The 61234-nt window shown below is 39.4% G+C and overlaps 4 protein-coding genes across 4 annotated transcripts; 3 read left to right on the top strand and 1 right to left on the bottom strand.

The window, feature by feature from the left end:
• Positions 1 to 7868: 7868 nt before the first annotated feature.
• Positions 7869 to 15563, top strand: LOC146331250 (inositol hexakisphosphate kinase 2-like). The gene is made up of 5 exons (XM_084728895.1): positions 7869 to 8577; positions 10788 to 11022; positions 12473 to 12657; positions 13147 to 13322; positions 14144 to 15563. Exons 1-5 carry the CDS (start codon positions 8322 to 8324, stop codon positions 14786 to 14788), a joined length of 1497 nt encoding a protein of 498 aa, XP_084585021.1. The 5' UTR covers positions 7869 to 8321; the 3' UTR covers positions 14789 to 15563.
• A 19669-nt stretch (positions 15564 to 35232) lies between these two features.
• Positions 35233 to 43186, top strand: LOC146331249 (protein transport protein Sec61 subunit alpha-like 1). Its single transcript, XM_084728882.1, has 12 exons — positions 35233 to 35387; positions 37510 to 37577; positions 37687 to 37752; positions 37856 to 37934; positions 38160 to 38291; positions 38471 to 38580; positions 39389 to 39542; positions 39644 to 39804; positions 39924 to 40121; positions 41073 to 41264; positions 41353 to 41429; positions 42193 to 43186. Exons 1-12 carry the CDS (start codon positions 35381 to 35383, stop codon positions 42377 to 42379), a joined length of 1431 nt encoding a protein of 476 aa, XP_084585008.1. The 5' UTR covers positions 35233 to 35380; the 3' UTR covers positions 42380 to 43186.
• Positions 43187 to 44969: 1783 nt separating this feature from the next.
• On the top strand, positions 44970 to 47733 carry chchd4a (coiled-coil-helix-coiled-coil-helix domain containing 4a). The gene is made up of 3 exons (XM_084728870.1): positions 44970 to 45150; positions 45629 to 45727; positions 46117 to 47733. The coding sequence occupies exons 1-3, from the start codon at positions 45129 to 45131 to the stop codon at positions 46485 to 46487; spliced, it is 492 nt and encodes a 163-aa protein (XP_084584996.1). The 5' UTR covers positions 44970 to 45128; the 3' UTR covers positions 46488 to 47733.
• A 995-nt stretch (positions 47734 to 48728) lies between these two features.
• LOC146331247 (netrin-4) lies at positions 48729 to 57804 on the bottom strand. Its single transcript, XM_084744206.1, has 10 exons — positions 57179 to 57804; positions 55131 to 55621; positions 52886 to 53203; positions 52496 to 52622; positions 51735 to 51923; positions 50878 to 51094; positions 50651 to 50778; positions 50181 to 50249; positions 49908 to 50078; positions 48729 to 49100 (listed from the first exon to the last, which is right to left on the bottom strand). Exons 1-10 carry the CDS (start codon positions 57267 to 57269, stop codon positions 48964 to 48966), a joined length of 1938 nt encoding a protein of 645 aa, XP_084600332.1. The 5' UTR covers positions 57270 to 57804; the 3' UTR covers positions 48729 to 48963.
• Between the last annotated feature and the right edge of the window lie 3430 nt (positions 57805 to 61234).

Genomic DNA, 61234 nt, shown 5'->3' with positions numbered 1-61234 from the left:
TGCAATTTGCTATCAAACCTTTTAGCATTTGGGGACTCCTGTAAGAATAGACGGATAATTGATCATAAACCCTATTATTGTCGGTATATGTAAGAGAGACTTCCATTCTCTGAATGCCCCAGGTATCTAGTTCCCAATAGGTCATTTTGTATAGTGAGGTCAAGTTAAAAAACAATGGTCTCTATACAATGAAATGACTTTGATGTGGACTAACATCATCACACATGAATACAGTTGAGCTCAGAGTCTCACCTTTCCATTCATACCCAAATTATGCAATTCCAGTACTGTTTAGGGACCCCGGTATGCAGGATTATTCAAATACACCATTTTAGAGTAGGTGAAAAAAAAATAACTGCATGGTTTTTGCCCAAAACTGCATGGGATTGGCATAAAGTGTGTATGGCTGTAAAAAGAGTCTTTGGTAAGCATAGAAGAAATTTCCTTTCAGATATCTGTAGGTGAGAGGTCAGTGGACCCATTTTGAAGATGGCCATGCCAGTTTCTCCCTCACCAAAATTTTGCCTAAATTTGGAGCATTATTTAGCCCCCTTCCTGACAAACTAGTATGACATGTTTGGTACCAATGGATGCCTTCGATCATCTAGTAAAACTGAAACTGCTACAGCCTCTGAAAGGCACTAATGTCGGCCAAGGACATGGGCATCCTAACAGAGTTGAAGAGGTTAAATACACACGTAAGCTGTAAGCTATGAAAAACTAAACATACGGTATACGCATATGAATACAAGTGTTATTTCCAGGCTATTACCGATATGTTAATAGTGATATTTCACCATTGGCAATTTATGATTTATTGAGGACATTAGGATATTTTTGGTACTTCTCATTTACGAGTTAATTAGGCCAGTCATCAAGCCAAAAACCTGCTGTTCTCCTTTTGTCATAATCTAATTGTCTCCCTTTGTCCTTTTTAACATCTTTTATCTCCCTGGTTAGGTAAAAACTAGAGATGTTAGACAGGAAACAGGTCCAGGATGGGTGAGGGTGGGATGACATCATTACGCACACCCCCCACCCATTCACTCACACGTAATCATATTCATGTACATGGTTGTCACACAGTAAGGCAGCCCTGCCCTCCTCTCGCTGTTAGAGTTAATAGTTGTACCTTGTATGGTATGGATATACAGGCATTCTTATACAATCCCAAGAATAGACTAAATAGAGAGGAAATAAACAAAAGTATTTATATTTTACTTATATTTTAAGACTGAATTAAGACCATTATCCAGAGATGAGATACTTTAGATGACTCTGAATAGCTTGGCCTCTGAGAACAACAAAGTTTTGACAAGTGAGACCTTTTTACTTTTTGTTGCTTGGTAATATTTGATATTATCTTCTCACTGTCATTATTACATTTGTTCAAGTTTAAATCAAAATCAGAGGGCTTAAATGTTTGTGCATTTGTAGTGTTGTTGCAGGCATAGACAGGAGTTGTCACTGGGACTTGACCGGTATGTGCAGCTATGATTTCAATGTCCGATCTATTGGCCTGCAGTGGCAGCCAGTGAATAGTTTCCCTCTCGTATGATCCCTGTGTTTTCTTTGTCTCTTGAGTTTGGCATGGAGCAGACTTTGTTTATTAATAGCTACCCAGCAGCTTGAATTGCTCACAATCTGTGGTATTTTTAGTGGGGGGCTTAGGTGTTTGGTGACCCATGAGGATTTGGTTAACAGGTTTATCTGGTGTGATGTCGTGTGAGGTGATCAGTCTGGAAATTGACCCTGCAAATCACCAAACAGGTAGGATCAGCCTTTTTCCACTACACCAGTGCCAGGTGCCAGGCCAGCAGAGGTAGTGTGTGAGTGCATGCGTTTGTGTTGGGACTTACTGTTTGTTTGTGTTTTTTATGTGATTTTTGCATATGGCTTGCTCTGTTTCTGCCTGCGTGCACACGTGATCGTCATGGCTTCTGAGTGTTGTGCGCACATGAATATGAGTCACTGTATTTATGCACATTTCCCCTTGGCCACTGCGTAAATCGGTCCAGGTAAATCCAGACTCAGGCCACCTCATTCAGATTATTTGTCTCATCCTAAATCTTTTAAGACTCTTGAAGTCGATAAGGTCAGCAGTACAAAAACACACAACAAACTAGTTCTCTGAACCATGAAGAATACTTAGCATGCACATAATATTACATAAGATTGTTTGTGTTGTGTTTACTTGAAGTAAGGACAATGTGATGAACCTGTCAATATTTTGTATTTACTGACTAGATACGAGAGTGCAAGTGATACTGGAATTTTGGGGCTGTATTTTATTGTTATTTCATTTATTTCAATGTCATTGTCTTGATTTACATTTTTATTTTGCTGTTGTGAAGCACTTTGTTACTATATTTTGAAAGATGCTCCAAAAAATAAAATGAATATTAAAAAAAATTAAAAAAAATAGCAACTTTCATTGATATTTTTAAGAATTATAAATAACAGTAACAAACAGAGATACTATAAAACAAACAAAAAAATCTATGAAAACAGTACCCGTTAGCATCTATTAAAAAAAGTTTTCATTGTAGAATATATCAGACAGCTATACACCGATACCGATAAAGACGATTTAACGGCAACTAAAACATCAGTCTGGCTCTTCTCGATACCAAATGGATTTGTGTGAGTGCACTCTTTGTTATTATGCCCTTCACATTACATTTCATTCAGCACCTCCGTATTAGCCTCCTCCAAGGTCCATGGCCTCACAAGTGCACATAAGGGCAAGATAAACCTCACCCACCCTTCCTTCCTGCACTACCCTCCACTCACCCCACCAGCCATCCTTCCGTACATGGGACCTCTTAATAAAATAATACGTGCAGATCACGTTTCTAGGACGCCTGAATGTGCTGTAAAGCCCACTGGAGCTGCCACAAACTTGATTCAATAAAACACTGACCCACTTGATAACCCCAATGACATACCTGCTCTAGCTTATTCCCTTTTGCCGCTCCGTTATTGTTGACAGAAGAAAGCTCCCAGAATAAAGCTGTTTCATGTCTGTAAACGTGTAAACGAGGTGAAACAAGGTGATCATGTCCAGAGAGGTGTCAGTGTGACTCTGAATAACTCTGAATGTGGAGCAGAAGGTGATGCACCGGTCAAAGACGTTTAAGGTAAAATATTTTAGTGGAGACGACATGGTGGCTTCATCTTAGTTTTTTAGCATACATTGTCAGCTTTACAGCAAGGGAGATGGATCCAGGTTTGTGTAAGCACTATTGGCTACTGTAAATGGCAATCAATATCTGCGACAAGTCCGTCCTTAGCTGCCTACTTTTACAGGAAACCCACTAATAGGCTGAACCAAATAGCACTGCTTTCTGTTTCACGGGAAGTTTAATAGGGAAATTTTGGGAAGTGTCACAAAAGCTAGCTCTGCTCCAGCGTGGTTGTAATCAAGCCTAAATCTTGCTTGCTGTCACAGACAAAACTGAAATTGTCATTGACTGACCTACAATTACCGGGCTGAAGAAGAGAGCACACACAAACCAAGGAGGTTGAAATGCATGTGTAAACATGTTTCCTTGACCTCATTAGGCAGATTAAAATCTGTCCTCTCCCTTTTGTCAAGGCTGGAAAAGCTCTGATCTCGACAAGAGGCGTTCTTCGAACTGCACGCCTGTTGAGATGAGGGGCTGGATTCCCACTTCCTGTTGGCTGCATATCCCAGCATCTCTGTTTGGGACTGGCACACTCCTCATCAGTGCTGTGAAAAGCCCCTGCTAACTGCCCAATGCTGTACTCAGCCCATTTCTTTCAAGGTCATGGCTTTAACTTCTCTGTCTGTCCTTTTTATTTATGTTGCTCTCTACAGTTAATAATTTCTACTGCACAGTTCTTAGCCATTTTCCATCATACGCCAGTTAAAATCCTCTGCATCCATTTAAAGGTTTATTGCTTATGCTGTAATGCATACTGTTTGTTTGATATACATATATGTGATTGTTTGCAATTATGTCAGCTGGTCTGTGAGCTGGTGAATGTCAGTCAGGTGAGTGTCTGAACTCTTTGAGCTTCAAATAGTATATGTCGTATTACTCTTACTGTAATTGATATGCTCTGAGCTATTCATTTTATTCCATGAGGGACTATGTCCCTCTGGTGTCTCGCAGGTTATCCTTTTAATGTTGACCCTTTGACATTGCCAAGTATCTGTCTGTCATTTCCAACTCGATTGCTAATTTTAATATAGCAATGCTGTACAGGTGTTGTCATTGACATAGCTGTATGTTTATGCTGCAAAACAAGCATGTGGTCCTAAGCTCAAGGATTACTTTTATCCTTGGTTAAAGTAGAAACAGACAACTTTTCAACTCCCCCTAGGGGTTTCTGTAGTCGTATTATTGCTTGTGCCACTGTTGCAAAGACTCCCAAATAGGGCTGAGTATTGGTACTCAATACCTTTTCGATATCAATTGAGATAACCCAGTACCAAGTAATATTGAAACTTCCCCAGTCAAACGATACCTGCATTTAATCCTCTTTGTACCCTTAACCCTTAACACAAAAAAGATTAATTACTTTTTTTTTCTTGCAGCCAGTCACCACAAGTGAAGAACCTTTGAAAAAAAGGTAATGTCATTGGTTCTTAAAGGGTACTGGTATCATATTTCTTTAAACCATACCCAGCCCAACACCCAAATTGCTCTCCATTTTCCTCAGAGCCTAGCTCTGAAGAAATGATCAACATCACTGTGGAAAAAAGGCAGGAAAAAGAAGTATTTGCATGAGGTAAACTGAATTGTCACAATTTCATATTGAATTTGGGAACAGACACAAGATACTGTAATGATGTGCATTGCATAGTAATGACATTGCTTCACACAAACAAATAACTGCAGCAGGGGTTGACATTGAGGTGAAGCTGGAAGTAACAGAAGAAAACATGATTCATTCAGTCCTTGATGGAGGCACCATTTTCAAGGGAAAATTGTGCCTGGTGGCAGACAGAATTGCATAGTCAAAGCGACGCTTACAGAGAACCAATCTAACTGTCATTACTCTATAATTTTAATGCTGTGCAATCAAATGTACTTCATAATAATGAGTTAAAGCAAAAAATTGACAATTTCCACTAACAGGTTACATTTATTGCCCACAAACAAATCATAACTTTTCATTTGTGCTGCGTTCTTACAATGCAAACACAAACATCCATCAATAAGAACACCTTTATTGTATATTGAACTGTCTTGAAACAAAAAATGAATTTCAAAAGTTCATACTGTTTGCACTGGTAATAGTCTGGATTGCACTTATCCTCTCCAGCCCGGAGGACATGATATTCATAATTTTCAAAAGCAATCTGAAATGTGGACTTGTCAGGCCACAGCACACTTTGTGTCAGATCTCAGATGAGCTCGGGCCTAGAAAAGTTGGTGGTATTTTTGGATGTTGTTGATATATGGCTTTTTCTCTGTGTGGTAGAGTCTTAACTTGCATTTGTAGAAGCAGCTATGAACTGTGTTGTTCAAAACAGGTGTTTTGTCCCAACTTTTCTGGACCGTGTGTATATTAGCAAAAAAAAAAAAATTCAGTTGAGTTTGAACATAAAAGATCTTGTCTTTGTGCTGTATTCAATTGAATATCAGTCTACAAGGTTTTGCAGATAATTGCATTCTGTTTTTATTGACATTTTACACAGCATCTCAACTTTATGAAATTGAGGTTTGTATGTACGCAGCACATACATGTGTTAAAGTGTTACTGTGGCTATTTTCTACTTGTTTTTCATCATGGCCTATTTTCCTCTTATGTTTCAAGGGCAGGATTAGTGAGATTAGTGCTGGGCTTTCTGACTCCATTCAGTGTGCAACCAGCCAGTATACAACTGTAATGTAAAGAACAAATGTACACAAATGTGCACACAAACAAACACACCATTGCACATATGCAAAAAAGAAAAAAACACATGATGATATTTTAGAGTCTACAGACATGCGACCAAACATTGATGAACATTTTATATGCTTTGGTAATAATACATCATGCACTCATCTGTGTTGTGTTTCCCCACCAGCAGTTAAAAGGTGGACTCACATGAATGGAGACAGGCAGCAGTTAGTGACTGGATTAATCAGATGTTATTTTGTCTGCTACAATAATCGATGACAAGAATTGCTTGGAGGGTGCCAGATGAGGATTATAGTTTCCACTCTGGCTGCAGCACGAGCTCTCAGCAATCCCCCTCACATCTTCCCACTTTGTCTTCATAACACCACACCCTGACCTCTGTTGCCATTTTCATCTTCTACTCTTTCTATAAATCCTTAATTCTTCTTAATATGCTCTGTTATATTTGTATGTCTTGTCAGCACATAAAACATAGAAATTGTCAAAGCTGTTAAACATATCAGTGTATGCATACATTTGTAGAATCTAAATTAGATGCTGTTTTGTAAGAATATTTTTTTATAAATGTAAAAGTTTTAGTAACATTAAAATATGATTACTTAGAGTAATAATACCAGAAATTTAGTCAATAGCAGTACTAGTGAAATTCAACAATATATACCCAATGCCCATTTTGATACCACAGTAAAAAAACACAAAATAATGATCAAATGCAGCGATTACTGTTTTTCTTTACCACCTGAAATTAAAACTGAATTTCTAGGACTCAGTGGACGTTGACTGTCAGGCATCATGATAGACAATGGCATCATTCATTGGCCCAACCCAAAACTTTAGCCTGAACACAGTAGCTTTTAGTATTTAGCCATTGCAAATGTCATGGAACATAGCTGGCTACGAAGCAATACCAGCTGTGTCAAAAGTTAACATGTATTTTAGGATAAGCACATCAAGAATAACACTTTGGGTACATTGTTTATGTAACATTATGAATTGAAATCAGTCTACTCATGCTTTCATTTGAAAAGTTCAGCAAATTTATTATTAATCCAAAGTACTTCTGTAAATGTTTTTCTTTTCAACGAGTCGAGGCTTAGCTGTGGTTACAGCCACGCTATCGTCAGTGCGCTGCTGCTGTTCCGTGCCGGTAGGCATTCTTCTTTGTTCAGCATTTAATGGTAGACTATAACACTTGGCATATATGCCCGTCTGGTCCAGAAGAAGAATGTCTGTTACCGACAGTACTGTAAGAAAAATAAATACTTTCAAGTTTTCAAAATTTCTGCATCAACTTGGTACCAAAGTATCTGTTTTCATGACATCCCTAGTTTTCTATCAGTCAAACAGTATTTTAGATAGATACATCAGTCGGATAAAATTTTGAAAAGAGTGTTTACCCTGTCTAACCTTATCATGCAGCTTAAGATGCATAATGTGGAAAAACATGTTTAAGTAGGGAAAAAGTACCACTACCTAAGTGTGACAGCATTAAAATGAAGATGTCTTTCTTTTGCACTATGTTAAGTCACCATACCAAAACTGTTAACTAAATTTTCTGTGTAGTTAGTAGCTTTATATTTGACTACTGTATGTTTGTTTTTATTTGACTACTGTGTGTTTTGTGCTGCATGTCAGTTTCTGTGTTTCTGTTCCCCACTTGTTTTGTTATATCTTTCCCTACACCTCACTTTATATGAGGAACTATTGCTGCTTGTTCTGTCAGGTTGTTAAAACCCTGCTGACATCTCAGAGACAAAAACAGCTGGGTTCAGCTTTGCCCTCCCTTCTTGTTTTTATTCTTCTTTCCTCTTCCCGTCTCTCCCTTCCCCCAGACTCCCCCCTCCCACTACCGTCTTTGTTTGCTTGCTCCTTTCCCTCGAAGGGTTACCACCCAACAACCTGCTTTGGGTGCTCCTGATTGGTGGATGGCTTGTGACGGGGGCGGTCCGAGTGTCGGGCTTGTGAGAGCTTTACCAGTGGTGAGCCAGCCCTCAGCTGTCAGAGAGCATCCAGTCTGCAGTGGAGGCACAAGCAGGATCTGTCTCTATTTGCATTATCTGACGCTGCAGCGCTTGTCCAAACATCAACGTTCAGAGGACTTTCTGTGGCTCTCTGTTTCATCTGGACTTTAAAAGGACTTAAATATCCACTAAATCCTGGCTTTTTCTCCTATTTCTCTTCTATTTCCTGTCCTTTGTTTTCGACCAGCAGAATCCTCAGCAGCACAGACAAATCAGATCATCATCACAACAACAGCTTCTGAAGACATTGTGGGAATAAATTAAAAAGAAACCTTCACCCTGAATGAGACTAGACCTCTGTGGATCTGCAGTGTGTGAGTGAGTGTGTGTGTACTCCTGCCAGATCGGGCCCCCACCACATTGTGTGTGCGTGCGTGAGGAGGCTAATGCCCACCGTAGTGCGGTCAGGGCCAGAGGAGGATGGGTCCGGCTGTGGAGGCTCAGGCGCAGAAGGCTGTGGATGCAGAGCAAAAGCAAAAGCACCAGCTGCAGCACCAGCAGCAGTGCTACATGGAGAAAGGGGTGATGCTTGAGCCCTTCGTGCACCAGGTGGGGGGACACTGCTGCGTCCTGCGCTTCGGGGAGCAGACCATCTGCAAGCCTCTCATCCCCCGAGAACATCAGTTTTACAAGAGTCTACCTGCCGCAATGAGGACGTTCACCCCACAGTATAGAGGTAATGCAAACCAGACGTTTCTAACCTGTGTTGTGCCTGCTGTGTTGTGTTGTGTTGTGTTGTGTTGTGTTGTGTTGTGTTGTGGTGCTATACGTTTCTCAGTCTTCTTTTCACGGCTCTGTGTGTGCATCCAGGTGGGAGTAGATATTTTGCAGACCTGCCTTGCATCTCTGCAGGTGTAAATTTTGAGATTTTTAAGAAATAGAGTTTCCTGCTCCTGCTCAGATGTTGTTTCTAGGCGCCTGCCAGCAGCACGTACCAAACTGTGCCACAGGGGGGTACTGCAACTGAGCCTGCAAGTTGGCCTGCTACAAACAGGCCACCTGAATGTGATGTCCTGTTTGTAGGAGGCTGTACTGGCACAGGTAAGACAAGCTCTTTTTTATGGCACACAGCCAGCATGGTGAAAAGGCAATTGGGATTCTTCCTCACTCAGATCCAGAAATCCAAGGAGCTGCTGGACAGAGACAATGAGGTCATCTGAAAGGTCAATGTAGGTAACAAAACCTCCACCACACACTGTTTAGGATCTTTAAAAACTGTGACATTTGCAAACAGAGCATATTATATGGGTTTAATATGTCATGTGACATGTAAGTGTACATGTGCATCTGTCACACATATTAAAAATACGTTTTTTGTGGGGGATTTGTCATCTGTGATAGAGATTAAATCCCCTATTCCCATACTGGGCTACATGTACCCCGGGGGTATTTGAACTGATGTAGAAAAAATGTGCTTTGCAAAATACAAACAGGCTGTGTGTGGAAAGTGATTGAAGACTCAGCCTCTTTCAAATGCAAACATATATGTATGTTCTCACACACATCTGTTTCATTAACCTGCATTCAGTATTTCACAGTTTCAAGTGGATTTTATAAACAGGCTATATGTGATGTGTGGAAGAGGCTTACAACCATGAAAAAAAACATGAGAATGAGTTTATGTAGCTGATCTTGAACATCTGAGGGGAAACAAGACTGTAAAAAGTTTGGGAAACACTTGATTAAATTGCGACATAACATGCCCCTTTTCAAAACACTGAGCTTCACAGAAACTCATGTGATCATGGGGGGATGTTAAATCTGTCTCATATTTCCCATCTTCCCTTTCCCTTCCTGTGCCATGAATTTTTTTTTTCCATGTCAGAATTTTTACCTCTTTATTTTCACTTAACATTTCAGTTCAGTCCTCTTCTTTACCTAACTTTGGTTTCACTTTCAGCCATATTATGGCACACCACTGTTTATGGTACAAACAGCTGTCATGCTGGCTATTATTTGTTTTACTTTTTTGTCTACAGTTGAAGCCTGTAGACTGGCACAGTGGTTTTCACACTTGGGTCTGGGGATCGATGAGGGTCCTTGAGTGAGTTCTAGGGTGTCCCCAGCAAAATTAGGAACAGGCATATTTTAACACATTTTTTGAAGTTGGCACAACAAGGAAAGCAATAGGGTTAGGTGTTTTTTTTAGCCTAGTTCGATCATTTATAACTATGAAGACTTTTTTCAAACTTAAATGTATTTTTAAAAAATCCTCAGAGAGCATTTCTTGGGACACAAATTGGGGTCCATGGTCTAATGTGCATCTGTTGTTAGGGGTCTTTGACATGAAAAAGTTTGGGATCTCATGGACTAGAAGCATATCTATTTTTCTGTGTTCTTTCATGTGTGCTGTGATCCTTTGAAATTTCTTTATGCTATGTGTACATTGGTCATAATTTTGTGTGAGATGAAATCTGTGGTAATAAACGGAACTGACTTTAATTTTATAGCCTTGTGTCATTTGTGTTTGGGCTGTGATTTACTTTATGCTGCTGTATAATTTTTAGCATTGAACCTATTTAAGAGCATGGTTTGTTTTTGTGTGTGGGTTTACATCATTAAAAAACAATGCCTGCTTATCGATATTGATTGATTGATTGTCCTTTCATTCTGTCCTCTGTGATGCTTTGATAGCTCAGCATCTTTGTCCCATCCTTTCTCATCTGTCATAGTTTTGTCCAGGTATTGTTGAAACAGATGTGGGTGTAGAAACTCCTCTGCAAGTGTCACTCCTAAGCTGGATGGGGATAAGAGATTCCTAGCACTTAAGCACTCGTGTTATCGTGTCAGCTTTGATTCTTTATCAGAAACACAACCTCCTCACTGTGCCATGACACAAATGTCTAACAGATGTCTCTCTCTGCCTTCTGCTTCTCCTGCTCTCAGGTGTGGTATCAGTGAGCTTCGAGGAGGATGAAGAAGGGAACCTCTGCCTCATCGCTTACCCCCTCCAAAGTGACTCGGCAGCAGACCTTGAGAACAAGGACCCCTTGGCAGACAGCGAGTCCAAAAGCGAGATGCTCAAGTGGGGGAAAACAATGGCGTCCTCTCTGTTTGTGGACAGCGAAAATTACAGCAAAGATGGCCGCAGCCGCCACTCTCGTAAAGACAAGGACAAGAGGTGAGATGAAAGAAAATGTCCTAAACGAGAAACAGCAGAACACTGAGGGACTTATTACTCATTCTAAAGAGGAAGGAAGGTGTAGTCAATGCATCAATGTTAGACGGGGGCAAAGTGAGTCACTTTCACACTTACTGTCTCTCGATGCTCTTGTTAAATTGAATTGAACATGGTGCATTGATCACTACAGAACTGTTACACAACCATGATATATTTAAAGCAATCTTTAGTTTTCCATGAATGGTAAAGCTGTAGTCTGAAGACTCACTTTAATCGACTGATGACGCACGTTTTGATTTACACGTACAACCTTAGGCAAAACTGGCTTGAAATGCTGCGAGAGGCTGATCCTTGACACTGGCAGTCAGAGAGAGGGTCACAGCCTCGGGGTTACATAACAGAAGATGGATGTCCGTGCATATACACACAAACGCAAAACTAAGTCACCACTGAGCCTATAGTGGACAATGACTGGAAGGATGAAAATAAATGAGGAGTGAAAGTGGCTGCCTATTCATTTTCAGTATAACATTTCATCACTGCCCAGTGATCGTTTTTACATTGAAACGTTTTTACACTGACTCTTGAAGATGTTGATTGATTGTTCACATTTAGACCATATTTCAACATTGACATTTTCCATCCTCTACAATGTGTAAATAATAGAGTTGTGTATCTTTTTTTCTGATAATGGTGATAAAACAAAACTTAGAAAGTGGTACCGTTCCTAAACAGTGCCTGAAGCAAAACTTAAAAAAAAACAAGCACAAAGTGATGACATTAAAGAATGGCTCTTTGTGTTGGTGGATGTCCTGCCCAATTTTTGGAATCCTTACGAATGATACACAGCCAGATTGTAAACTGTTTAGCTTTGCATTTCAACCATGTTTACTGTGGGTAATGGAAGGCTATGTGCTGCCAGAGCCATATAGATTTACTCTTGCGGAAATGTTCAATAGGCACGTTTGGTGACGTGTCCGTAATGTCCGTGCCAGTGACCAACTTCTTCAGTTGACAGCTCAGGCGTGTGGCACAGAAATGAGGCACAGTAATCTGCAGTGTGATTCAGTCTGTTATGTACTGGTTGTATAGGAACCAGTGAGTTATGGTACCCAACCACTGTAAATAATCTTCACCTATCATCACCTTGGAGCCTCACTAAGAAAGTACATCCACATTTCTCAGTTAAAAACTGGAAAAAAAAATTGTCTCACAGGGGATTCAAAAGTCAGTTGCCTTGATGAAAGTCCTGTGTTTAACCTGTTTATCCACCAAGACTTTCTGTTTCATATATCTTCTTTGTCGCTATTTATACCACATCCCGATATGTATATACCATGTATATACCAAAGCTGTAACCAATATGCCCAGGTGTGTGTTAGGCTACTGAGTCTGTGTTTTTTCTTTCTCCTTTGTGCCTGATGAGTTTCTCTGTTCCTCTGCCATCCAGTGGTCACAAGCTGCAGGAGGATGTGGAGCTGGAGTGGCTGAGGCAGACCGAGGTGCTCTACTACAGGCTGGAGCACAGTCACAGTAATGCCATACCACAGCTCAAACACAATCCCTGGAGCCTTAAATGTCAACAGCAGCACCTGCAGAAGATGAAGGAGAACGCCAAGCACCGTAACCAGTACAGTATCTTTTCGCTGACTGAGGACTGCATTGTTTTTTTTAGATGGCTTATTTGCCAACAGCCAGTATCACAGTGTTAAGAGACAGGATTAATTGTTCTTAGGTTCCAGGCCAGAGGACATGGCGTGTGTCCGGCCAACTGAGCCACCAGGACACCTGGATATCTGCCTGTTTACATGCAGTTGAAACTTATACATGTTTATCAGTGGTTTCAGCATGTACCTGAGGCCCGTCATCTAATACACTGTCTAACTATCAATGTCTTTGTTCCAAAGCACTCCCATTAGTTACTTGATATCGCTGTGACTTGTCTGCACCTCTTGTTATAATAATAGCATTCATGTGAATGAAGTTAAACTTGTGGATAGAAAAGCTTAGAGGTACATAGTATTTTTTAAATCTAACCTTGCCAAGCAGTTTTAAGTTGTAAGCTGATTAGTCTAGACGAAGGCCATGGTTTTTCGGCTCTGGCTTCCTTGACTTAGTTTTCAGAATTCATCCTGCTGGAGAACCTGACGTGGCGGCACATGATGCCATGTGTGTTGGATCTGAAGATGGGAACACAGCAGCATGGAGATGACGCCACGGAGGAGAAGAAGGCCGTCAAGATCCGCAAGTGTCAGCAGAGCACGGCATCCACAATAGGAGTCTGCCTCTCTGGCATGCAGGTGAGCCTCGAGTCAAGACTGGCCTCAGTGTTAACAGCTCTGTTAAGAGTTAGGGCTTTAACCATAACCCATCTTTGGACATTTTGGAAAATAGATTTAGTCACTTTCTGGTGGAATGAGATGAGAAAATCTATATCGTATATATGTTCTGTCCAACAATTACAAAATCTACTTACCAGCACCTCTAAAGTTGTTTAATGAACACATTATATCTTGTTTGTCTTGTGTTGGATCCATTTCTTTAATAGCCTGACTGCCAGCAGGAATTCTAAGTTAAAAAAAAAAAAAAAAACAGATCTGCACACAGTGTGCTTGATAAACCCTCGTAACAGAAATGTTTAGATGTACAGATGTTTTTCTTTTAACTTTTTATGTTTTGTGATCCAGCATCCATCCAAGTGGAAAAAGAGCCAACAAAATGCTGTCAGTATCAGAAAGAATATGGTGCTGATGGTGCAGCGCTGTATTGATCTTGTTTAGGCATTTTTTTTTTCTTAGGCCTTGACCACTGACAAAGTCAAACAAATCTCGGGTCTTATATAAGTGGTTACTATTTTAATTAATTTTATCTAGTGTAGCTGTTCATGTTTTGCCTTCTCTGGCAAACCTTCTATGTTGTGTTTTATTTGTTGTTTTAATGGCCAAGTTAACATCTGGCTGAGGGACAACAGTTCAAAATTAGCATTTTGCCTAACTCTGGCACACTTGAAGTGATGTTGATCAATGTGCATTGTGTCTGAGAGAAAATAAATAAATGGTAAAAAGAAAACCCTACTCCTGTTCTGCTTTTCCAACCTCTCCATGTTTCTTCATCCCTTCAGGTGTACCGCTCTGACACAGGCCAGCTGATGTTCATGAGCAAGTTCCATGGCCGCAGGCTGACCCTGCCGGACTTCAAGGAAGCTCTGTTCCAGTTCTTCCACAGCGGGCGCCGTCTGCGACGTGAACTCCTGTCCCCAGTGCTGCGCAGGCTCAGGGACATGCAAGCCGCCCTGGAAGCCTGTGAATCGTACCGCTTCTACTCCAGCTCCCTGCTCATCATCTACGACGGAGCACCCCACCGGAAACATGCGCGCCAACATACCGAGGACGGCCTCTCTGAAGAAGATGATGATGAAGAGGACGAGGAGGAGGCAGAGGCTGAAGCAGAAATAATGGAGCAGGAGGAGGAAGGGGAGGAGGTGGGTGAAGTAGCGGGTGCACTCAGTTTTCCTCACAGCCCCTCCACATCTAGCGATGGCAGCAGCAGCAGTGGCGGGAGCTCGGGCATCGGTCAGTCTCTTCTCTCCCGCTCAGACTCTCATAGCCCTGTGGTGGATGTGAGGATGATCGATTTCGCCCACACCACCTGCAGACATTTCCAGGGGGACACAGTGGTGTACGAGGGCCTGGACAGCGGCTACCTCTTTGGTCTCCAGAACCTGATCAACATCATCTCTGAGCTGGAGAACCACAGTAAAGACTGAAGACTGACGCACTCTGTCCGACCTTTGGAAGAAAAGAGGAGAACTGGACTACAGAAGAAGAGGAGGGAGAGTCCTCCTCTCCTCCTCTTCAGAATAAGATCTTGTTGTAGCTGGCCTGTCATCGGACCATGTTCCTGTTTCTGCCATTGGTGCTTCGATGTTCCTGTTGTGTGTTTCTGTCTCCGGGTAACATAGAACAGCCATCTGTGTGACTGACGCAGTGATTTACCCCATCGCCATCATCCTGTTTAACCCAGCTGTACCCACCGGTAGGACAAAAAGATTAGGCAGCAACAAATAGAAGCAAGTCTCGAAGCAGTAGAAATGTTTTCCTTGTGTCCAATTCCAAAGAAGGTATCAGCATTTTGCACACACAAACATGCATTGAAACTGTTAAAGCAGTGTGTGTTTTCACTGAGACAGGGCTATGTGAGAGAGCGGGAGTTGTATGTGCACGAGGACAGTCGACAAAGGAGGAGGAGAAGTAGCCTCTTCATTCTGCCATCCTTCTTTCCCTGTTCATCTTCACTCAAAGAGACTATATTCATAATTAGAGACAGACGATATAGAGGTTTTTCTTTATTTGACTTGTTTCATAAAATAAACTAAAAGTTCAAAAAAGAATGTGAATGGAGAGTACTACATTCCATGTTATTTTAATGTTATAATAATGATATGGATTAATATTGTTATTTGACATGTTTGGATACCTCTATCTTGTATGTATGTCTTGTCCACAGTTTGTTGGGGGGGATTAAAGACTGGTTTGTGCTAACATCTGCGTCGTCTTTTATGCATGATTTGGTATTAAAGCACACATCTGAAGAAAGAAACCACAAGACTTCCTGCTGACGTAAAATTTAAATGCCATGTAAATCTGCAGGATGTGACGCCCACTGTAGAAACATCCTGTGATGGTATGGCATGCAGCCAAGACACAAGAGTCCTCTAAACATGCCTATAAACTTGTTTCCCTTAGTCTGAAAGAATGTATCTGTTGCAGGGGAGAGTTTCAAAGATATCGGCTTATATATGTCCGGCTTCTCTCCAACATATTAATCAGAAAATTACATTTGAAAAACTCAAGAGAAATGTCTCCTGCAAATCATAACTCATTTACTCAGGACTTTATTGTGAGCAGTTTCATCTCATGTATGAGAGGTTACAGCTCAGTCAAGGAGAAACCTGTTAACATTTATGTCTCGTGCCGTCAGACACGAGCCTCTCATTCATGAATAGATCTGTGAATATACATCTGGCAAACAGAAAATAATTCCTACGCAGAACTACTCACAACAATGTGTTTTTATTTACGTGAACTGTCCCTTTCAAATATAGAGCAATGGTGGGGGGTTCTGGCTGGAGGAGGATGACGGCACCCTGTGCTGCTTCAGCCAGTCCTGGTCATCTCCAACCAGTCTGAGGCAGACGGAGCGGAGCTGAAACAATCTGCTCGCAGAGTCACAGGCTGTGTGTGATGTGAGGAGGAGCTTGTGTCAACAGAGATCATGGGTCATTACCACCTCAGTGAGTCTGTACTGTACTGCTGGCAGAGAGATCCATCTGACACAGAGCTTTGAAGTCAATCTGAAATACAGATCACATGTTTATAATCAGGGTAATAAAGACACTTTTTGATGTTTGACTCACCCACAGCTACACACTGTGATTTTGCTAAATTAGAACCTAAATGTCACAGTTGTTTTATCCCAATTTTGATCTCACACACTGGTTAGAGTACGTCTTATCATTATCTTATGGAAGCTGTGAGTTTGTCTCTGTTAATGCTGAAAATAGTGACCTCCTGCATGGCACCATCTGTCACATGCTCGCTTAGATTTGGGCGTGAATAGGTTATCCTATGAGGTCGCACAAATACAGACTCATACTGCCAGTAACAAGTAGCTCCATTTGAACAACCAATACACTAAATATGGGTTATCACATTTTTGAAAAACTGAATAAACTACTTAATCATCTTTACGGATATCTTTCCCATACTTTCAATAATGATAGTGGCCATAGTACGCTAATTTTCAATCTCATACTTTCATTTTGTGTTTTTATTAGAGTAGGTTTGCATGCTTTCATGTTCAAAAACACCTTACTTTTCTAAACCTACCCATAGCTGCAACACCAAATTGCAAATTTTGTGATGGAACAAAGGCTGCATTACAAACAAGGTGTTTCAGGCAGTTCAGGAGCAGTGTTTTCTGAAAGAGTTAGAAACTCCCTTTGGTATGGACTTAAGTCTTTGTGACGTTGCAAACCTTTTAAATGCACAGAAAGCTAGACAACACATTAAAGGAAAGGGAAACCCCCCTTTCCTAACATAGCCCAATATAGCCACTTTCAAAGTTTTTCTGATTTTTGTGAACTATTAAGTAAAATATTTCTGTCCTTACAGTTCTAGTGGTCCTGATGCTTACCTTTAACATGTAATATTTTCATCAGTAGTCTTGTCACTGATGTCATTGGTTGACTGTAAACACATATGCTCTTTATATAATGTGTGTCGCTCTCAGTCTAGCTGGCACCTTACTTATAATCCTGTGGCTGTTTTAGGCAGTAAAAGAAAAGGTCAGAGCCTTTAGTGTAACCCAGTAAAGGCTTTGGCCGTGCAGACAGACACTTTAATCTTAAGTGGATGGGTCAGGGCAGGGTTATGAGGGGGTTTATGAGCGGCACATACTGTATTTGCTGAGTTTAATAGACTGTCAGAGATCAGCTGCGGAGCTACAGTGGGTCCTGAAGCAGGACGTGCATGTGATGTTGAGCTGTGTGATTGCAGAGGGATAGAAACGATTGATAGATGAGAGGAGGTGAGATGGAGAAGATAAGCTCTTCCATCTCCACTGGGTAGAGGAGAGGGTGGTGGGGGGTGGTAGCTGATGTTGCATAACGGCCTCAGGGTCAGTGGGCTGCTTTTAGCCATCAGAATGATCCCATTCTGTCACTGTATTGTGTGCATGCATATGTATTTTACACCACACAGACTGTAGATTCACTGTTGTTCTCTACCATAGTGCTCGCATACCACTGCGTGACACGTGCACGCATGTGAGTGCGTCCTTGTAGCCCGCTGCTTTGTGAAGGTCGCCACTGCAAGTGGAGCAGTTGCATAACACCGGTTAATATCACCATGGCAACGGCAGCCTTTGCTGGGAATGAAATAGTGTCGTAGCTTTTGGGACCACGAGAGTCACATCCCTGTTCATCAAAATATTAACTCACTCTGCTCCTTTCATTCATCTGCTCCATCATCACATACACATTCAGTCAGTCACTCCACGCTGCACACACTCGCATATGGAAAAGTTTGTGCACTTTCATTCAAAACACCGAATGATGGATGTGTGTGTCACCTGAAAACAACAATAATTCCATTACTTTGCATTGCAAAAATCATCCTATAGTAGCTGAAGTTCAAGGTTATTTGTGATGAAAAACAAATTTTCCTTGTTTGTTCACCACCACCACCACAGCTCATTTCCTTATCTCTCAGCAGTTCACTTATTATCTTCAACACACTGAGGATTATCTAATAACTGTGAATCACTTTCACTTGTTACACTGTTGACAGGCAGATGACTATTGCACAGCTCTATGGAGGAACAAATTTGTGTTTCACCAATACCACGGCTCCACGTTCCTCTTGGACATTTCATGTTTATAGGATCTGACTGCCTCTCAATTACAGATGATGACATGGCACGCAAAAACAGTGCAGAGCTTTCTGCTTTTATACTCAACAAAAATGTAAACAACACTTTTTTGTTCCCATTTTTCACGAGTTGAAAAAATCTAAGACTTTTTCTATGCACGCAAAAATTTTATTTCTCTCAAATTGTGTTCACAAATTTATTACTGAGCACTTCTCCTGTTCCAAGATAATCCACCTGACAGGTGGAGCATATAGATACTGATTAAACAGCAGGATCATTGCACAAGTGTTTGTCAGACTGGCCACAATAAGACACAAGATCGCCCTAAAATGTATATTTTTTTCTTGAAAAAAAAAAAATGTTTATTAGGTACTGAACTGTGGCTATGTCACATAGGGCTACAGATACCAAATGTTGCTCCCATGAGGGCAAAGTCATGACCTGACCTACTCTGCCTCTGATTGGCTTAACCTGATATTCTTACCCTGACCCTAACCAATCACTCCTCATGTCTAAACCCAACCAATGAAAGCAAAAGAGAAGTGCTTGCTAACATGGATTTTAATTAATTCATAAACAAAATTGGAGAGAAATAAACCTTTTGTGTGCACAGAGGAAGTGTCTTTACTTCAGCTCATGGAAAATGGGAGAAAAAAACATAAGTGTTATATTTTTGTTGAGTGCATTTCTGGGTGTTTGCATTTTTGGGCAGAGTCTGTGAGTTTGAGTGTGTCTGTGAAATTGTGTGTCTTTCACACCCTGGCTGCATAAATCTATTTTTCATTTTCTCACACTGTGAATGTTTGCATGAATCCTGATAGATGCTACATAATTTAAGCCTAATTCCTCTTGCATAAACTCGCCAACATCCTCTCTTCTTTCATACAGAAGCAGACACACACATAATAACACATGGCGCACAGTATCACACTGATCGTCCCTGTTTCCAGGGGCCTTTGGTTAAGATGTGATGCAACATAATATGAAATGGGAACAGATTTAGATAGATTTAGTTTGGAAGAGTGGGACTAAACTCTAATTACAACAATATAGAGTTCTCAGGCTTGTCACCATAGGAGAACTGAGAACTCATTTATATTACAAGGGTTTTACCTAGAAACCTACCTGAGGGGTTCTACTGAGAACCTTTGTGAATTTCAACGTTTTTACCTAGAATCCATCAATGGAGTTCTGCCAAGAACCCTTTTACATTATGGTACAACCAACCCTTTCTAAACAGAAGTTCTTTAGATGAAAAGGGTTTTTAATGGAACCCTCAGTCTTAAACAGAACCATTGATGAACTCTTTCTTCAAAAGAGGGTTCTATAAAAGCAGATGGTTCTAGGTAGAATCTAAGCCTTTTGGGAAAATACATACATTAAAATCTAAATAGCCTATGTTCTACCTGTCACGTATATTTCAGTTTCTAATTGTATAAGTACTGTAAATCAAACTTTCTGAAATATTGATATTTTATGTGTTTGTTTTCTTTTTGTGTTACATCCTAATGCCTTTGTATTGTTGTGAATGCTATATGTATTATTTGCCTGTATTAAATAAATAAACTGAAATAAAGATACCTAATGCTCCCTACATGCGTTTCCCAGTACTGTGTCTCGCTGCATCTCCTCTCTGCTGTCTGAGAATTGCTCCATTGTCCCGTCACACAATTTAGAGTACAAGCATGAAGTGGATGCTGCTGCCTCAGGCTGTGAAAACAGAGTGGGGGTTGAAACCAGTCAGCACTGTTGAGGCCAAGGTACATGGTGCTATTCAGTTCTCCCTATTTATAGAGGATGGCACCAATCAGTTATACTAAAACCTCTTTAAATAAATCACAAACAGCACTGAAAACCTGTTTTGAAGTCCTTATTTCTGACAATCCTGCTGCATGCTGCACCTGTGATGAATACCTTTCAATCTTGTTTGTGGTGTTTTAATTTCTAGAAGAAGATGACTGTGTATACTGTAGGCAATTCCATACATGGTGTTTATAATTAGTCATGAGGAGGGAAACTGTCAAATTTGTGGTAGATTCACGCTGACATAAAGACATAAAGCGAGAGCTGCATGAATCAGGAACAGGGCCTGTTTTGACAGGTGCTAAATTGAGCTTGCACAGTGGTGACAAGCTCTGCACAGGCGGTTACATAAACGGGTCAATAACGTAATGAGGGAGAGATGAAAGACAGACGGACAAAATGCTGTTCTGCCTCATAAAGATTATGGAGGTAAGAAAAAAGAAATCTTATGTGATTAAGATGATGATGGCTGTGGGGATTAATCTCCTGACCTGCTTAAAAATCCGTATATGATTTGATTAGAGTTCAGCCACCAGTGGAGTGTGTATGTGTGCACCTGCTCATGCAAAGTTGGTTTTTAGGTCAGTTTGTGTGAGATTATAGGCAGCTACGCTTCAGTGTACGGACTGTGTGATGAGAAGACAGATATACGTCCACGACGTTCCTTCATGATGCTGCGTTTGAGTGACAGCTGTGTGTGAATCCTGCTGGTTTGGTTAATCCAATTTTTTGTGTGTCTAGTTTGATCTACAGAGCAAATAAAAAGGATTCACCCCACTTGGAAGTTTTATTGTCTCTCAACATTGAATCACAGGGGATTTAATGTGGCTTTTTTGACAATATTCAACAGAAAAAGACCCTGTGAAAACAGACATCTAGTATTCACACCAGCTGTCATACTTTCAGTTTTTTAATGATTGCAGCAACATTCAGGGGGAAATCTTTAATATATTTTACTGTAATAAAACATAAAATCACCATGATATGTCTTCAGAAATAAAGGAAAACTGTGGTGTCCCCCTAATCCAGGCCAGAATAACTGTCTTTGTTTTCCTGTTTCACATTAATTAAGGTTAAAATTAATGTCAAATGATTAAGTGTCTATTTATGAGTCAGAAGAAATCATTAATACTCTTGCAGAGGGAATTTAAAATGGTTCAGTTGAGCAAAATGATAATGGAATCTGGCAGGCTGAAATGCAGTTAATGAACTCCAACTCCAGACTGTGTCAATGTCAAGTTCAGCCTCTTATCCTGAAAATAAAAGCCCACTTCTCTCAAACTACAGACAGCTGACAGTTCTAAACAGCGGATCAACTTATAGTGTACGCTCCTGCAGCCTGCAGAGCTTTCTCAAGTCTGGGGAGGAGGGTGCAGCAGAAAACAACTTGCTTTAGGACTGTCCTATTAATTTTTGCACATGAAATTGCAATACTGCTCATTAAAATGTTCTTTTATCCATTCCCTGACTTGTGTTTCTCAATCATCTTTTGCAGAGTGTCTATATGAATTCATGCTGGTTGTGCCACAGTACTAACTCACCAAAGTTAGATCTATCAAATATAAATAAAGGAATTCAAATTTAATTGTAACTAACTTTAATCCTCAGCCAAAATACACATCCTAAACTCTAATCCCCCCTGAACACGTTTTCTTTGTGTTTCCATACAGTATGACCAAAGGTATAAAATAAAGACACTGTATTACTCATTTTGCACAAAGGATCTATTTTTGAGTTCAGCCCTCATTTGCTGCTCTGATTAAACTACTTGTACCACTGAGGTTCTTCTAATCAGGCCACCTTGACACAACTCACAAAGACATGACATAAATATGAAAGAAGGCAGAGAGGCTATAGTCATGCTAGTAGATCTGTGACACTGCACTTAGACACAGTGGTGCTTTGGGCTGAATGCTAATGTTGGCATGCCAATATGCTCGGGGTGACATTGCTAGCATACTGATTTTTAGCAGCTACTATTTACTATATGTGCCATGAGTAAAAAGACTCCAATAGAAAATGGCTCAAGTAAAAAAGTACCGGGTTATATTTTTGTGGTGAACTGGCATATTATTAAAGGTAACATTGTGTTTCCTGCTAGACATTGCTAGCTATTTGCTAGTTGTTATAGCCTCCAGGAAAACATGCCATACATCAGCTTGTGGAAGACAAAAGAGAAATTGTTTGTTTTCCAATTTTGGTATAAAAAGTGTTGCCAGATGTAGCCAGTGATTGTAGTTGGAGCCTGTTTCTTGTTCTGGGTTGTGCCCCATTATCATCATTGAATCATGGTCCAAAGACATGTCATGAATTTAGAGCAGACTGGTTGTAACAAAGGTATAAACTGCAAATGTAGTAAAGTAAAAAGTAGATTACTGAGTCGAAATTGTACTACTCCAGTATAGAGTAGAGGCACAGTTTAAAGAAAGGAACATGAAAAGTTCTTGTCCCTTTAAAAAACTATGTTTTTACTCATGTGCATTACTGGTAATGTGTTACTACCTACCCCTACACTCGAGTTTAGCACAACACACAAAGTACAGCTGAGGATAATGGGAATGTGATAAGATCTGCAGGTGTTTAAGAACAAAACAAATTTTAATTTTGACCTGATGATGGTGTTAGATGAGGTTCCCCACAGTTATTACATTTGATTTTGAGTGGAGAATTCATGTCTGTAGCAAATAGTAATCAAAGCAAAGTTTTAGAATTAATTCACTTGTCCCCATTGTATCTTGTAACACCTCTGTAAAGATAATATTACCTAGAAGGTGGGTAATGCTAACTTTAGCTGTTGTTTCATGTAGCTAACGTGTTATGAAATATGTTCTTTAACTTGAATTATGGCCCCATGTCCCTCTGGATTTTCCCCGTCTATTGTCCTTTCAGTTGTTTTTCAATCGGGAGACATCGTACATTTATACAACTTACAACCTGTATCACAGCAGTACAACATTATCCTTTTGATAATAGTATTTGAGCTTCCCACCTTGAGCGTGACATCAGAGGAAAATGGCCGCTGTTTGAATATGATGGATAAAAACTGAGCCAACAGAATTGGCTTGCAAATAGTATGGCATGTGGTTGAAAGCACCTGAAAAAAGCATGTAAGTGAACCATAAGCTAAGATTATTTTGTCAGAAGCTCAAAAGGTGGACAGTGGACCAGTAGACTGAAAAAAAAAGCTGACAGAAAAAAAGTTTCCTCCCCAACATAAAGTCAGACATAGATTTGAACAGGCTGTATAAAAAACCTGTATTATATAAAGAATTTTTCAAAACACCAGTTTAAAAAATAATCAGACTTATAACGCAAAGTAATGAGTTGTATTACAACATGATGTAACAGAACCCAATGATTAGGTATCGCTGGAAGATAAAATCATGTCATAACCCCATTCCAATCTAAACCATTCAATTCATAAAATCCCTACTGGCTGGCTTGATCCCTGCTCTCACATACACACAGCCTGCAGCCTCTGCAGCTAAACCATGTTAATACTACACTGAAAAAAGAGAATTATTGGAACAATTTAAAAGATTACTGTAGCCGTCTTGCTACCACCGTGAGTTCCCCCAACACAGATGCACAGATTCGGCTCTCAGGCAGTATGCAATACCTTTATTATGTGACTCCTGCTCAGAACACAATAACTAAAACTAAAATACACAAGATGTGCCTGCAGCTGCCGCACTCCTCCAGCACGTCCTTCAGTCCGCTCAGTTTAACAGAAAACTCGGGCAGAGATCCTCCTCTTTGTCTGAGCAGCAGTCATCTGAGGGCCAACACATGACTGCATGAGAAGGAGAGAGATGCAATCAGGAAACAACAGCAGCAGCTGTGCCAATCAACTGACCTCAGGAGCCATCGCCCCCAAACCTCTCTGTCTCCTGCAGCTGACTGCTAAACACACCCACTTCCACAATCACTTCAATTGGTAACACACAAATTAAGTTTTACGAAAAAGTTATATGAACAAAATTGCCTTAAGTCACTTAAAGTGATTACTCTCAAATCAACACTTTGCATTAGTTGCTTTATCCAAAAGTAAAAGATTTCTCCACAACAACCTAAAAGCATGTTTTCAGGAAAAGTTGTTTTTTTTTTTTTATAGCAACTTTGGTGTGTTATTTCAGTTTGTTGAATATAGTTAATTTAATTACTAATGTTAGAATGACTTAACATTAGCTTGCCTGACTTAAAATTAGTCTGACTTAACAATAGCTGGTTTCGTTCAGTGACTTTACTAAAGTTTAAACAATACAATTTAAACAAGTCAGGTAGACCATATAACATAATACATTTTTTATGATACTAGACTTGACCTTCTTTCCAAATCACCGAGACAAAATAGCAGCTCAACTGCAGGGGAAAAATCTGGAAAAGATGTGGACATCATCATTTCAAATGTATGTTACTAAGAGAGACCTAGCTGTCGCGCTTGTACTGAAATAAGAATAGCAGGTTAAGGGAGCAACATGCAATTTCAAGTTGTTATAATCCACAAAAGTAGACTGCCATCACCAAAGCAGAAAGCTGAATGGGACTCCTTCAAAACATTAAATAACTTCAACTACTTATGAGTGTAGCAAGACCCACGTCTTCACCACTAAATAGACTGAAATGACGACACAGCGCACAGAGGCTCTGTCTGCTCGTCCGGTCACTGAAAGACAGAGAAATGGACGGCAAAGGCAGGAGAGCAAAAGCAAAAACGAGCCAAGATGTAATTAGAGTGTTACATAACTGTGGCAGTGACGCTGTGGACCAGGCGTCGGGCCTTCAGCTGGCCTCAGGCCCCTGCCGTACCCACGGCATGCCGGTCCAGTCTGTCAAACTCATTTACACTGACCTCTTAATTACTATAATGAACCTTCAGAGGCTCAGATTAACACTAAACACACTCTTTACTCAAGCTCAGCCATGAAGGTCAAATTAAACGAGACTTGCTGCCCTCCTGATTCGGTCCATGAGTGTTACTCTAGCTCTCATTACACTGCCAGGCCTCGATTGGATTAGTCAGGATTACAGCAGTTTGGGTTTAGGGTTGTAAAACAGATAAATAGAGTGAATATGTAAAACCATTGTGAAACAGTTTGGCTGAGTCGTCCAGACAGATCCTCTGGTTTCAGTGAGAGACAGGTGCCAGACATGGTGACAAATTTATGAAATTCAAACAGTACATCCAAAGATTAACCTATAATTCAACTCTCTTATCCAACCCACTGATATCTCTGTCCCCGTCATCTACTACATGTGGACACGCCCTCTATCGTCATTGTAGGGTTTACATAAGCCCTTCATGCTGATGTGTATGTGTGTTGTATATGCGTTCATGATGTGTGTTAATGCTCATTTCCAGCTGGTGAACAGATCAGGACTCATGTAACCCAGAGAACCCTGATGGGAATGTGACATGATTATCTGGGAGTTTTCATACATATCTATAAATGTACACAAGCTGTGCATACATAGGTGCATTGTAAATTTAAATATATTTGTTTTAACTTTAAAAAGTTGATGTCTGGACTGCCTTTTTTAAGTTAAATGGATTTGAAAACACAAGACGAGGTAATTTTGTAAAAAAAATAAATAAATAAACCATTCTAGTCAGATACAATTGATATTAATTCAGCTATACTTGAGAAAACATGTTCAATAAGCTTAAGCTATTAAATTTAACCAACAAGTCTTGAGTGACACTGACTAACTTTTCAGTGAATTTTGATTTCTTTTTATATTTTCTCCATTTGAAAAGTCATTTCTTCATTTCACACTATGGACTTGAAGCTGCAGCTGTTAGAGCTACTTTGTTCCAGCATCAGCACAAAGACGATATGTGGGACTGATCCCAGTGAATTTATTAACAAATAGGATTGGGAATTTAAAAAAATCACAAATCACAGAATTGGATTAGACTTAGACACTGACACAGACTAAGTAGACCTTCCTTCCTGGACGATAAAGGTATTTATACTGCATCAACACATCTGCCCATATTCAATGTTGGGCTTTTCTTTCTTTTTACCTGGTTTTAGGTGGTCCTGCAGCCTCACCAGCACCCACTTATTGTGTCCATGCCTATTTATCTTTTAGCTCTCTCTGAACAGATGCTGCAGCTGCAGAAAAAAACAAACTTTAGTCCTCACTGGACATTTGATATGTGCCATTTTAAGGCCTTCGGGGGAAAGAGACTGAATTCAATTCTAACTTTCATCGTGGTTCACAGCAAGGTTTCATCATATATATTTGCTTCAAACCATAAAAAAGAAGGGTCTCAGGAGAGTTTTAAATCTCAAACATTGCATGCCAGGAAGTCTGCTAATATACTGACCAGGTTTCTTTACATTGTAAATACTAACATCAAGTTTAATTAAAAATACTGAGTTCACCAAACTCAGTTTTTATCAACTTGTTATTAACACTCATTTAAATAAGTTACTTGTACTTTAAGGTCAAAAAAGCTGCCAAACTCAGTGTGCTTCAGTTATTTTAAACAAATGCAGATTCAGTTCAGAACTGCATTTTTTAAAGTGGAGATAAAAACATAAATGTTTCTTGTTAACATCATAGATTTGATAGTGTTACATTTGTAACCTCCCATAATCATTTTTTTCAGTGTGTTATATGTTTGTCACTTTCTACTTGTGGTCTACTCCACCACATTTCATGGGAAAACTTTATTTTTAAGTAGGCCTAAATGTAGGCAAAAGTGTTATTAACAAATTAAAAATCTTGTATGCACAACACTGTAAGAACTATAAATAATCATGTTTCATTACAAACATTCAGTTCATTAATCAATCAGAAAGATTTGGCATCTACTTTTGCCCTTTTATTTCACAGCCTACTAATAGAAAGTGATTGTGAATATCATCATATTTTTCTAAGACATTATAATATCAATGTTTTACACATAAATGATCTGTCTTGTTTATTAGTTTTCTTTGGCTTGTTTTTAAATGTCTTCAGTGGACATCTTTTAGCAAAGAGAACAGTGAAGGATCTGCTTCCTCTGCCACTGTGTGGCACTACTTTTTTTTTTTTTTTAACATTCAAACCTGTGCAGATCACTCCGCCTCTTGGTGCATTACCTTACTCTTAAAGATGCCTGGACACGGCCAACTGTGGATGTCGTTTCAACAGCAGCGGCCATTCTTGTAGCGTTACTGTGATTCTTGTGTTTGCTACACTGATTTGATGAGTAAATAATTCTATGCTGTCTTGTAGAAATTCAATGCCAGGTGTATGTGCTTGCTGGTTAACATGTGGTCACACTGCTGCAACGTGACTAACAAGAATAAAAATGTACAACCCAGGACTTTGAACACTTCCTCACCTTTTGGCAAACTCGCCATTCTAAGTTCAAAATGAGAAAAAAACAGTCAGCAACTACATTGGTGTGGATCTGATGAGAAACTGGGTCAGGGTTGGGGATGAAGGGTGTTCGGTTTATTACCTTATGTAGCTGGTTATCTGGCCAGTACCGTCAATTTTCAATATTAGATTTTACAGTGTAGAAACTTAATTTAATGAATTGATTGAACTCATTGTATTTGTACAGTAAATTCATTCAACTCATCCTTGCAAGTCAAAAAACTTGAGCTCAGGTTTAGGTAAGGTCTGAAGTGTTCTGGAAATAATTTCAAGAAATTTTAAGTTTAATTAACTTTAAGAAATAAATCTGGTATATTTATATTAAGTTAATGAAAAAAACACATTAGTTGATTCTACTGAATTTCTGTATGATCTTTTACAATGTAAATGCCACTGCTAATAGACACGAGCCCACTGAGAACCATTTACTATAGTTTAACAAGGTAGAGCACATATATGTAATTTAGTTTTTGATCCATTCTCTGCTGATAAAACTGCCCACTGACTGACTAAAACTCATTCACATTAATGCCTCCATGCCCACAGGAGCACTTCACTGTTTGCATTTACACATCTCTATAAATAAGGAAGAAAAAGTCTGACTCATCTGGAATGAACACAAATTAGCTGGCTAGCTGTGTCCCGACATCACTGTGTGTGTGTGTGTGTGTGTGTGTGTGTGTGTGTGTGTGTGTGTGTGTGCGTGTGTGTGTGTGTGTGTTCCTGTTCACTTATTAGACTCCCACACCTCAGGCAGACTGCATGTCTGTGTCACTTTGGAGGCATATGTGTCTGGTTGTGTGTAGGTGAAAATCAGCGTGGTGTGTGTTTTCTGAAAATGAGGTCAGAAAACATATGGTTGGACATAATGATATGTGATGTGTTTTATGACAGTTTGTGAGGAGACGTGGTATTTGTAGCAGGGGTTGTTGTGGGCAACTGGACTTGATAGAGTTCTTCAAGACGTTTCGCTTCTCATCCAGGAAGCTTCTTGGATGAGAGGCTATGAATTTGTGAGAAATGGCCCAAGTTCACTAACACATCAAATGAGTTCTGCTTCTGGAAATGGAGCATGATTAAAGAGTGCGCACTGTGGCTTTATTGAGAAAAGAGTTACTGACTTAGTAGACATTTAAAGACTGTACTGTGTGTGTCAGACACTAATGGAAACAAAGTGTGGGTGTCAAAGCAAAATGTCACTAAATTTATTCAGGTTTCAATCATAACTCGAGTCTCTTAATTATCTATTAGTGTTTATAGATGTTAAAATAACAGATGTTTTTCACAGCAGCCAAATTGATATGAAATAGTTCAAACACAGGTATTACCAATGATACTAATCAAGACTCTGCTACACTTAAATGGAAAAGGACCTTAATAACTTCATTTACAAACTCATTTATTTCACACAGGTCACTTTTACAGACAAACAAATGAGATGTGTGTATAGATAGATAGATAGATAGATAGATAGATAGATAGATAGATAGATAGATAGATAGATAGATAGATAGATAGATAGATGTTCTACACTGATTATTATCCTGTCGTAATTAATAATCAAAATATTTGATGTGCCCAGTGTTGGAAAAAGTACTGAAAATCTGAACTCAAGTACAAGTACTGTTACATTGCTAAAATATTACTCAAACACTTTTTAAAATTATTTTTAATTACAAAAATGCAGATGAACGTTTTGGATATTAATTCAAATTGTACTCAGCACTCAACAATGATTTTAAAAGTATCTCAGTATATTACATGGCATAATGAATAATTAAGTACAAGTAAAAGTACAGACTTGAAAATCTTCTCATAAAAGCACAAAAAACTACTTAGTTACAGTAATTTGATTATTTGTAATTAATTACTTACGCTCCTGCCAGTGACTGATCTCATCTGTCCAGTTGTGATCAGAAAGAGGGTTTCTAAAGTATGATTTAAGCTAGACCATAAAAATGAAAAAGTCAAGGGAAAAAAAATCAAAATTTCAAGGCAAGTTACTGCGATAGTTTTTTTTTAGCCTGACTCAAACTCATAAGTTTAATCAATTACTTTTGTTCTTTGTACTTTTGTTCAGATAATTTACTTCTGTTCGTTAGACAAACTTCAATCTTTGAGTTTTAGAAACCCGAAAGAATTGTATTTCAAAGATTATTGACTAGATTCATCAAAGTGAAAGTGAATAATTATTAATACTTCAGTATTTCCTATTAAACCATTTCGTTTTCAGGCACCCAAATAATGACCAACAAAGCTTACAGCTGTGACCATTTAAAAAAAAAATTTTTTTAGTTTCTAAAACTCAAGGATTCAAGTTTATGTAAAGAAGAAAAGTAAATTATCTTAATTAAAGTTTATAGATTGGCAAAACTTTTAAAAATGTATAAGTTGCTTTGGAATTTTGATTTGTCTCAACTTTTATTACGTTTAGAGTCAGCAAAAGAGGAAACACTGGTATATTTAATTCAAGGGACTTAATGCTGATTCCTGGGTACAGAGGAGGTCATCCAGGATAGTTTTGTCTTGGAGCACCTGAGCCTGAGGCACAGTCTGTCCTCTTAGGTTTTGGTTGCCCTTATGCAAATTTATAATGTAAAGTGGTGCAGTCCTGGGTCTGTTTCTATGGCCTGGGGTTCCATGAATTAGGTGGACACTGAAACACTGGTGAGTTTACATAACTAAAGGTTGCAGACAGACATGGTGTCCTCCACAGGTACACACTGGAGGGGGAACATATCAAAAGACTGGATCAGGATTGCTGTATCATGTTATTTTTACATGGATTGTTCTTCTGTACAAAAAGATAATAGATTGTTGTTTGTGAATTGCCACAGACTATTTTACATAATCTTGTGCTGACAGACTGATGATTGCACGTGGAGTATTAGGCTGTTATCTTTTTCAGACCATTAAAGCATTGCAGATTAAACAATCGTTTCTGTCTCGCTTAGTTTTCATTAAAACATGAGTCATTCAGAAGCAAATTCCCTCTAACTAATAATAACTTCTGTTTAACATATCAAAGCTGAAGTTTCCTCATGATTGACAGGAAAAATTGCACACAGGATCTTGACTATAATCGGCTATTCAAAGCTCAGTGAAAGGCAAGCGACTAGAGGATGCCTGTGTGGAATTTGCTTGTCCTCACCTCTGTGTTAACTCACAGCTCTGTGGTCATTATGTAACCACATGAACAAATATCTCTTTATCTGAGGGCAGACGAGCAGGCTCCCGACCATCCTCCACTTTATACCTTTGTGCGTGCGTGTGTGTGTGATTTCTGCCAAAAAACAAATCAAGTGATAGATGATAGTGAGTCCTGAACAGATTTTAGGCTGATCAGATGTCCTGTACAGATGGCTGGAAGCTCCAGTCATCATCACGCTATTGTTTGGCTGCAATGTGCCGGTGGCACACTTAGCCACTGACCCATGATGATCAAACCAACATTCAATACTGTACCACAATCACTAACCCACAACTTTACAAAACAAAGTGATGAAACTAAACAAACACTTTAATTCAGTCTCTCCTCACTTAGGCAACTGTTCATCATTTGAACATAATTTGTTGTTCTTCGTTTTCATCTGATAGAATTCCAATTTACCTCCTATGTCCACATCAACACCACCATCATCATCATCACACTCGCTCTCACAGGATACTGAATATCATCACTGGAGCAACACTGAGCTCTAGTGGTGAGATAGCTGCATGAGAAAAAGCACAAGATCGCTTCAAGCATAATTCTGTTGGAACTAAATGTATTATGAAATTTTGCATAAAATTTTAGAAAATGAATAATTGATATCCTCTCACAATAAAATTTAAAGGGAAAATCCACCCCAAAATCCAAAATACACGTTTACACATTCTCCCTCTTACCAGTTGTGCTATTTATCCATCTAGATTGTTCTGGTGTAAGTTGCAGAGTTTCAGAGATGTCAGCCATAGAGATGAATACAATGGAACTAGATACCACTCAGCTTTTAGTGGTCAAAGCCCCCCAAAAATAAATTCAAAAAGCTCAACATCAGTGTCTCCCTCCAGACATCATGACCCAGTTACTATAGACCTTGTTCTGACCAGTTTCCTGTGGGACCTATTTTCTTTTTATGGAACAATCTACTGGAACTACTTTGTGCAAGAATGAAAGTAGTTCCTAGATGAAATTGCTCACAGTAGGAATTATCTTGGATATCAGGGTCACGATTTCTGGAAAGAAACACTATTGTTGTGGTAATTTTTTTTCAAATGTATGTTTTGGGGCTTTGAGCACCATGAGCTGAGTACCATTTAGTCCCTTATATTGGACAGAAGGCAGACATCTGTACAGCTGATATCTCTAAAATTCTGCAAATCACACCAAAACAATCAAGATGGATAAACAGCACTACAGGTTGGTGGAAAAACGCATGTTTTTGATTTGGGGGTGAACTGAACCTTTAACACTGTACTGCTAACACTTTTTACAGTAAATATTTTTCATATAATGCCACACATATTTTGAGTTATAATAGCAGTGTGTTCATTTGACATGTGACCTTCAATTCTGTTGCACACTGAAAGAAAAAGGAAACCAAATTTGGTGAAATGAACAGGAAACTGCAGCAGTGAGGCTCTTTAACAGCACAGTCAAAGTTGAGTAGAACATCCTGTGTGCTATTTTCTACATGTGACACCAGACAGTGTTGGTTTACTTGCATGTGTGGAGCACTGGAAGAAGTACTGAAATCTTTCATTAGTGAAATTAAAAGTCCTGCTAAGGCAGAAGTTACTGTTAAAAGATGTCAAAGTTTGAATATTCTAAACAGTTGGGGACTAAACAGTTATTCTGCTCTGAAATACATTTAAATTGTGTTATTTCCACTTGCCATATGCATCTATTTTATTGTATCTTACACATTTATTCAATGTTTAGACTGATGAACAAACAAACAGTCTTGCTGACTTAGGACTGGAAACAAGGAAGAAACAATTCCAGGATGAGACCAGACAAGACAGGAGATGAGCAAAAGAGACAGCATGCACTGTGAACCTGCTCACTTCAAAAGGAAAAATATGTATTTATTCTATCAGAGGCTTTATATTGATCAGTATTGTCCTTTATTTGATCACTGGAGTTATTACTATTATTGATTTCTATTTGTCTCTTACAGGGGGAGACGAGATGAGGCAAAGTTACTGTGCGTGTCTGTACTGAGTGTCAGAATAGTGATTTTACTAGGGGTTTTCAGGGGGGAGTTTTAGTTCAGAAGATGAAGAAGAAGAAGACGAAGAAGAAGAAGAAGAAGAAGAAGAAGGAGAAGATGACGAAGAAGAAGAATAGCAGCAAAATTTAGACAGATATTGGTGGTCAAAAGTCATGGTTACCTGTACTCTGTCTGTACTCCTCTGTAAAAAATAATCTCTAAGTCAAGACAGCATGTTTTTCATGGGAAATTATTCACTGAAATTCTACTTCCATTTAGCAAGAAATACACTTAAATTCCTTCAAACCTACTGGACAATGTAGTGGGAAATACCATATTAAATTCCTTCATAGTCTTCACTACAGACATTATATGAGTCTGACAGACATGACTGTAAACTGTAACTTGACTGGTTGGCAGAGACAAAGGCGGTTATTCTGTTTTTTGACTGCTCTGTTTTATGCAACCATTGACAGCTGACTTCTAACTCTTCTTAGCCAGCTGCTAGGGACCACAAGTGATCAACAACTGCTTCAGTCTGAAATCTTGTTTCAGCTCAGGGCAACACATATGGGGGTCATGTTAATGTTGGCAGAACTTAGCAAATTTCCTCTGGTTGCATCTTGTAGTTGTGGTGGCATTGCAGTAGGTACTTCCCTATCTATTGCCTGGCGGGGATCTGCACTCAACTAATTTGGTTGGTGTCTGGGCCCCTATTCTCAGCTTCAGATAGCCAGTGTCCTGTTTCATGTCATCAATCTGTCTTAGTACAGAAGTATTATCAGCAAAATGTGCTAAAGTATCTCAGAGTATATAAAATGGCAATACTCCAAAATGTTCTGAACACTAAATGTACTTAGCCCATCACTGCATGTGTACAGGAGACTTTTTGCAACACTCATATCCACTACTAAAGCTATGTTGGCAGGTGATTTGGTAAATAGCACATACATGTGGACAATGACTGAGTATTGTCAGTCTGACTGTGCAGCTGCACAATATTTTAAGAAAAACATTAAATGTCTTCATGCTCCTGCAGTGCCCACAGTTGGAGAGCTGAGAGATAAGCCTGTCACTGAGAAAACTAATTACCTAATGGAGCAATACCTTATATACAGTATACATGAGATTACAAACTACGTCTTGATTAAATCAACTCGGGGGGCTCCAACAGGGGTCCTTCGGTTGTGGGAGTCCTCAGCAACAGGAGGAATAGAATAATTGAACTTTTATTACATTTTTTTTGGAAGTGGGAACAACCAAGAATGAAATAGGGTGAATATTAAAAAAATCCTAGATGGGAGACAAAATTCTCTCAAATTTGGGGTCCGTGGTCTGAAGTGCATCTATTTCAGGGGTCCTTGACATGAAGAAGTTTGAGAACTCCTGATCTAGGGCTAATTTAATGATACAAGCAAAAGGCAGAGGACTGTTGCTTACTTCATGGATAAGTTTTTTAGTGTGTACTTCTCATACTTGTTATGTTCAATTCAACTTAATTGTCATTAACACAATGGGCAGGCACACAATCGAAAGAGCTTCACTAAGACATTGTGAGGGGGGAGACATAGGGAAATGCATCCATAAAAACAAAATAAAATTCAGATAAAAGACAAGAAGAAAAGGCAGAATATCATGTGCACAAATAGCAACATATGTACAAACTTGTGTTGAATGAGGTCGTATGTGTCACAATATTGTGCAAATGTAAATATAACAGTGAAAGATGGTAAGCTGTCTGGTGCTGTAAGTGTCATTTAAATCTAGCAGTAGTGCAAAGAGAGAGGTGTGATAGAACTGTACAAATGGTATGATTATGGCAGTAGTGTAGAAATACAGTCATTAATAAAGTTCAAATAGGATTAATATAGGCCTGAGTGAAAAAGCCTATCACGAAGTTTATATTTTGCATGATAATTATTGAGCATTGATATCCAAAATCTATCATGATATCTAGTCTCATATCGTGACATAATATAATATCGATATATTGCCCAGCCCTAGATGAATATGGCAGTAGTGCAAGCATACATGAATAAATAAAATTAAATAAAGTTATTAATGAAGTTAAGTTTTCATCCATCCCTGTCCTGATCTATATTGGTCTAAGTACTAACAAATACATCCATGGTTCATATAAGTGTTTCTCAGAGGGAAGGAGGAGTCAAACATGGAGGAGTGTGTAGCCTGCTGATCAGAGCTACTGATGAGTCTGGAGTAGAGCGCCCCCTAGAGGATGGGAGATCTCTGTGTTTACAGGAGGTTAAATTATACATGTATAAAATTAAAATCGTTTGTTTTCAGAGTTGACAGTCTCTGCTAATCATGTTAAACAAACAGTGTTGACAGACAGGCCAGTGCAGGACCCGCAGGGTGCAGTGTGTCTGGTGTGTGTGTCTCAGAGAAGTGACGTGTGTTAGCGGCTTGTCTGGTGACGTGTCTCTACTGCTTCTCTCTCTTTCCTCACGGAGCGGCTGGATGGATCCACACTGACTCCAGTGGAGCACTCAAACTGGTACCAGTAACACGGCAGGAGTCGGCCTAAGGACACCATGGGGAGTAAGTGGCTTTCTTTTCTTGTGTACACGTGTTGAGGGTGATTTAAATGACCTCCTGTCTTTTTAAATCTCTGAGAATAATGCACAGAAAGCGGCCATCGGCAAGCTAATTAGCTAACCTTGGCAAGTTGAAGCTAGCTTAGAACGGGAGCTAATTAGAAGTTTTTCTTATTGTCAAATTTTGAATCGCTGGGCTTGAGTAACGATAGTTTTGTTTCACAGTCAGAAGCCATTTCTAAGATCTTACCCAAGTATTTCAAACAGGCGTCAAAGCTTCCTCTTTTAAAGTATTGCTCACTCGTTTTGTGATGAAATGCTAGTTAGCATCAGGCTAACTCTAGCTGTGTACACTGTTCATGTAGAATAGTTTAATGTAAAAACACGTTCAAAGAGGTTTCCTCTTGTTTTCTTTGTTAGCCCGTTGATAGATTTGCAATTCGACAAACTGACTGAATTAGTCGAGAACAGCATAATAATTAAGATGGTTTTAGTTAAATCTCTTGCTGCCAAAGTCAATTTCAGTGATTGACACAGCTGATCAACACCAAGACAAAACACTCAGCAGAGAGCCGGTTAACAGCGGTATAAACATGACTACATACAGAAGACTAGTTGCTCTCAGCTTCGCTCAAGTTCATGTTAGTATATCCATTTACAGCTGTCACAGTTCTCTGCTTGTTGCTGCATTGGTCAGTTGACCGCTGGCAGCTGTTTAGCTGCTGGTTAGTGATGACGTAGCATGTAAGCTAACCTGGTTTGAGGTGACCAGTAACGTAACTGGCTCCTATTTATTTTGGTCTTGTAAATTTACACATGATCTGTGGAAAGATAATAATTTCGAACGTGACAAGATTTTGCTCTGTACCACACAAATGTTATTTTGGTTGTTGTCATCATATTGACAAGGATGTTACTGCTTTTTTTTCTCTTATTAATCTAAATTTTACTTCTCGACAAAGTTTTCAGCAGAGCCTGACTAATATTATCGGACTGATATTGATCTATCACAGCTATACTGATAACAGCAGTATTGATTATTAAAATTAATCGACAGCTATTTTGATAATTGATCAATTGGTTTCAGTATTTTTCTGAGCAAAAAAGCAAAAAAAAAATCTCTGATTTCAGCTTCTTAAATGTGGATATTTTTGGTGTTTCTTCACTCCTCTATGACAGTAAACTGAATATTTTTTGAGTTGCGTGTAAAACAAAACATTTGGGGACGTAAAACAAAGAACCATTAATTAATTGACTGAGAAAATAATTGACCAATTAATCGACTATGAAAATAATGATTAGTTGCAGCTCTATTGCTATGCGCCTATATGAAAGCTGTTTTTTTTTTTTATAACATAACATTCATTCATATGAATTTGATTATTTTTCTAAATTCAGGTTTTAATATATACATATATTTAGCATTATTTGTGTTTGTCTACTGTAGTTAGTTATAAATGTTTAAAAGTTTATTGTTTCAGTGCAGTGATATCATTTTGGACAATAACGTTTATTGTTAAGCTGTAACCTGTCTCTATTACATATCTTTGTCACAAATGTTGACCATTTTTGAGGGATGACTCCAAAACTGTGTTTATGTTTGTATTCTGTATGAAGACTATCAGCTGATATGAAACATCAGATTTTTTTACTCCGTAATATCAAAAATCCTGTATCAGTTGGGCTCTAGTTTACACACAGAAAACATCAGTTCTTGTTATTTGTAAAGAGATCAAGGAGCAATACTTGGTAATGATTTCTCCTTCACAAAACAAAAAAAACTATGCAAAGAATAATATAATATAATAATAATATATTTTTTTAGGTGAAGTTATTGGCTTTCTCTTGTGTCTTTATTTCAAATTTATTAATATTTTGTTGGATTTGTGTTCTTTCTGTTGGCTTCTTCTGTTTGATACCATTTTTTGTTTTAATTTCTCAGTTGTGCATCTCCATGTGTGTGATTCTGATTTTTTTCGATACTATGCATGTGTTGACAATTTGAAATATAGTTTAAAAAAAGACCAATAACTAAAGATAACACAGATATTGCTGAGGAGAGCTCCTGTTCTTAAGTATAAATGCACTGTTAATAATGTATTTTAACCTTCTTATCTCTTCTGCAGTTAAATTTTTGGAGGTCATCAAGCCGTTCTGTGCGGTCTTGCCAGAAATTCAGAAACCAGAAAGAAAGGTACACTTAAAAGTTTGAATATATATTACTGAGTTGCATTAAACTTATGTTTTACTGTTCATGTATGAATGGATATGAATAACATCCGCTCATTTTTTAATCCTCACAGATTCAGTTTAGAGAAAAAGTACTATGGACTGCCATCACACTATTCATCTTCCTGGTGTGCTGCCAGGTTAGTATCTGTTGTAATGAAAACCAGCCTGCTGGTTCTGCTCTTGGTCATACTGTTTTGTGATACTGTGTTCTAACTTTGTCTTTCTCTCTTTCTGATTTAGATTCCTCTCTTTGGCATCATGTCGTCAGATTCAGCAGATCCCTTCTACTGGATGAGAGTCATCCTGGCTTCCAACAGAGGTGCTTGAATTGTACATGTTCAACAGGCTTAATCACAGACTCCTTTTATGTCTTATTCATCTCCAGCAAGGAGAAATAATCTAATTCCACTGTTGTAATCAGGCCTGACATAATCTCATTATCACATGTGAGAAGTCAAAGGTCATTGTATTGTTTCAGGTACTGCTATTGCTGTACTAACTGATGCTAACAGGGATACTAATGCCGTTCACTTTGTACCTCCAGGTACTCTGATGGAGCTGGGCATCTCACCCATTGTCACCTCAGGCCTTATCATGCAGCTGCTAGCCGGTGCCAAGATCATTGAGGTGGGAGACACTCCCAAGGACAGAGCCCTCTTCAATGGAGCTCAGAAATGTAGGTCTACTACTCCCTGTGCTTGCTATTTTTATAACCTGTCACAAAACTTTTGTCAGAATTTTTCGTTTTGCTTTGAAGATGGCAAACATAATAGTCTGTTCAGTTTTTAGTAACATCAGTTGTCACTGTCTCTGCAAGATTTCCAATTGCATATTGTATTTTCTGTCTTTTTGCAGTGTTTGGAATGATCATCACCATTGGACAGGCCATTGTATATGTTATGACTGGCATGTATGGAGACCCCTCAGAGATGGGTGCAGGGATATGCTTGCTCATCATCATCCAGGTTAATAAAAACTCCCACTGGTGCTCTCTAGATTTAACTTTAGAACTATGTGTATTTGCAAAGAGTATCTTTGTCTTACCTGTTTAAATTACACTTCCCAGCAAAAATATTGAATTAACTCTTTTATAGTCATACACATAGTGAAGTATTATGTCATTCAACCTGGTTCTGATGGCATGTCACTGGGGCTGAACAATTTAAATTGAAATATCATCAAAATTGCAATATGGTCAAGTGCAATATCCAATTGCAGGAGCTGCAGTTTCTTTGATGAAGGTTAAGTGTTTCACAGAATAGCATTGTAAATGAATCATGGTCATGCCCCAGCCTGCAAATCATATTCTCCAGCTATAAGGGAACATGATTGTTTGGTACAGAATCCAGCAAAAATCACAGTCATCTTTTTTTTTGTGACATTTTTCCAGTGAAAATTAAATGCAAAAATTACCATTCTAGTTAAAATCATGACTCATATCACCCTGTCAATTGCAATATAATTTTTCTTTATTTTGTTCATTCCTATGTGTTATGTCTAGAGTCAGCTATTGTGTGAAGCACTTGAATGATAAAAACATTTTAGCTTTCGTGCAATATGTGTTTGGCTTAGTTAGTTAGTTAGTTAGTTACTTAGTTTCTGTTTTGTGGCTAGCAGACAAATAAGATAAAATTGTGATTATATCCCTTCATTGGTTTGTCAGAAATCAACTGGTTCATTGTATGTCATAAAGTTTTGTTGTAAGCAGCTGTTCTGAACAGCTGGTTGTCTGCCTGAATCGGCTCAATTCAAACCTCCTGTCTGTGTCTGCAGCTGTTTGTTGCAGGTCTGATTGTCTTGCTGCTGGATGAGCTGCTCCAGAAGGGCTATGGTCTGGGCTCCGGTATTTCTCTCTTCATTGCCACAAACATCTGTGAGACAATCGTGTGGAAGGCCTTCAGCCCCACCACTGTCAACACTGGCAGAGGTACGGCTATTGGGAACAAACACATTTCAGAGCTGAGATGATGATAAAGGAGTTCACATTTATTATGGTGGCTGACCCTGTTTGACTTGTTGTTCTTCCAGGTACTGAGTTTGAGGGAGCCATCATTGCTCTCTTCCATCTCCTGGCCACCCGCACGGACAAGGTGCGCGCCCTGAGAGAGGCCTTCTACAGACAAAACCTACCTAACCTCATGAACCTCATCGCCACTGTCTTTGTGTTTGCAGTGGTCATATACTTCCAGGTGAGCCGGCAACATCTAAACATAGACCGGTGTCTTACTTGTTGCACTAAATTAGTTTGGAATGCAGGTTTTCAGACAAATCCCAGTTTACTGATTGTCACACTTTGTAACCTCACCAGGGCTTTAGGGTGGACCTGCCCATCAAGTCAGCTCGCTACCGTGGACAGTACAACACCTACCCCATCAAACTGTTCTACACCTCCAACATCCCCATCATCCTGCAGTCTGCCCTCGTCTCCAATCTCTACGTCATCTCTCAGATGCTCTCAACACGTTTCAGCGGCAACTTCCTCGTCAACCTTCTGGGAACCTGGTCTGTAAGTATATGATGAGTGCTTCATCTCCAGCACATCCGGTGTCAATCTCTGTGACATGTTTAAAGACCAGGAAATTGTATTAAAGGGGTAGTTCTGATTATTTGAAGTGCGGTTGTACGAGATGGTTATCGAGAGTCAGAGTATATATTAGCTTGAACTGAGGACACTTGGCAGAGTTCCAGTTAACAGAAGCGGAGAGCTAAGCAAAGAACTGCCATGGACAGGGTCAGCACCACTTAAGAAAAGTCCACCTGAAAAAAAAATCACAATCATTTTAAGTGTATACTAGATTAAGAATATATCACCACTTTACCGTGCCATCAGACAGGCCATTACATAAGGCAGGTATTGCTCTCTTCAAACCAACCAAAGTCCATAGACAATCTCGGTAGTTTAACCTTGCAGAATTTAGGAGTTGCTGGTCTACCACTGCCTTGATTGGTTACTTAATTTGTGTTATTGTGTGACTTAGGTGTTTTAAAAGGATAGTTTGAATTCACTGAAATATCACAAACAAACAAACAGATTGAGGCAGCAGTAGACCAGCAACTCCGTGTTCTACATGGTAAGATTAGTGGTTTTGCCTGTGAACTCAGGTTGGAGAGAGCAATATTTGGCTTGCTGTCAGAAAAGGCTGTCCGATGGCAAGGTAAAGCATTTATTTTAAGTGGGTAAAATATATTTTGCTGCTGACCCTGTTCACAGCAGTACATTTCATTTACTTCTGTGCTGGTACTCCTCTCATCGTCTCCAAACTGGGGGCATGCCAACTGCCAACTGCCATCTGCTGTAGCTAATACACAACACACAATACATAAGTACATCATTTAGTCCCACTTCAAATAATTCAAACTAACCCTTAAGGGAATCCTTGTTCTTTACAGAAAGACAGGTTGGTCAGGTTCTGTCATGGACATGCAGTGTTTTACAAACAAAATCTTGTTTGTTTAGGACACCACGAGTGGCGGACCAGCTCGGGCCTACCCAGTGGGTGGTCTCTGCTACTACCTTTCTCCCCCGGAGTCATTTGGTTCTGTTCTGGATGATCCGGTCCACGCTGTTATCTACATTGTCTTCATGCTTGGCTCCTGCGCCTTCTTCTCTAAGACCTGGATTGAGGTCTCAGGATCCTCTGCCAAAGATGTAAGGCTGTGTTTGTACAAACATTAAGCAGCTTGCTTTGTGTCATTCAGACAAGAAATTAATTTGTTTGTCACATTGTCTTTCTCAGGTGGCGAAGCAGCTGAAGGAGCAGCAGATGGTGATGAGGGGACACAGAGAAACCTCCATGGTGCATGAGCTGAACAGGTACAGAGCAAACACTGTCTCTCATGTTGGTTAGTTGCAGCATATGAGAACAGAGTTACTACACAGCATGATATTTGATTTTAATAATTTAGAGGTCTGAATAAGGATGGGGAAAAGAAAAGAGTATGGAAAAATATTCATATGTTTTCAGACTCTTGCCCCTATTTTGTTTTCTAGAACATAAAATTGTGAATTACTAAAAAGAAATTGATCATAACAGGCAGTGTTTTCATGGAGTTTGGAGCAGCCAGCCAGCACAGCTAAAGTGTGCTTGATGTCGATGTTATTTATAACAGAGGCTAAAAATATGGGGATAACAGTAATATTTGTATTCAATATGTAAAGGGAAAATAATAGTACGTACTGAATGGCCGTAATGGGTACATGCAGATTTTCTGAGGGCTGGTTTGTTATAAAGCCTAGTAAGCTAAGGATTACAAAAGTGAAAAAAAAAAGCTAAGGTCAAACTTTGTATAAAATCGTTCAAAATCTGCAACATAGAAAGTCACAGTCTTCTGTCAATTATGTACAAATACAAAAGCATACATAGTCAAAATGTAGCACATGTTAACAGTTAGACCTTAAAATCATTATAAACATCCAGCTATATATACTTGGATGCCAAATATAGTATGAAAAATTTAGTGAGACTTGTGAAAATTTCAGTCTGGAATTTTGAAATATGGAAAATGTGTAGGAACCCTGTTGAAGGTTGTCCTCTTGAATGTCTGTGTATCTATAACTGATTTCTTCTTCTTCACAGGTACATCCCCACAGCTGCTGCCTTCGGTGGCCTCTGTATAGGAGGGCTGTCTGTCATGGCTGACTTCCTTGGTGCCATTGGATCGGGCACAGGAATCCTCTTGGCTGTGACCATCATCTACCAGTACTTCGAAATCTTTGTGAAGGAGCAGAGTGAAGTGGGCAGCATGGGAGCACTGCTCTTCTAGAAAACACCGACCTTCTGACACATCAGACACAAAACATCCACCCCCAATCATTTTTTACCACCTTTGTTTTCCACCATACATCTTAAGCATGTCAGTGCTGAGAAAACTGTTTTGGTTACTCCCAGGGTTGCGCATAGTATTGTGTCTCTACAGTCTTTTTTCCTTCAGTAGCTATCACCCATCTCTCTGCAGGCTGCCTAAGTCCCAAGTGACTGTCTTATCAGCTGAAAAATGCCTAAAAGCACACAAGTGTGAGGTGCTGTCTCCGACTTACCTCAGGCATTGTTCATTGCAGCATGTTCAAGGAACAAGAAGACAGTGACAACATGTAAGTGCTTATTTCAAGCTGAAAGCACTGTGCCTGGACGTTTTGGGGGGAGTTAAAAGAAAGCCATGTCAAAGTCATGTTCATCACAGGTAGCGATCATGCTTGAGGTTTGTAAGGGCCTATAGTAGGATGTGAAAAGTATAAATAAAATATGCTTGTACTCCTGATAAGGTTTCTGGATAATCAGACAAGCTGTTGGTGAATTTTATTTACCTTTATTTTGATATTTTAAATGATGGACTATGTTTATATTCACGCATGTAGGGCACAGTGTTTGTCCTCTGTCTCTGGGTTCTCAAAGGAAGCTGTTTGTCTGTGTCATCATGCTCTTTTATTCCCAGACTGAATCGCTGCACAATACTGCCGAGATGGTCGGGATGAGGGTGGGTTTGATAGGGACGAAAAGGGGTTTCATTTTGATTTTTACTTTATGTAACAGACATAATTGTGTTATTAAAAAAACAGGATTTTTTTCCCAACACACTTGTGTTTTGATTCCTTTGTCTCCTTGTGATTTATACCGGCATGTGCTGTGATGACTGCAGGATACTGATTGTGGCTCAAATATTTAAGAATAATGCATAGTAGCATAGCAACCAAATGGTCTGAAACAAACTCACAGCAACAAGTTTGAGCATAGTTAAAAACTTACTTTGGCTGTTTCTCTGACATTATCCTCAAGTTGAGACAAGTTGATGCCTCAACTGTGGCTTTATTCAGTCGCTGTACTAATCACTTAATGTCCACTAGAGGTCTCTGTATCTAAGTTAAACTTTTTAACAGTGAAGTTAAAATCTGTAAGGGGAAATTGCATTTCATACAATGTATTCCAAAACACCACCACCTGCTACCATCTCACATTACAGTCAGTGTTTATATCAAATGTTGATTAATATAGCTTTTAATTTGAGAACGAAAAGGAGATAAATAAGAGAACTGAAATGTCCTCTAGACTAATCTCAAGTCCAGTTTAGTGGACTAGATATCTCCTGATCTGAAAACTAGAAGAGTGGCCAAACATAAGTCAAGAGGCAGTGCATTGATGGATATTTAATTGAGTGATCATTAAAAAAGCATTAGCCATACATACAAACACAACAACACATAACATTGTAATGATTCTTTTAAACTTACATTTCGTTTTATCATCTTGTCCATATGTGATCTCTTTACACACTGAGGCCTCCAAACTGTCAGACTGATGTGTGTGAGCTGACACTGACATCACCTGTAAATTATCATAGAAATGAATCACCTCTCAAAGGGTGAAACAAACAAAAGCCACGCCATCTGTCCCCTGAATACTTTAGTACAGAGAAAATTTAAAGGACATGCAAAACGGTGTAATTTCTAGGTGTTTAGTTAAAGCATTAAGGCAGCATAAGGTCATATGAATGGCATAGAACAAGAGACGGGAGGAATCTTGTATAAAATACTAATTTTCTGTGTAACTGTAATATTTAACGCTGGATATATTGGTCTCATATTGTGCAATGATGTTTTAATCTGTCAGCAAACACATCTTGTGGCTCATAATAATAATTAAGTTTTTAAATATGTGACTTATCAGAAGAACAGTTTCAAAGTGCTTTACAAGGCAGATAAAAGAACAAAAGTTCCACGTAACAGAAGGGGGATCTCTATTTCAACTTCAATCAACGATCAAAAACACACTTTATTTCTTCAGCTATGAACGTGGTCTGCAAACTTCAGGTAACCTGCAGGTGAACTAACAGGATGTTAGTGTCTCTTCCTGTATGTTCTCTGAAGTCTGCTGAAAACTTGACTGCAGATTTTTGTCTCCACCTCCATCTCGAACGTACCTATTATGAAGAAATTACAAGAAAAAAAAAGCTGAATAAGAAAATGTATATAATTCATAGATATTTCATAAAAATGTCATAATATTTTTTCCTAGAGACATAAAATAAAGCCCCTATCAAATATCTTAATTTCTTCATAATTTCGTTTTTAAAATTTTCTTATTTTATTCTCCTTTATTTCTTTATCATTCTATTTTATTCTTTTATTCTTTAATATTCTTTTCCACTTGTAAATCTTTTATTTTCATATTTTAGCTGATATATGTGTACATAAATTAAAGCCAGAAACATCCGTCACGAGGGAGCGGCGGGTTGAAAGATTAATGAATCGGGGAACTATTCATATATTTAACTCATTTTATTTGCGGATATTATTTCAACTTGATTTACTCATTTATTTTCTTCTTCTTCTTTTTTTTTTTAGACGGTGACGTCATCACCATGCGCCCACATGTGGACAGGTCAGAGGGGGTAACGGGACTGTTGGACGCCGGGTAACTTGTCAAATGAAACTCTCGCAGTTATTGAGTAATTTCTGTCACACCGGTCGTATTTTATCGCAGAGGACGAGGCTCGACGGACTAAAACAGCGGCAGACATGTCGTACTGCAGGCAGGAGGGTAATTTATATCTTTGCTCATTCATTTTCACTCCACAGCAGAGCAATGTCATCGAGAGAGCCAGTATGCTAGGCTAGCCTTACAGAAACACCGCTAACTTATAGTAGGTTAGCTGCTTGGCTAGGCACGAGCTAAGCCTCCAGGAATAGTAAACGCATGTATATAACATCGCCTGTTATTGTAATGACTTAATACACTGGAAGCTGCAATGTATTGACTCGCAATGTTAGTTAGGAGAGCTGTCAAACGGCTAACTCTGATGATAACTATTGTCAGGGCTAGCAAACAGCAGAGCAGTTTCACTCAAGTTAAAGCTACTGCCACAGTGCGCCCCCACGGATCACTGCCAATCAAATACTACTTTTGGTGTATTGGTACCGAAATGGTAGTAAACTGGCATCATAAATGATCCAGGACCAGGTTATATTCTGTGAGAATTTAATGTAACCCATGTTGTTGTTGTTTTTTGTCATTTAAGGTAAGGATCGCATCATCTTTGTGACCAAAGAGGACCATGAAACACCCAGCAACGCTGAGCTCATTGCAGAGGACCCCGATGATCCTTATGAGGAACAGGGTTAGTTATTTTGTTGGTGTGGGGGAAAAAGGAGACCTGTGAGACTAGGACATAGCAGACTTAATAAAACTACTATTACTACTACTACTACTACTACTACTACTTAATAACAGACATCCTTCAGATTAGAAGAAACTGGACTGATCAAAAGAATCTAGCATACAGTGAAATGTTTTGTCTGTTCATTTTGTTTAGGAGATAAATAACTCTGTGATCACTTCCGGCAGACGTGACACAGCCGTGCCCAACGGCATCAGGCTGTTAATGCTGTTTGCCACCTGCTATAAAACAAAAGAATAAAGAAAAAGTGATCTGACCTGACTTCCATATGTTGCTTACATCATAGTTACTCTTTTGACTTGCTTCTGTCTGGTCTCCTGCTTCTTCAGGTCTCATCTTGCCAAATGGAGACATCAACTGGAACTGCCCATGCCTGGGTGGCATGGCCAGCGGACCATGTGGCTCTCAGTTCAAAGAAGCCTTCTCCTGCTTCCACTACAGTAAGGAAGAGGTGAAAGGCTCAGAGTGCATTGACCACTTCCGTAACATGCAGGAATGCATGCAAAGGTATCCTGAGCTCTATCCTCAGGAGGAAGAGAAAGAGAGCTCCTCCCAAGCAGAATCTGCTTCTGTCTCCGCCACACCAACTGAGGGCTCTACCTTACCTCCTGAAACTGACTCTACCCCAGCCACTTCAGCACCTGAGTCCGCTGTCTCATCTGACAGAGTGTCACCTACAGACAACCAGACTGCCAGCTAAGCTTGGTCATATGTCATCCAGGCTCTTGTTCTCTGAGCGTGAGCACTGCCCAGCGTAAATGACTGTCCATGAGGAGCCCTGATTGGTCTTTTCTCCTTTTTAAGCCCACACAGAGGGTTTACTGACACAGCTCTGACCCTCATGGGCAAGGACTTTGTGAATGCAGAGAAACATAGTACAAAACTATAGGCTGCTTTGTTTGCTGAGCACTCAGAAATCATTGAATAATATGATTTAGTGACAATGGTCCAAGCTATCTGCTGCAGGGACGTTAGCTGAAAGACTCACTTTATATGCAATACGAATTTAATTTAATATATATGCTCTGATCTCAAACAGTAGAGCTGTTTGTTAGCAATCATTGGTTGTGCTGTCCTGTTAAAGGAACAGTGTGTAAAATTTCAGGGCATCTATTGGTAGAATATGGTAGATATGCAATAAAATAGTCATAAGTATGTTTTCATTAGTGTTTAGACACCTGAGATTAGGAATCATTGTGTTTTCATTACCTTACAATGAGCTGTTTATATCTACAAAGGGCACAGGTCCTCTTATACAGTGGCTGCCATTTTGGACTGCTATGTCTCTACAGTAGCCCAGAATTGACAAACCAAACACTGGCTGTAGATACGGCCTTGTGAGTTTGCACAAGTTTTGTTGCTATTAAAGTTCTCAATACACACTTTCAGGGGAAGGGGAGGGTAGATGAGGTGTTTGCAATCTATAACCTCACTGGCAGATGCTACTAAATCCTACACACTGGTTCTTTAATGTTAACTGGTCGGAAGAATCACTTAGGACTGGTTTCTCACTAATTATTGCATTTAACAGCAATCTTAGGAACTTACCTTGATTCACTTGAATCCCTTTGCTTTATGTCACTTGAAAGACCAAAACTCAGATCATTGGTAAGAAAACAATGCTACTGTTCCAGCTTCTGTTCAGTGAACATCACATTGTTAGTGACAGACGTTTTTAACTGTGTTTGTTGACATCTTGTAGAAACTACAGGGTCTCCTTCTACATCTGTTGCCATATGAACAATTGTCGTCTGTGTCTGGCGTAGACCAAAGTGGTTTGTCACGTTCAGCTGTCACTGCGTAAATGTTTTTGCTGTCTTAACACTGTCTTCAGTCTCCAGTTTGATGCTGTGGTCACCGTTCAATGTCATTCAGGCCTTCCAAGACTTGATGGGTTTTTCTCAAACCACTGTCAGTGTCCAGATTAAAATGATCAATTAACAATCTTCAACTTCCTTTTTCCTTTTGTCCTTTGAAAGTCTTATATCTCTTATGTCTGTGATTTTATCTTTTGTTTTTTTTTTTAAAGTCTGAGGTTCTGTGAGCTTTACTCACTAAACATCACAAATGTCTAGGAGCTAGACACCTTTAATGTGCACATAACAAAATTGAGATGTATTCTGGGTCGTGTAGTTAATGGATACCGAAATTCCATAATGTAGTGTAGAACTGTATTGCACAAATTGTATTCTTTGCGCGCTCTTGCAGGCCACATAAAATGAGATGACAGGCTGGATTTAGCCTAGAAGATTTACAAATTGAAGAAAACATATGACTGTATAATGAGAGAGAAAAATGCTGTCCTATTTTACAGCCTTCACTTATCTCATTATATTGCATGTATATTAGAAATATTATATAGTAAATTATATAGGTTTATCTTTCAAAAAGTATTTACAATTTATTACTAATGTTTCTTCAGTTATGAGACATTAAAAGAACTAAAACTCAAAGTATTGCCATATTTTCTATATGGTTAAATGACAAGCATAATCATTTGTACAGTGCTCTTTGCTAGTAAATAGATGAAACATTGTATAAGAGACTTTTTTAGACTAAGATCTTAAAATCCATGTATTTTACCAGCATGTAACTGGATTCCAATTGGAATTGGTTATTAGCTCTAAAGGTACTATGTGAGGCAATTTAGATGTGTTAATTGCTTTGTATTGCCAAAGTGTGAACAGATTGTAACATAATTTACAAAATAAGACCTTTCCTGACTTTCTCAATTGCCTGAAACCAAGACAACACAAACCTAACTTTACTAACCTAATGTATCGCCATGATGCCTGTCAATAATGTGCAGGTTCATCTGTGTCATGTCATGAGTGCAAGCAAACTCACGAGCCACTGGGGACATGAGTAACCAGCATTTTCTGAAAAAACCACATAGTGCCTTTGATTGTGGTAAAAAGAAAACAAAAAAAATCTTGTATGCAAATAAAGCCTTTAATGTTAGACACAATTTTAACATGGGACCACGCAGCTCATTCATGACAGTCTTTATATTGTGTTGCACATTCATACATTGTGACTGACTCTTGGATAATTTCCCCCTGATGACACAGCGAGTTGCCCGGTGATGTTCAGTCTCTTTTCTGAATTGTCCACTGACTCTTAAATTTACTTTTGAGATCCTCTGAAGTGTGTCCTGCCTTTTCAGATCATATGGCTCATGGACATCCATTCCTCAGGCCCTCTGATATGAGTAGACCTAGTCGGGGGGTCCATGGGACCACCACACTCTGCATGGTGACCAGCAGACGGCCCGTCCCGGCCTCCTCTGGGCCTGCCAGCAGGTACTCCATACCTGGTAAAGATAAGGTAAAGGTAAAGGTAAGATATCATAAATGATAGAGGTAGGAAGTAACCAAGTGCAAATATTTACATTTTTCAGGTATCTCTACTAGAGTATTTAATTTTCTGACAATTTCTACTTTTTTCTACTAAGTTTCAACACAAATATCTGTAGTTTTTACTCCTTACATTTTCAGAACAAACTCATTACTTTAGTTTTAATACATTTGAGGGGAATTATTGATTATTTCTATTTTGCATAATTGCACACCGCCTTCTCAATATCAAGACGATGTCTTTCAGCACATAGAAAAATCAATTCTGTGGTGTATCCACCAGTGCACAAACGACGGACATAACAAGATGAAATTGATTTAACAGTACAAAACTATGTAAAAGATTCAAGATGAAAATGATGTGAAAGAAGTCACAATGAAAATTATGTAAAAGACATAACAAGGCACAACAAATCAAAAGTAATGTAAAAGACATAAGATGAACATTAACATAAAAGACGCAATAAGACATAACAAGATGAAAATGATGTAACAAGACAAAAATTGAGTAAGTGCTTCCACTTCTACCAGAGTATTTTCTTAATGTAAGAATTTGTACTCCTACTTGAGTAAAGAATGTGTGTACTTTTGCCACCTCTGCACAGCTGATTTTCTTTTGTGTCACTGTTCGGTCAGCTCAAATATTCATCTTTTAATGCTACAACTCTTTTATAGAAAACTTGAAACTACATACAGTAGTTACTACAGGACAGTAGTGCTTCATGCATATGTTAAAAATCCTTTTTCTTTGGAGTTTGTCCTACCCGGGTTTAGAATAGGACAGGTGCAGCCGCGGCTGGTCCAGGACAGAGGATAGATGCTGATGGTCCCCAGGTAGAGCGCCGCCTGGCCTGATTGAAGGACCTTGCGAACTTTGACCTGCACTTCTGCGTGGCTGCCTTTGTCATGAGCAGACAGCACACTGGCTTTTATCACTGTCATGGGCAGAGAGACAGAAAAACAGACAACTGAAAAGGCAAGTAATTTAGACTTTTAATTTAGCAAACAGTTTTTAATCTAGTGAAATTTTTTCTTACCATAATCATGTTTGGTCTTACAGAGGTCAGACACACTTCTCAGCTTTTTCTCCTTACAGCTACACTTTCCTGTATAAAGACAATGAGTTATGCTCCGATCCACCTTTATACCTCCATAACTACACTGTATGAAACACTAAGATCCCACAGTTTTAATATTTTCAATGCAAATAGACATTACAGTTAATGGGCAGCACAGCAGTACTTCAAAATAGGGCTGCAACTAATGATTATTTTTGTTATTTATATTTTGCCATTTCTTTAAGATGAATTTCTTAGTCTGTAAAATGTCAAAAAATGTGAAAAATGCTCATCACAATTTCCCAGTTCCCAAAGTGATGTCTTCAAATAGCTTTTTGTCCAACCAACAGTCCAAAACCATCACTTGCTATAATAACCAACAAAGAAAAGCAGCAAATCCCGATCAATAATCAACTAATCATAATCCTTCTATGTAAATTGCTGCATACCTGTGTAATGCAGAGCAGAGACAGCGAGCTCCTTTGACCACTGTACCTCTTCTTCAGTTGAGAACATGTGATCCAGATCAGGGATTTTTCCACCAATAGGCACATTGAACACCTGATTATTTGAGTAGCTGCGAAAGTGAAATTGAATCTATGACGTCAAAGTTCAATTTTAGCCTCCATGTTGATGTGTAAAGAATTTAATAATTTGTATGAAGCATATGGCTTACCTGTCCAAACACTGGCCAGTGGTTGGATCACAGCTGTGAGGGCAGGTGCAGGGCTTACAGCCCTCCTCTCCAAGACCCCAGTAGCCAGACAGACAGTGGCTGCAGCTCGTGCCCCCTACACCAGATTTGCAGTGGCACTGCCCGCTCCTCGGGTGGCACCAGGGTCCCTCCTCTTCAAGAGCAGGAGGCAAAGAGCCTCGTGGATCACACCAGCAGCCTGAGAAAGAGGTACAGTCACAGTTCTGTATGCTGCTGAGATATTTAGTTTTTATCTTCTTTTACTGTCAAATGACTTAACATATACCAACAGATAGAGCTATAACACATTCTAATTTCTTTTACGTTATTTACAAACATTTCTAACTTAATTAATCAAGATCAAATCAGTCATTCAAGCTGTGTTACACCAAAACGGGATTATTTCATGGCCTAACTTAAAATTATATTGCACTAAACTTTAAAACAAGCTTTAAATTAAAATTAGATTAAATTTTTTAACCTCAATTTAAACCTCAGTTTTGTTTTTACTCTAAATCGATATTAAATTGAATTCTATTGCATGAAAACTTTTAATTTCAAATGGGATCCCTAAAAACTGAGGTGCTTTAACTTTTAAAATATCTGCTGTTTTCAGATGGATTGAGCAAAATAATCAAATTCCTTGACGAAATGTAACAGACCCAATTATTCTCTTTCTTTCACTAATTAATCTCTAATTTAACAGGAAAGGTAAGGGGAAAAGACTGCCTGACAGCAGCTGACAGACTGTTTTACTTCCCCCCTACTATATTGTTGCTCATTTTTTAATCTTATGTGATCATTATTTGACCATAATGTGTCTGGTCTGTGTCTCTTACGTGTGCAGGCATGGGGGGAGTTAAGGGGCAGAGATGGGTGTCGATGGTAGCCATGGCGACAACGCTGACACCTGCGCCCCACAGTGTTGTGTCTGCAGTCATCACAAACGCCCCCACTGGTAGCGCCAGAGGAAAGCCACACCCTCTGAGAAAAGTGACAACTGTCTGCGTGACCGTGACACTGGCACTCTGACAGGATGATGACAGGATGGGAAGGAGAGAGAAAGCCAATAGTCAACATGGGTGACAGGTGTTTTTTGTTGAACAGACAGCTCACCCCAAAATCAACAGTACATATTTTTCCCCTGGTCTATTTTGCTATTTATCCATCTAGATTTTCTTTTTTTTTTTGGTGTTTTACAGCAGAATCCACTGGAACTACATGAAAATAGTCACAACAAGGTCAGTGGATTATCTTGAGTAACTGGGTCATGATTTACGGAAAGAGACACTGGTTTCCAATTTTTCAGATTTATGCTTTGGTGCTTTGAGCATTATAGGCCAAGTGTCATTTAGTCCAATTATATTAGAGAGAAGGTGGACATGTCGCCAGTATCTCCAAAACTCAGCAACTCACGACAAAAAAATCTAGATAGATTAGTAGCACTACAAGCCAGGGGAAAAACATGTATTTTGATTTTGGGGTGAATTGTCCCTATATGTCTATGCAGCATCATCCACACTTTAAAGCATTTATTTGCTTCTCTGCACCAGCAAGATGAGTATCCACTGATCTAACGGTCCTGTTAGTGGTCACTTACTCTGGCATGGGTTTGACTCCCCACTGCTGCTGTTGGCTGGTCTCCAGGGACGATCGTTGTAGAGCGGAGCACACTTCTCACAGTGATCCCCTGCTGTGTGGTGAGTACATAAACACCTGCCAGACACCTGGAAGACACATCTGGGGCTGCTCACTTCACCTACATTAGCAGACATTACACCTGCTGTCTAGATCAGTAAATCTAAAATAGATCCGGGCGGGTCAAGCTATTTAAAGCCCCTTAACCAGCAATTTTTCCAACCGTAAGTACATTTTACATCTGGACCTAACATCCTGACACATGTGTTTTACATGGTTGTAATAAAACACAGGCCAAGGCTGTTGTTCTTTCACTTTGAAAGCACCTACACCCACAGGAAAGACCACTCACCATGTTACTGTCCTGAGTCGTGTCTTGGCTGCTGTTGTGTGGTACGCAGTGCTCAGCGTGTCCGTGGCACAGGCAGGTCCCTCTGGCCAGTAAAGTATAAATAGCATAAGGTGCTGAGGCTGAGCTTTCTGTGGTGGACGTGGAGGTCAGAGCTGAGGCTGCAAGGCTTGTCTGGTCAAGGGGATTTAGAGGTGCCACACAGGTCTGAGGTTTAAGCAGTCTGATACGGAGGTTAGTGAGCGTGAGGCGGGCGAGGGTCTCTGGACTGTAAGGGTCCAGCGTTTTAGCACTGTTGGGGTCTAATGTCCGTAATATTACCTGGCAGGAGAAACAGAGCACTGGGTCACATGCTGTGGATCACTTAAAACATTACATATGTGCTCCATAAAGCCTTTTCACAGCAGCCATTTTGACATGAAATAGTGGGGTAACACAGGTATTCACCATATTAAAATGGTGGGTAGTTTCCTCTGATGTCACACTTGGGATGAAAAGTTCAAATGTTGTATTGCTGTGTTCCAGATGGCAAGCATAGACTGTATGTAGAGAGATGGACAACATGACAGCTCCCTAATAGTGAATTCAAAGTATCTCAATCGCCACCCAGTGATGGGCTGCAGTGCAGGTCATAAATCCAACCTCCCAATGTTAATAGAGGAAACATGACCAAACTAAAACATCAAAGTACACGTCCAGTAAATTTTTCCCAAACATGGTACCTGTCATTTTAGGTAGTTCTCATCATGCTGATGTTTGTTCAGGTGTTCATTTTTCTGATCAGTTCAGTTTTAATTAGGTATCTGAAGATATACGAGTGGGGTTTCATGCCATAATTAACAGCTGAGCTCTGCTTGTGATCGAGTCAACCAGCTGTGTGGGCAGGACCTTGAACGTGTGGCTCTAATGCTAGTCACTACTGCACAGACTCCAAATGACGTCACCAACGCAAGATGGCAGTGCTCATATCACAATGCGAGAAAGTGGGGAAGCATCATCCATCTTTAATTCATGTTGTTAGTTGCCGGTCATATAAATGTGGAGAATTTGACAAATTGTTATTATTTCATTGCTTTTCAGTTCATCAGCAACTGAAAATACAATAGATAGTGAAAATCAAGAGGGACATCAGGCCATATTTCAAGATAAAACAACATCTTTGACCATCAGCCAACATTATAATTCAACCACTTCCTAGCTAACATTGCGGTTTGATACGCTAGGAAAGGCTAAATAAATTCTGAAATATCAGCGCAAATCTTGGACACATTTATTTAAGCTTGGAAATAAAACACACTGAATGTAATCAAGCTTGCACTATGGGCTAATGGGCTAATGTCTTGTTGTCTCTTCACGTGACCTCAAAAATGTTCTGGTTAAGTCAGTAACATTATATGACATTATGTTCACTGCTGGAACATTTCTGTGTAATTTTAATACAGATTACATCCAACACATAAGTGATTTATGTAATGACAAGGAAAACGTAAGATCAGTGTGTCCGCAAATGCACATGCCTGAAGCAGGTACACAAGCTCTTGCCCAAATGGCGCGGCTGCAGCAAAGAAATGATGTTCCTCTTCTATATCGAAGACCTCTGACATTTTCTTCTTTGCTGAAAGTTTGTGCAGTCAACTGTACGCATAAAAAGTCACTATTTCTGAGCAGATCTCTGTTGTCTGAGTCGCTTCCAGATAGCATGTAAACACAGGCGTGAAGGTATCATGAGAGCTCGTATATCGCCACTTGGGCAACAGCTTGTGTACCCACTTCAGGCATGAGCATGGGGATCCAGTCTGAGAGGCTACAATTGACATTTAGGCTAAAAACATGGTGCAAATGGTGTCTTTTGGGTCAAATTTCAATGTTGCAGCTTATAGACACTTGGATTACACCACACAAGCAGTATGGAGACATTTTGTGTTTTTTTGTGTTATTTTTTTACATTTTAAAACCGGTCACCGTTCACTTTAATTGTACTGGATTTGGCTCCAATGCTGTTTTCCACTGAAGCTCCGGGAGTGTTTTGTGAACTGGAGATCTTCACCCATCCTCACATCAGCACAGGAGTGAGTAGATATTGAGTGAAATTTCATTTTTGGGTGAACTATCGCTTTAAGTGTTGTCTCACAGTAGCTAAATGGACAGGAAATGGAATGAGACCTTAATTACATTCAATAATTAAACCTGTGTTTACCTGTTTTTTTCATACCATTATGGCTGCCATGAAACAGGTCTATTTTCTTACCTCCCCTCCAGTGCAGGGTGTAGCACTGGTGTAACGGGACGTACACAAAGAGCCTGGCTGAGTGAAATCATCAGGCAGACCAAACTCCATGCTGCAATTGTGCGCAAAGAGTTTAAGAGCTTTCCAGGTCTCTCCAAAGTCAGTTGAGCGTTCGATGGCCATGACAGCAGGCCGGGGTGACCTGAACACCAAAACCACATGGGACAGACAAAACTGTGTTTCAAGGTCCAACCGGATCTCATCCTGCTGCTCCTGCATGGTGGTACCTGCACCTGATGCCCACCAGGTATCTGGATGCAAGAACGGGTCGTCAGTCATGTGAGCAGATGGGTGTGTGTCCTCGGGGCAGATGCGGGGGATCACAGGAGGATGGGGGCAAGAGCTGTGGTGTAAGGAGCTGTTCCCACAGCAGTCTGAGAGGGTGAGGAGGGTCCGGCCACTAGCCAGGTTCCCTATGGGTGGACTGCAGGCATGGTCCACACATCTGGAAACTGACACAGAGAATGATGCAGAAGTCAGATACAGTCTTATCAGTTAGAGTGTTATGACATGACAGAGTATATTTATTACATATTGAGATAAAATGGTTACACTGAGGTCATACAGGAATTTAGTGTAATCAGCTATTCTTTTCTCATTAACTTAACTTAAATATACAGTTTTATATATTGTATGAATGTACTACACAAGGTTCAATCAACTTATTAAATTAAGTTTCTAAAGAAACACAATTGGCATATTAGCAGACTTCCCAGCATGCATTGTTTGAGTTAAAACTCTCCTGAGCCCCTTTTTTTATTGCTCGATTGTGTGTTTCTAATAAACTTTAAGCTAAGTCATGGTTTTCACAATAATGAAAAGTTCAATCAACTTAAAATTTAAAGGCAGCTCAGATCTTAACTTTTTAAAGTTTAAACAAATAGTTTTTTTCCTTTTAGATCAGTGCTTTTACATTATATCTGGTGGCAGAAAAGCCTTCAAAAACACTTTCCAGCACTGACATCACGGACAAAACTAAAGTCGTCTTCATTGTGTTTTCCATAAATATTTAATTTTCCTGACTGACTGCTCATTCTGATGTGACACAGAATCCTGCTCTTTCCTCTTTGAACAGCACTGATACGCTCAGGTTTCATGTAATGGTAAGACACAAGGCAGCTCTGCTATCTAATTTATTAGCCACAGGTACATTGTACACTGTACTTTAAAAGGTTAGTGGCCAGACTGCCTTAAAATTATCATTTGAAGACAAGTTGAGATAATTTTGTAATAATTCAAAACAAATACGCTTTTCTAGTCAAACACACTTGACAGTGATTCAGTTGTACTTGAGAAAACATGTTCAATAAACTTAAGATATTAAGTTGAATCAACAGCTGTTTAGTCACACTGACAAACAACGTATACAACTGAATTTAACACTCATCACTCATTCACCACAGTATTTATATAATAGTGAAAATGGGCAACCATGCCTTATTTTAAAGTACTGCAAGTTTCCATCACATGTTGTCTTCAAACTATAGAAAAGTAGTGTCTCAGAGAGAAACAATGCATCCTGGGAGGTCTGCCAATATGGTGATCAAGTTTCTTTAGAAACTTAATGAGTTGATTGAACTCTGTACAGTACATTCATCTTATCATTTCAAAAGACCTCAAGTTAGAGCAAATCTAGATATTTTAAGTTTATTTAACTTTAATTATTAAACTTGTATACTTAATTCCTGTGTTATTTTTTACAGTGTTATGGCCCTTACGTCACTTTTAGGACAGCAAAAACTTCGCTAATAAAGTGTCATCTGCAAATGAAGAATCATGTAAGATATCATTGGGTCATCAATCAATTTCATAGACATTTTAAGTACTTAAATCACCATAACTCTGTGCAATCAGTAACATAGCCGCACCACAACACGGTGTGTTAAGCTACAATGACGCAACTGATGCACTGAAACAGCATCAACCGCAACAGAAATGATGAGGATGATGATGACGATGATAATGATGATGATAATGATGAGGATGATGATAAGGATGATACACCTCACCTGCTCCGCTCCTCGTCACAACCAAACACAGCCAACAGAGCGCCACCAGCATCTGATGTCGACCTTCCCCGAGCATACTAAACACTCTCATCCTTGTTTCTGCTGTGTTTACAACATACACGATGCGATAAACGCCTTCCAGCACAGATTTGTCCCAACATTATGTGGAGCCTATCTAACCGACGAGCGCATTTCCCTGCCAATTACGCAATGCGCAAAACGCGTCAAGACGAATCCAGGAGTATTTTTCCCCAAGTCCTTCCGGTAACAATGGTGAAATAACAATCCTTGAAAAAGTTCAAAGCATCCTCAGGAGCAGCCAGAGCATCTCGCTGACTCACGTGGTTTGTGCGCCTCCATTGCAGCAAATTGGTTATTCCAAGAACGAAAACTCCACATTTGACATTAAGAAATGTTACTAAATTCCATTTGATAGAGGTTTATTTTCTTCCATTTTGCGCAGCAGAGAGTGTCTAGAAGATGAAAGTGATAGGTCCTTTTCTATGCTAATTAATTCATGTACCAACCAAGCGGAGGGTTCCGTGTCCCAGCCAGCTCCAGCGCGCAACGCATTTACGCACAGGAGAGGAGTGAGCGCTCTATTTAACTACGGTCCACCCCGCCCACACACGTGCGCCGTGAGGACGTCGCGCTGCACCCACAACACTAAACCAAAACTACCCTGGATTGAGAAGGTGTGTTTTATCTCCCCACCGTCTGACTTTCATCCACTGGGATTCTGTAGAAGATTGTGCACAGTGGGGAGGACAGACCTGCGGCTTGCACGGGCTCGTTAATGTAAACCAGCCGCACGGCGCATACCAGCTAAAACAGGTCCCTGCACCAACCAGGGCCTCATAATAAGGCGAGGAAATTAGTTTATCTGCTCATGCCCTCCTGTTTTTCAGCTGCAGTAATTCCAAGTTACAGGTCTCTTTGATGTCTCGCAGGAGGAAACCTGAGAGGGGAGACAAAAATAGTCCTCGGTGCTGCTGCAGTGTTATTTGCAGCTTCATGGCGTATTGTGGCACCAAAAGATTTTGACAGCTTGGAGTTTCATGCAAATGACTTGGACAAGAAAAGCGCCTTTCCTTTCTCCCATCTGTCTGCCTGACTGGATGGATTACCCTGCCACTCTCCATTATAACACTGGATAATAAACACATGTTCAAACACATGACAGTCCTTCTTTATATCCCCACAGGTCAGGTCCTTTATGGGCCTGATGTATTCTCACCCCCTTCAGAGTTGGAAGAATAAACACAATGTCTCTTCAGTTTTATGGCTCAACTTCAAATGCGACAGCCTCAGAAAATTGGAATAGACGCACAGAATTGGATTAGTTTCCATAAATGTCTTTAAAGACATACAAATTGTTTACAGACGTGCCTGCTTTCCCCAGAGTGGAGAACAAAAAGAGAGCCATAAAGGAATGGCATATGATGAATGACAATAATTATGATGTGTGTTATTTGTTGAAAATATGATGTTGTGTAAGGAGCAGCCAGCAGAGGATTAAGCAGGTTGTCCCAGTCATCTATCCTTATTAATTTGACATTTTTCCTAGAGCTCAATACCGTTATTTGGGAGTGAAAATAACAAACAAACATCTGATATTGATATATCAGCGGATATTCTTCATTTATTCTTTATTTCTTTACAAAATCCCAGCAAACATCCGGGCACTGACATAGTAAACTTTCACTGAATGATGAATGAATATAAATAACTATAAATAAAATAAAGAACAGAGTGTCTACTTGCACCAAGGTGAGAGTAAGCTATTTGACTATTCACACCCTCTTCATCTAGCTTTAAATAGTGACAAATTTTCTCTAAATGAGAGGCTGCAGTCAGTGAACAGGTTAACCACAGGACTCTGCTGTGAGAAAGTGGAGTCCCGTCCTGCGAGAGTAGGATTTTACTCTAGTGTGAAATTAGATGTCAGTATTAACTACATTTTTTGATTAACTTGGCTTATTATTAAAGTTTTTATTTTAATTATTTTCAGAGTTCAGTCACAGTTTGGTTAGGTTTAGGCAATAAAAATACTTCGTTATAAAGATTACACTTTGTCTTGCCATGCGGGTGTAAATAGTCACACTGGTTATTCCACCCTGGCTGTAAATAGCATTGTTGGCTAGGGACACCTGGAATATACACCCAGGTGTAAATAGCTACATTGGCCATTCCACCCTGGGTGCACATAGGATCTGTCTAAAAAAACACAAATAGAATGACTTGAATTAAGAGGAAGGATGAAATAACAGCAAACAAAAACCCAATTTGCTTTATGTTCTGTAAGAAAAAATATTGGAAAAGATATATGCATGATATAGACCAATATAGCTGTGCTCTGCCAATATTGGGCTGATAATATCGGTTGACTGATATATGTGCCTGGCACTAGTCCATCTGTGTTGATTTTAAAAGTATCTTACTGTTTAAAGGGACAGTTCACCCCAAAGTTGAAAATAATTTCTTCTGGACAGAAAGTGAGTTGTTTCCTGTTTTTATCCTCTTTTCCACAGTCTCTCAGTCATATATCCCTATTTGTTGTACATTTGTCTTTGTTCACCCCTCACTGGTCTTTCCTTTCCATCTCTCTGTCCTCTTGCTCTTTACTCACACCAGCTATCGTGTCTGGCAGGCCTGCACACAATAAACCCCCCCGGAGGCTCTCCATCCTCTCTCATCTCACAGTTCTCCTTTCGTCTCTCTCCAGCGGTGCAGTATATGCTAAGAATAGCTTTATAGGAGATTAGGGTAATGCCATTTATGAGGGATTAGCTGTTATCTGGTAATGTAAGTGGCATACAGACATAGTTTCTGGCTGCTTTGAAATGATTTAGAGGCAGTTCTGGCTTAGTGGGACTCACGGAAATGAGATTCACATCTTTTCACAGGTCGCAGGATGGGAGGACCTGTGTGCATTTGTGTGTGTAAGGAGGAGGGATAATGGATAAAACATACATGGAAATCATCAGTGTGGTCCTGGGGCTGTATTACAGAAACTACCTAACTTGTAGATCCTATCTTTAATGGTTGCTATGGTAATTAGGGTTAGAACTTGATTTAGGAAAAAAAAAAACATTACAGGTTACTAAGTTAAATCCTAATTTAAGATACACAAAGTGTTTCACAATAGCATCCTAATTTCCCCAAATAAATTTTAGGATGGCTGTTCAACTGTCCCAATTTTCACTTTTCCACACTAGATAACAAGTATATGGTAGTGTTTGTTAACACTAGCTAATGTTAGTGTTAGCTGACAACAGCTAATGGTATCGTTTGCTAACAGTAGCCAATGGTAGTGTTGCTAACTTGTTTAATCTGTTTGGCGGCTCGTTTATTGCTTTTACTTAATGGGTGCCAGATATGGTGGAGACTGTCTGTTATCTTAGACCACTCTTTTCTTTTATCTCCCAAGCGAGAGTTGTTGTAAATTTCCCCAAAAGAACATCTTTGGATTCCTCTACAGATGTTGCCAATACCTCTAACTCATCTGTCTTGAAGTTAAGTGCCCATTCTTGATTTTACACCTTTTTTGTGTTTATTTCAATGTATGTTCCACCATGTTTCAAAGATAAGAAACCAACGGTTACAAAGTACTACTTAAGATGGGAAGTTTCTGTAATACAGTCCCTGCTGTGTTTTCACCATCACTGACAGAATCGAGCTGGTTCTGGAAGAGTTTCATTCTATATGCATCTCATTTCTGCAAAGGCAGCAAAACTGCAGGTTTCGGTGAATGTAAGTCAATGAGGTTTGAGGTCAATGTTTGCAGCAGAGTCATAAACCATTTTAAGAGCAGCTGCTTCAAGTGCAAGTAAACTATGTTTGGTTGCTCACTTTGGCTTCAAAATGCAAAACACATTGAATTCTCAATTGAGTAAATTGTAATTAAAGGGTAATTTCTGGTGATATAGGAATGCAAATCTGCCCACACCAAATAAAGTGCTTGTTTAGAACGTGAGCATATAAAGGATAAACAAGAGGATCCACACCGCAGTGGCAAACATGTGTTGCATTCCTAGAGAGAAATGTTCACTTCTC

This window comes from Lutjanus erythropterus, chromosome 2 (genome assembly GCF_056507025.1).
Source record: "Lutjanus erythropterus isolate fLutEry1 chromosome 2, fLutEry1.hap2, whole genome shotgun sequence".
In the NCBI taxonomy this organism is placed as follows: domain Eukaryota; kingdom Metazoa; phylum Chordata; class Actinopteri; order Lutjaniformes; family Lutjanidae; genus Lutjanus; species Lutjanus erythropterus.
This window is presented reverse-complemented; position numbering and strand designations above follow the sequence as displayed.

What these genes read in the sequence shown, in the direction of transcription:
- LOC146331250 (XM_084728895.1), top strand. Translation starts at nt 8,322, where the DNA reads ATGGGTCCGGCTGTGGAGGCTCAGGCGCAGAAGGCTGTGGATGCAGAG. An exon ending in GTTCACCCCACAGTATAGAG is followed by an intron (nt 8,578 to 10,787) that starts GTAATGCAAACC and finishes TCCTGCTCTCAG; the next exon opens with GTGTGGTATCAGTGAGCTTC. An exon ending in TCTGCCTCTCTGGCATGCAG is followed by an intron (nt 13,323 to 14,143) that starts GTGAGCCTCGAG and finishes TCATCCCTTCAG; the next exon opens with GTGTACCGCTCTGACACAGG.
- chchd4a (XM_084728870.1), top strand. Translation starts at nt 45,129, where the DNA reads ATGTCGTACTGCAGGCAGGAGG. An exon ending in GTCGTACTGCAGGCAGGAGG is followed by an intron (nt 45,151 to 45,628) that starts GTAATTTATATC and finishes TTGTCATTTAAG; the next exon opens with GTAAGGATCGCATCATCTTT. An exon ending in TGATCCTTATGAGGAACAGG is followed by an intron (nt 45,728 to 46,116) that starts GTTAGTTATTTT and finishes CTGCTTCTTCAG; the next exon opens with GTCTCATCTTGCCAAATGGA.
- LOC146331249 (XM_084728882.1), top strand. An exon ending in TTCAGAAACCAGAAAGAAAG is followed by an intron (nt 37,578 to 37,686) that starts GTACACTTAAAA and finishes TAATCCTCACAG; the next exon opens with ATTCAGTTTAGAGAAAAAGT. An exon ending in CACTGTCAACACTGGCAGAG is followed by an intron (nt 39,543 to 39,643) that starts GTACGGCTATTG and finishes TTGTTCTTCCAG; the next exon opens with GTACTGAGTTTGAGGGAGCC.
- LOC146331247 (XM_084744206.1), bottom strand. Translation starts at nt 57,269, where the DNA reads ATGAGAGTGTTTAGTATGCTCGGGGAAGGTCGACATCAGATGCTGGTG. An exon ending in CACCCTGCACTGGAGGGGAG is followed by an intron (nt 53,204 to 55,130) that starts GTAAGAAAATAG and finishes TTCTCCTGCCAG; the next exon opens with GTAATATTACGGACATTAGA. An exon ending in TAAGACCAAACATGATTATG is followed by an intron (nt 50,079 to 50,180) that starts GTAAGAAAAAAT and finishes TGCCCATGACAG; the next exon opens with TGATAAAAGCCAGTGTGCTG.